The sequence below is a fragment of the Ooceraea biroi genome, chromosome 13, assembly GCF_003672135.1.
Source record: "Ooceraea biroi isolate clonal line C1 chromosome 13, Obir_v5.4, whole genome shotgun sequence".
Taxonomy (NCBI): Eukaryota; Metazoa; Arthropoda; class Insecta; order Hymenoptera; family Formicidae; genus Ooceraea; species Ooceraea biroi.
The window spans coordinates 588632-660720 of record NC_039518.1 but is presented as its reverse complement, the minus strand read 5'-3'; the positions used below and the strand labels follow the sequence as shown (position 1 = coordinate 660720).

Below are 72089 nucleotides of genomic sequence, written 5' to 3'. Positions count from 1 at the left end.
GCGCAGGGTGTCCTAATTATAATGACGTACTATTCTGGTGATGGATATAGACACGTTGCGGTGGCAGTCAGTGGCGTAGAAATAGCGTCTCTCAAAAAACGCGCGAGGGTTACACGTGTGCGCGTGCAAAGCGTTAATTCTCTCTCATTTATCTCGACCGCATTTTTCTGCAACAAAAATTGCTCGCGGGACCAATTAGTGGACTTTTTCATTATTAATTAAACGTGGTCGTGCGGTGATAGAATATCGATATTACGTTGCAATCTCTTTTTTTTATAATTATCAAGCAATTAGATCTTTTCTGGAAGTATTGGGTCATTAAGTATGAAACTTTACAAATGTAAAAGCGCCATCTTTAACATTTGTTACCTCACATTTGGCGCCAGACGTCAGTATCAGGTTAGGTTAGTGTGATAGATGTATGTTCGCTCTTCAAATGTCATATTTGTTTGTTCAAATATCTTCATTAGTTTTATTGGTGGATTCTTTTTTATAGAACTATGGAAAAGTCCAAAATTCGTGTGATTTATGAATATGAGTTCCGCCGTGGAACCACAGTGTCGGAGACAGCTCGTAATATCAACGCTGTATTTGGTGAAGGTTCAACTACTAAAGCAACGGTGGGCAATTGGTTCAAAAACTTCAGAGATGGAGATTTCAGCCTCGCTAATGAGCCACGTGGAAGACCAAAGACGAAGGTGGATAATGATCACTTGAGAGCCGTAGTAGAGTCCGATCCATCTCAAAGTACACGTGAATTGGCATCGAGATTCAATGTTTCCATACCCACCATATTGGTTCATTTAGCTGCAATTGGTAAGATAAAGAAGTTGGACAAATGGGTCCCGCACGAATCGACCGATGCGCAGCAGGCGCAACGTCTAGAGGCTTCCCTTTCTTTGCTTTCCCGTCACAAAAATGAATCTTTTTTTAATCGAATTGTCACCTGCGATGAAAAGTGGATACTCTACGACAATCGTAAACGCTCACATCAGTGGTTGAACGCTGATGAACCACCGAGACATCACGCGAAACCCAACATTACACAGAAGAAGCTTATGGTGACTGTTTGGTGGTTCAGGTCAGGTGTTATCTACTACAACTTTATGAAACCTGGTACGTCGATAACGGCTGAAGTATATTGCAAGCAACTGGACGAAATGATGCAACAACTTGCTATTAAACAACCGAAATTGGTCAATCGGTCAATGCCAATCCCGTTGCATGATAATGCTCGACCGCACACTGCACGACTGACCGTGGCAAAGCTACAGGAGTTGGAATTGGAAACTCTCCGTCATCCACCATATTCACCAGATCTATCACCTACCGACTATCACTTCTTCCGGAATTTGGACGACTTGTTGGTGGGAAAATTGTTCAATTCTCAACAGGCAGTCGAAACAGCCTTCCGCGACTTCATCGATTCCCGTACTCCTGGCTTCTATAGTAGAGGCATAGACCAACTACCACTAAAATGGCAGAAGTGTGTAGATAACATGGGCGCATACTTCGATTGAAAATAAATCATGTCCATATGCCAAAAAATGCAAAAGTTTATGTTCTATTTGTAAAGTTTCATACTTAATGACCCAATATGTTCGCTCTTCAAATGTCATATTTGTTTGTTCAAATATCTTCATTAGTTTTATTGGTGGATTCTTTTTTATAGAACTATGGAAAAGTCCAAAATTCGTGTGATTTATGAATATGAGTTCCGCCGTGGAACCACAGTGTCGGAGACAGCTCGTAATATCAACGCTGTATTTGGTGAAGGCTCAACTACTAAAGCAACGGTGGGCAATTGGTTCAAAAACTTCAGAGATGGAGATTTCAGCCTCGCTAATGAGCCACGTGGAAGACCAAAGACGAAGGTGGATAATGATCACTTGAGAGCCGTAGTAGAGTCCGATCCATCTCAAAGTACACGTGAATTGGCATCGATATTCAATGTTTCCATACCCACCATATTGGTTCATTTAGCTGCAATTGGTAAGATAAAGAAGTTGGACAAATGGGTCCCGCACGAATCGACCGATGCGCAGCAGGCGCAACGTCTAGAGGCTTCCCTTTCTTTGCTTTCCCGTCACAAAAATGAATCTTTTTTTAATCGAATTGTCACCTGCGATGAAAAGTGGATACTCTACGACAATCGTAAACGCTCACATCAGTGGTTGAACGCTGATGAACCACCGAGACATCACGCGAAACCCAACATTACACAGAAGAAGCTTATGGTGACTGTTTGGTGGTTCAGGTCAGGTATTATCTACTACAACTTTATGAAACCTGGTACGTCGATAACGGCTGAAGTATATTGCAAGCAACTGGACGAAATGATGCAACAACTTGCTATTAAACAACCGAAATTGGTCAATCGGTCAATGCCAATCCCGTTGCATGATAATGCTCGACCGCACACTGCACGACTGACCGTGGCAAAGCTACAGGAGTTGGAATTGGAAACTCTCCGTCATCCACCATATTCACCAGATCTATCACCTACCGACTATCACTTCTTCCGGAATTTGGACAACTTGTTGGTGGGAAAATTGTTCAATTCTCAACAGGCAGTCGAAACAGCCTTCCGCGACTTCATCGATTCCCGTACTCCTGGCTTCTATAGTAGAGGAATAGACCAACTACCACTAAAATGGCAGAAGTGTGTAGATAACATGGGCGCATTCTTCGATTAAAAATAAATCATGTCCATGTGCCAAAAAATGCAAAAGTTTATGTTCTATTTGCAAAGTTTCATACTTAATGACCCAATATTATAGACGTAACAAATAAAATGCGACACGTGTGGCGCGCGTCCTAATTGTTTGGTTCCGTATTTCGTGTCGCATTTTCGGTATGTTCCCTTGTAAATCGCATCGTGTTCCGCAATCGCTCGCATGCCACGACCCTTTTCAAAGGATATGTAACGGCTCTGTCGGCCCCGATCGTAGAGAGCAGCACGGGCGCGAATCGGCCTCGGAGAGAAATAGAGATAGATAGAGACGGCGAGGAAGATACAGAGATGGAGAGAGGCATTTTCTGTGCCTTTCCGAGACCTCCTAGGAAATTGACATTGCGCGAACGGCCGAGTACCCTAGAGTCCGCACTCTTCCTGCCTTATGATACCAGTAAAAATTTATACAAGCTCTCCGTTAACGGTCGAAGGGTCCTGTCATATCCCGGTGATGTCGTGGATCATCAAAGATCGGACGAAAATCCTGTGTACGAAGAGCAAGCTAACATTGTGTACTCGAATATTGCATGAAGCAACTTCCGCAGATTTTCACTTTGCATTTTTAACTCCGCTTGGCTGTAAAGATAAAAGTTGGTAAAGGGCGCAAAGTGCAAAGTGAAAAGTCGCGAAGACCTTTCGCGGCGCGACGCGCAAACTGACATTTCTGCTCGAAAGAAAATAGAAAACAGAAAAGTGGAAAATCAAGAGATACGAAAAGCGTGAAAACGGCGACAACAGGTAATCGAAACTGAAGTAAATAACTGAAATAAATTTCAAGGGATTCGAGATGGCACAGGGTCGCCGGAAATTTGAACATGGTTAGCCTCTTCGGTTAAACATTATGAATCTAATTCGATCACTCTGCCATGACAATCCCGTGATCGATCCGAGGTGTATCAATAATTTCCGCTTGTCTCTCCATTTGCGTGTCATCTGATCGCTGCAATCGATCTTGTGACGAACGAGCATGGTTCGCTCGGAGCTTTTACATTAATACGCTGTTGTTTTACACGATCGGACAGAAATGGAAGATTTCGGAATGGCGAGCGTACATTTCTATTGTGCGCAATCTCAAATATAGTCGCATACGCAAAACTTCTGTACTTTTGATATAAATTTGTGATTATCATCGAAAAAGTGTACTCTGCAATTTTGCTCGTAAAGATATTCTAGAAGATAGGTAGAAATACTTTCGCATAATTAACGTACAAAATGCACTATTGTTTATCAATTTTCAGGATTCACGTTTTAAGATTTTTATAATTTTATTTAATCGATTCGAGAGTTTATCGCGAGCGTTGAGAGAAACTGACGAATTTGCCATCTCGCAAATTTTAATTAATTTACGCACGAACGCAAGTTTTGACTCGCATAATTGGCTCTTTAGTGAGGACACGTAAACGCCCGAAATATACCACTCCGCTGCACATCTTCTATGCATTATTAATCAATGAGACAATACCGCCGACAGCTAGCACAGTGCTCTGCGCGTTAAATGAACAAAATAACGCGAGAACGTCAATCTCGGTTGACATTTCATTAAAACGTCGATCGTCGCGGACACGGCGAATCGAGCGCAAAATGCGGTATCACGTCGTTACGCGCGAAAGAACTTTCGTAAGTTATTTTAAGTGACGCCGATTCTGCGTGATTTTCATGAAAATCGTTTTTCGGGAGCGCGATATCATCGCGACGATCCTCGTCGAAATTTCGTGTCACGCGCGAGGACACAACAGGCTAGGAACGCGACGCGTACGCGCTGTTTTCGCGATTAAATCGCGACCTCGTTACGCGAGGCGGTTCGCATTTGCATATTCCGGAGGGTAGAGATATTCTTCATGGGTATCCTTACGTAATCCAAGGCTTCCGCGAATAAAGGCGAGCAGTCAGCGCCGATCAGCGGCCGTCTGCGCGTATCAATTATCGAGCATTAAGAAATGCGGAAGTGCATACGAAATCGGTGCCGATCAGCTTGCAGCTCGCATCTGCGCACCCTCAGAAAGGATTTCTGATAACAAGACGAAAAATATTCTTGACTAATTTAATCGTATTACAAGTATAAAAAATATGAAAATAAAACAATTTTTAATTTAAATCAGTAATTTCTATTCTTCTCTCTCGAATTAAATAAGATTGTCTTACTGTCTTGAGACAACAGTAACACGTACACATTTATGCTTATACAGGGTGTCCCGGGTTTTAACCGACAAACTGCGGGAGCATATTCTACTAGTGGAAATAAGAAAAAATTCTTATATCGAGTTTGCTTAGAAATGCTTTATTACAAAGTTATAAACCAATATTGAAAAGAAATATGAGATAAGTAACAACGGAACATAGTGTAGAATTTGCAAGGTCGAAGATGTTCACATGTATTCATGTTCACTATGTTGAAACGATTCAGTATGATTGTTACTTTCACAACAGTAGCTGTTAGATTTCAATCGTCGTGTCAACTAGCAATTACTATCAGAATGCCAAAAGTGTTTTCAAATGAGGAATACACTGATATTCATTTCGTGTACGGATTCTGTCACGGAAATGCACGAGCTGCCGTACGAGAGTATCAACGTAGATTTCCTAACAGGAGAGTACCAGATAGTTCTGTGTTTAGTAATACCCATTTGCAATTACGTAATTTGGGTTCATTTCGACCTATGAATGAATATGATGATGTTCGTTCAGCTCTAAGACACCGACGACGCTCGGAAAGAATCTTAAATCTTCGCCAAAACAGCTGGATACAGTTAGGCGGTTGTCCATCGCACTATGCTAGACAAGTTAGAAACTGGTTAGATGAACATTGTGCTCATAGGTGGATTGGTCGAGGAGGACCGGTTTTCTGGCCTCCAAGATCGCCCGATTTAACGCCTCTTGATTTTTATTTATGGGGAACTTTAAAAAATAAAGTTCACAGTACAGAAGTAATCTCGCTTGAAGATTTAAAGCAACGAATTACTAATTCAGTTACTGAGATGCAACAAAATTTTCAGGAATGTCGTACTGTAACAAATTCTGTACTACGTCGATGTCTAGCTTGTATCGATGTGCAAGGACAACATTTTGAAATGCGTCGCTAAATCATTGCGTACATAATTTTTATTTTTGTGAAAAAATCCGTTGTTACTTATCTCATATTTCTTTTCAATATTGGTTTATAACCTTGTAATAAAGCATTTCTAAGCAAACTCGATATAAGAATTTTTTCTTATTTCCACTAGTAGAATATGCTCCCGCAGTTTGTCGGTTAAAACCCGGGACACCCTGTATATTCTTGTATGTAGAATAATTTGATATTAGCGCCACTTTATAGTAGGCTTTGTTGATGTCGACGCATCATTTTCTCGCAGTCGCTCGTCGACTCGGCGCTCCTGCGTCCTTTATTCGGATAAAACGGCCAATATTTATGTGTTGCGATCGAAAATCGGGAAAGTGTTTCTGTTATTTACAATGAATAAGTGCAATACTCTACAAGAAATATTAAAAGATATGGAAATGTAAGTAAGTATATACAATATACTTACTTGAGAAATAAGATTCGAGATAAGACATTTCCATATCTTTTGCACTTATTCATTGCAAATAACAGAAACACTTTCCCGATTTTCGATTGCAACACATAAATATTGGCCGTTTTGTGCAGATTCTACAAATTCTCTTAGAAGAATAGAATAAGATGTCTTTTAGATCTCACAATATTCTGAAATCAAGAATATTTTGAACTTGCTAGAAATTTTTATCTAAACCCTTTTGAGAAAATTAATGAGATAGCACCAAGATTATTTGAATCTAGATTTTCGAATTTTCTATTCAAGATTAAAATATGTTTCTTTTCAATAATAAATATGATTGTCGCTATAGCGATGTTATTTTATGATAGATTAAAGAGTAATAGCATTAAGTCGAGAAATCTTTTCTGTGGGTGTAGCGAGAGGGTTGACAATCGTCGTGTACCAGTTATAAAAGACACTGGTCACGTAATCGCGTAAACTATGTCTAAACAAAACAGGAGGACAAAACAGTTTAATCAAACAAGCTTGGAGTTACGATCGATGCCAATGGTAAGTATGAAAATGGAAGGCCAAATGATAATCAATGATTACATCGCGATTAATCCGTGCACCCTCAGAAAGGATTTCTGATAACAAGACGAAAAATATTCTTCACTAATTTAATCGTATTACAAGTATAAAAAATATGAAAATAAAACAATTTTTAATTTAAATCAGTAATTTCTATTCTTCTCTCTCGAATTAAATAAGATTGTCTTACTGTCTCGAGACAAGAGTAACATATACAAATTTATGCTTATATATTCTTGTATGCAGAATACTTTGATATTAGCGCCACTTTATAGTAGGCTTTGTCGATGTCGACGCATCATTTTCTCGCAGTCGCTCGTCGACTCGGCGCTTCTGCGTCCTTTATTCGGATAAAACGGCCAATATTTATGTGTTGCGATCGAAAATCGGGAAAGTGTTTCTGTTATTTACAATGAATAAGTGCAATACTCTACAAGAAATATTAAAAGATATGGAAATGTAAGTATGTATATACAATATACTTACTTGAGAAATAAAATTCGAGATAAGACATTTCCATATCTTTTGCACTTATTCATTGCAAATAACAGACACACTTTCCCGATTTTCGATTGCAACCCATAAATATTGGCCGGTTTGTGCAGATTCTACAAATTCTCTTACAAGAATAGAATAAGATGTCTTTTAGATCTCACAATATTCTTAAATCACGAATATTTTGAACTTGCTAGAAATTTGTATCTAAATCCTTCTGAGAAAATTAACGAGATAGCACCAAGATTATTTGAATCTAGATTTTCGAATTTTCTATTTAAGATTAAAATATGCTTCTTTTCAATAATAAATATGATTGTCGCTATAGCGATCTTATTTTATGATAGATTAAAGAGTAATAGCATTAAGTCCAGAAATCTTTTCTGTGAGTGCGCGCGCCGGAAGTGCCGGCGTGCACATACAGACATCCGGGATGAACGGGGATGATCGCCGAAAGGTATTATCAAAATCGTAACAGCTGCTCGCGCGCTCGTATTGTTCCGATATATCCATTTTCACGATTCGAATCTCTTACGCGCGGATCTTTCATGCAATTTATGGGTGGCGCGATTCGCACAACGACTTACTGTTGCAATTGACGGCAGGATTCGAAAGGGTCCGGCTTAAAAAAGTGAAAAACTTGTTCTGCAAGGCGACCGGATGGCCCAATGCGGGGGAGACGTTCGTGTCATAGGGCCGTTTCCGTAATTGTGAAGTTAAAGCGACAGAGAAGATCCTTTTTCAATGTGCCTTTTTGTCTGAAGAAACGAACGCCACGACGCTTTTATCTTTTCACTGCTGTCTTTCATGTTTTTCGATTGAAGTAACGATGCACGGATAGGTGCTTGCAAAAGTTGATATTAAAGCTATTTATTTATTAATAACAATGACATGACGTATAATATTTTATTTCAATTTAATCAAAAAGTATTGGCCGTTGCTATCAATAATCTTTCGGGCAATAGCTTGATTCCGGCACGATAAAATGACTTATCTTTTGAGGCAATCCTATTTGTGATTCTTACGAACTTTTGCAAGCACCTAACGCAAAGGCTACCAGTTGGGCTCGATTCGGGCTGCAGTGCGTGCAGTAACGTGAACTTCTCTCTTGATTCATCAAGCCCCAGCCGATCCGAGAAATTTTGGAAGGGAGAGAGAAAAGCGTTTACGCACCGCGCGACGATTTAGCGTAATCGGTAGGATGAGAAATTATTATCCGCAGGCGAAGGGGCTTCTCACGCGCGACAGAGCTCAATGGGAACATCTTTTCCCCGTGCGGCTTAATCTCCCAAACTCATCGTTTATCATACGGCGGGAGTTACGTGGTGCTTGATATGCCGTGTGAAAATTCGTCGTTATCTGTACGCGTCTGTGGTAGGTTTTACAACGCCGTCGGAGAATTAATAGCACTCTTGCGCCTTAATGGACCCTTAAAACCAGCTCTCGGCGACTGGTCGGATCTCACTTCGCTCGTAATGCTCGCCTATATAATAAGGATCTCATTTCGGCTCATCGTGCTATCGCGGCGCAGGCTATCATATCGTTGACCAAAGCTACGTTTGAGTAATCCTCTTAAAGTGATCGCTCTCCCGTGGCAGCGAAAAGCTTTTCTTCTCCCTCTTCCCCTGATTCCGCGCCTGATCAATAACGACGTGCATCACTCCGCGCTTTACTTCCGTCAAACGTGATACCCTTCGCAGGAAGATGGATGCGTAGGTGAGAGGTGGGCCGGCAGCTCGATATTCGTAGACACTTCCGCACAAATCCGGTAAACAGAATTGCGTAACGCGTCTCGATTAAGTCCCTGCCGAGATTTTCCGATGTTTCTTCTTGTTTTCAAAGAGAATCGAATGCGCGTGAATGTTAACGTGTCTCTCCTAGTTGATATGCTAGGTTTTCATTGCATTTGAATTTTTATGAGATCACGCAGGTAATGTAAACTTTGAATGGAACAACAAACTAACGTAAAAGTATAATGCGAATCGTTAAAAATTTCCTTTTCATGCGAAGGCATGTACGCACACAAATAAATGATGAAGTTACAGTGACACGTACTAAACCGAATTCCATTCGTTTTTATTCAATTTGTCCGTGAACGAATAATATTTCGCAAAGAGAGCAACGGAAATTATGGATGAGACTCCGCAAAGGGCTTCTTCATATGAAACGCGGACGTTTTGGCGCCGTTCGCAAAAAACGAACGATCGATCGTTCGGTAGGTTCGAGATATACTTCGAATTATAAAGCTTAAGGGATCTCTCCGGTTTCATTATCGCCGGCGCACTTTAATCTTCGTTTAACTCGTCTCCTCTGCCTTTTTCCGGAATCAACGACCGACAGAGCGTCACAGTTAAACTTGGATTAAGATTAATTGACATTTGCGCAAATCTATCCAGAAACAGAAAAGGGATCCGAATTGGTTAATCGCGGCTGAATTGAACTCGATGCTGCAGGCGCGCAAAATACATCTAATTATCGCGTTTCCATTCTCACGAGTAAGTACATCCAGATCACACGAATATCTATTAGGAGTGTGATTTAGTTTTGAGGGTTTTGCAACAGATGGCTGTAGTGCCAGTTTGTTCCAATAGCTGTTTCCGATAACTATTGTTTCTTACAGTGTTGACATTATCCATGACATTTAGTAGCATCATAGCAACAGATGCAATAACAGTCGTGTTTATATCATCGTAAAAATGCAACTTCCGAAAGCTCTTTAGCATTTTCGACATGCGTTGCTTTTGTTTTTTAATCAAAAGAAAACTGCGGCTGAGGGTTATAGAATTCTTGTGGAAACTTATGGTGATTCTGCCCCATCAATTAAGACGTGTGAATACTGGTTTGGACGCTTTAAAAGTGGTGATACTGATGTGAAGGACAAAGAACGCTCGGGACAACCAAGAAAGCTTGAAAATGCAGATTTGCAAGCATTATTGGACGACAATCCAACACGATCCACTTCAGAACTTGCCAGAGCATTAAATGTTGATCGTACAACAGTTACGAAACATTTACATGAAGTGGGAAAAATTCAGAAAGAAGGGAAATGGGTTCGACATCAATTATCGGAAAGTGCCATTTGAACATTTGCATTTCGTTGATCGCCAGGAAAAAAAAGAAGAGTCTTGTCTCGGATTGTTACTGGGGATGAAAAGTGGATTTATTTTGATAATCCGAAATGCAGAAAATCATGAGTGGATCCAGGCGAATCATCAACATCCACTCCGAGACGCAATATTCACGGTTCAAAAGTAATGCTCTGTATTTGGTGGGATAGTGTACTATGAGCTGTTAAATCCGCATGAGACTATCACGGCTGATCGTTATCGACACCAATTGTACAAGTTGAAGCAAGCATTGGACCAAAAACGACCACCAATTGCGAGTAAACGACGGAAAGTGATTCTTCTTCGTGACAACGCTCGACCTCACGTTGCGTTGTCAGTGAAACAAACACTATTAGAGCTTGAATGGGAAGTCTTACCGCACCCCGCGTATTCTCCATGCGATTATTATTTGTTCCGGTGGATGCAACACGCTTTAGAGGATACACACTGTCATAATTTCGAAGAAGTGCGAAAATTCGTCGACGAATGGATCAACTGAAAAGAAGAGTGATTTTATCGTGGTGGAATCCATCTCTTGCCAGAAAGATGGGAAAAAGTTATAGAAACCGAAGGAAAATATTTTGATTAAGGTATTCATTCATTATCATATTTAAATACATGCGTTTTTGAGCAAAAAAAACCCTCAAAACTAAATCACACCCCTAATAGTTTTGAGGGTTTTGCAACAGATGGCTGTAGTGTCAGTTTGTTCCAATAGCTGTTTCCGATAACTGTTCTTTCTTACAGTGTTGACATTATCCATGACATTCAGTAGCATTATAGCAACAGATGCAATAACAGTTGTGTTTATATCATCGTAAAAATGCAACTTCCGAAAGAGCATTTTTGACATGCGTTGCTTTTGTTTTTTAATCAAAAGAAAACTGCGACTGACGGTTATAGAATTCTTGTGGAAACTTATGGTGACGTAGAATCACCATCAATTAAGACGTGTGAATACTGGTTTAGACGCTTTAAAAGTGGTGACACTGATGTGAAGGACAAAGAACGCTCGGGACAACCAAGAAAGCTTGAAAATGCAGATTTGCAAGCATTATTGGACGAAAATCCAACACGATCCACTTCAGAACTTGCCAGAGCATTAAATGTTGATCGTACAACAGTTACGAAACATTTACATGAAATGGGAAAAATTCAGAAAGAAGGGAAATGGGTTCGACATCAATTATCGGAAAGTGCCATTTGAACATTTGCATTTCGTTGATCGCCAGGAAAAAAAAGAAGAGTCTTGTCTCGGATTGTTACTGGGGATGAAAAGTGGATTTATTTTGATAATCCGAAATGCAGAAAATCATGAGTGGATCCAGGCGAATCATCAACATCCACTCCGAGACGCAATATTCACGGTTCAAAAGTAATGCTCTGTATTTGGTGGGATAGTGTACTATGAGCTGTTAAATCCGCACGAGACTGTCACGGCTGATCGTTATCGACACCAATTGTACAAGTTGAAGCACGCATTGGACCAAAAACGACCACCAATTGCGAGTAAACGACGGAAAGTGATTCTTCTTCGTGACAACGCTCGACCTGACGTTGCGTTGTCAGTGAAACAAACACTATTAGAGCTTGAATGGCAAGTCTTACCGCGCCCCGCGTATTCTCCATGCGATCATTATTTGTTCCGGTGGATGCAACACGCTTTAGAGGATACACACTGTCATAATTTCGAAGAAGTGCGAAAATTCGTCGACGAATGGATCAACTGAAAAGAAGAGTGATTTTATCGTGGTGGAATCCATCTCTTGCCAGAAAGATGGGAAAAAGTTATAGAAACCGAAGGAAAATATTTTGATTAAGGTATTCATTCATTATCATATTTAAATACATGCGTTTTTGAGCAAAAAAAACCCTCAAAACTAAATCACACCCCTAATAGTTTTGAGGGTTTTGCAACAGATGGCTGTAGTGTCAGTTTGTTCCAATAGCTGTTTCCGATAACTGTTCTTTCTTACAGTGTTGACATTATCCATGACATTCAGTAGCATTATAGCAACAGATGCAATAACAGTTGTGTTTATATCATCGTAAAAATGCAACTTCCGAAAGAGCATTTTTGACATGCGTTGCTTTTGTTTTTTAATCAAAAGAAAACTGCGACTGACGGTTATAGAATTCTTGTGGAAACTTATGGTGACGTAGAATCACCATCAATTAAGACGTGTGAATACTGGTTTAGACGCTTTAAAAGTGGTGACACTGATGTGAAGGACAAAGAACGCTCGGGACAACCAAGAAAGCTTGAAAATGCAGAGTTGCAAGCATTATTGGACGAAAATCCAACACGATCCACTTCAGAACTTGCCAGAGCATTAAATGTTGATCGTACAACAGTTACGAAACATTTACATGAAATGGGAAAAATTCAGAAAGAAGGGAAATGGGTTCGACATGAATTATCGGAAAGTGCCATTTGAACATTTGCATTTCGTTGATCGCCAGGCAAAAAAAGAAGAGTCCTTTGTCTCGCATTGTTACTGGGGATGAAAAGTGGATCTATTTTGATAATCCGAAATGCAGAAAATCATGGGTGGATCCAGGCGAATCATCAACATCCACTCCGAGACGCAATATTCACGGTTCAAAAGTAATGCTCTGTATTTGGTGGGATAGTGTACTATGAGCTGTTAAATCCGCATGAGACTGTCACGGCTGATCGTTATCGACACCAATTGTACAAGTTGAAGCACGCATTGGACCAAAAACGACCACCAATTGCGAGTAAACGACGGAAAGTGATTCTTCTTCGTGACAATGCTCGACCTCACATTGCGTTGTCAGTGAAACAAACACTATTAGAGCTTGAATGGCAAGTCTTACCGCGCCCCGCGTATTCTCCATGCGATCATTATTTGTTCCGGTCGATGCAACACGCTTTAGAGGATACACACTGTCATAATTTCGAAGAAGTGCGAAAATTCGTCGACGAATGGATCAACTGAAAAGAAGAGTGATTTTATCGTGGTGGAATCCATCTCTTGCCAGAAAGATGGGAAAAAGTTATAGAAACCGAAGGAAAATATTTTGATTAAGGTATTCATTCATTATCATATTTAAATACATGCGTTTTTGAGCAAAAAAAACCCTCAAAACTAAATCACACCCTTAATAAAAGAAACATTCGAATCTTTAGGCGTCTCTTAAATATCTCTGTACGTTTCTTGAGACCCTCGAGTAAGTCGCAAGCAGAGATCGCTGTCGCGCGTCTGTAGCATCGAGAATCAATCAACTGAAATTAATCGGATCGTCCAGGACCGTCGAGGACCCTTTGACCATCGGGAAAGACCATTGCGAGCGGTTTCTCTCTCTCTCGCTTCGCGTCGCGAGGGAGTCCCGAAGGGCCAGACTCGAGACTGCACTCAATATCCGGAGACGTTTGAAGGACCGCTCGAAGCAGAGAGAAAGAGAGAGATAGAGAGAAAGAGAGAGAGAGACCTCAGGCCGGCAAGCGGTCAACGCGAACTCGCGTATTCGCGTTTCTCTCGAGAGTCTCGTTCGTTACTCGTCGAAATGACGACGAATCGGCGTCGCGCGAACCGGCGCAAGGACGATCCAACGTCCAAGGCGATTGTCCGTTCGTCGTCCACTGTAGAATCGGCTGGCTCATTCCCGTTCCAGACTTCGGGGTGCCGAGCAAACCGCGAAGGGGGCGGAGGGCGGCGGTCAACATCTCGCGGGATCGAGGGCGATCGCGTGCGTGCCGGATCCTCGGGACTAGGACGACTAGGACTTGGCCTTGTCGCTCTGTGCCTTGTCGAAGCCGTCGATCAGCGTCTCGATGATGAACTTGATCGTCAGCTTGTAGATGGTCTCCACGTTTTCCGAGTACCGGTCCTCCAGCGTGCGTTCCACCGCGTCCAGGAATGGCTTCTCGATTTTCTGAAAACAAATTGTTCGATCAATACGTGTGCTCGCTTGGCGTTGACGCGTTTGAAAGAAATGAACGTGCGGTCGATGGTTCGATCAATAAGCAATCGCTATTCTTAGGGGAAATGTTTAATATTATTATACTTGTATAATAAGTTAAATGAAAATTGCTCCGGGCTTTCCTCCGCTGGTTGTTGCAATTTATGTTGAGTGCCGATGGAGTTGAATCAGCGGAATTGTTAGGAAGGATAATCTCGCTCTATAGAGTAAAATATTTAAACCCCGAGCTGCATTTCCACCGGCATGACCGTCGACAATGCGCTGCCCGGCGATCGAATCGGCGATTGTGTCGCGATCGTCGAGTTCATGGCGCACAATGGACCTCGCAGGATTGTCCAACGGGAATTATCAATCCCACGCGCTGACCAAGTTGGCAGGGTACGCGAGAGCATGGCGAACCGGATTTGATTTCGCGTCAAGGGATCGGAACAGACATTTCGCGCCGAGAATAAACGCGACACCCTTGTGTGACGTGATCCTACAGCCCTTTGCGCTCCGTGGATAGCTCGATCATATCTTTACCTAAACGATAAAAAAATTTGGAACGACCTAAAAGAAGAAAATAGAATAGATTGGCTACGTTCGTGAGAGTATCAAGTAACAAACTCGAGTTATACGCGATCGAGGATTAAATTCGCGGAATATGCTTCTCGCGTGAAATATATTCGAGCCATTATCACGATTAACAATTTAATAACCGACTCGTCCCGTTCGATCGATATATAACCGCGCAACACATCACGCTCTCCTCATTAAATACCGCATATTTCTGTTTTGATAGAATATGCGGAGAATATTTGCATTTCCACTTTCAACCGCGTTTAAGCACATTAAGCACGTTCTTATACACATGCCTTTTTCGTATAATTCTCTAAATCTTATTTTAGCTTTTGTTCTTCTTTTTTTCAACAAAAAATAGAACCACGGAAAAAGATCTCTGACATACAACTTTCTTTTCACGTGCAGAAAGAAAGTTACCTCGCGATCGTCGAGAGAGTAACAAAAGTCTGCATTCACATACATGTGGGTCCGGAAACCGTTTTACTTCTGCATGCCTGCTACTAGAATATTTTTTTCACTATTCTTTCCTTTTGACATGTGCCGCATGAATCATAGTTTCCATTTCGTCTTTTTACCCCTTTCAACGATATTTATCGAACCGAGCCGGAACACATTAGTGAGCTTTTCTAAATTTAAAATGCGGTTCTGTATTTTCTCTATTTCTCGAATTGTTGCATGTTAGTTATTTGTAATTAATGCTTTGTAATGTAGAAAATCCATCTATCAGAAAATCTGAAATTATTTGTTACACAAGCTAATATAATGATACACTAGGAAAACTCGTTTAATGAATAAACCTCGTATAAACGTATTTCGTATCGAATATCAAGTCAATTGAGAAAATTGAATGTTCAGTATAACGAGCTACTAACGGTTTCGACGTTTACGATTATCAACGCAATTGCATTCGCGCTTGGAAAATTTGCTCTTGCGCATCAATACGTAATGCGTTAGTAAATGCTGAATTCGATACCTGTTTGGATACTTGAGCAATTGAACAAACACAGTTTTATTTCAAGTTATCAATACCTGACGTCATACCTCCCGCGCATGTAAACTCCCCCCTATCCCGTGCCCTGTTCAAATCCCGTATATTTTTTAATCCGCATAGAGTATCTCTATTCGAGCAGAATTTATCCTCGCTTCAATCATGACAGAAGTACCTTCGCGTCGCATGTTGTTTAATTTTCTATTATTTGCTTCGTGTTCCGATTTATATTCGCGTTATGGCCATCCCGGTTGCCAGAAGCGTTATTGTATCGATTTTCGTGTTCTGCATTCAAAGTATTTTCGACTAACATGCGGTCGCAAATAAAGTTATGAAATATTTACAAGTCCTATGAGCCGGTCTCTCCTTCTCGCAGACGTTCTACAGTTCGGCTGAATCAAATTGGAGACAAGATATGTATTATTCCCAGTTTGCGTCCTGCGTCCTGCAATAGTACTCACATATTTCATAAAGATACTTTTCACGAGGTGACTTTTGTATCCCGCGCGTCTCCTGACATTTTTGTATATAGATCGACTTACATTTTAAATCCCGCCGCGGAATTTCACTTTGATTGTCATGCAATTTTGATATTACTCGATATTTCATTTTAGTATCATATCTGTAGATCGTTGAATGTAAGCGCAGTAAATTCTTCTTAAAGAAAAAAAGGAGAAAAACTTTTCTCGTTAGCACGATCGTGTGCGAGGTCTGAACGTAGCAGACAAATAGCGGAACCACCAGCTGTGCAACGGATTACGAAAGGCCATGAAAGAACAAAATACTGACGTATTATAGCGATGTCTCGAGGAAGTAAAGACTCAACATTTGTTATTCAATTTGCCTCCTCGCAAATTTTTCCTGCTTTGTTGAGAGACCAATATAAATTTCGGGAAAATATGCGTGCAATAAAGCCTTGAATGCACCCACAGAAAAGATTTCTGGATTTAATGCTATTACTCTTTAATCTATCATAAAATAAGATCGCTATAGCGACAATCATATTTATTATTGAAAAGAAGTATATTTTAATCTTGAATAGAAAATTTGAAAATCTAGATTCAAATAATCTTGGTGCTATCTCATTCATTTTCTCAGAGGGATTTAGATAAAAATTTCTAGCAAGTTCAAAATATTCTTGATTTAAGAATATTGTGAGATCTAAAAGACATCTTATTCTATTCTTGTAAGAGGATTTGTAGAATCTGCACAAAACGGCCAATATTTATGTGTTGCAATCGAAAATCGGGAGTGTTTCTGTTATTTACAATGAATAAGTGGAAATGTCTTATCTCGAATCTTATTTCTCAAGTAAGTATATTGTATATACTTACTTACATTTCCATATCTTTTAATATTTCTTGTAGAGTATTGCACTTATTCATTGTAAATAACAGAAACACTTTCCCGATTTTCGATCGCAACACATAAATATTGGCCGTTTTATCCGAATAAAGGACGCAGGAGCGCCGAGTCGACGAGCGACCGTGAGAAAATGATGCGTCGACATCGACAAAGCCTACTATAAAGTAGCGCTAATATCAAATTATTCCACATACAAGAATATATAAGCATAAATGTGTACATGTTACTCTTGTCTCAAGACAGTAAGACAATCTTATTTAATTCGAGAGAGAAGAATCGAAATTACTGATTTAAATTAAAAATTGTTTTATTTTCATATTTTTTATACTTGTAATACGATTAAATTAGTGAAGAATATTTTTCGTCTTGTTATCAGAAATCCTTTCTGAGGGTGCACGGATTAATCGCGATGTAATCATTGATTATCACTTGGCCTTCCATTTTCATACTTACCATTGGCATCGATCATAACTCCAAGCTTGTTTGATTAAACTGTTTTGTCCTCCTGTTTTGTTTAGACATAGTTTACGCGATTACGTGACCAGTGTCTTTTATAACTGGTACACGACGATTGTCAACCCTCTCGCTACACCCACAGAAAAGATTTCTCGACTTAATGCTATTACTCTTTAATCTATCATAAAATAAGATCGCTATAGCGACAATCATATTTATTATTGAAAAGAAGCACATTTTAATCTTGAATAGAAAATTCGAAAATCTAGATTCAAATAATCTTGGTGCTATCTCATTCATTTTCTCAGAAGGATTTAGATACAAATTTCTAGCAAGTTCAAAATATTCTTGATTTAAGAATATTGTGAGATCTAAAAGACATCTTATTCTATTCTTCTAAGAGAATTTGTAGAATCTGCACAAAACGGCCAATATTTATGTGTTGCAATCGAAAATCGGGAAAGTGTTTCTGTTATTTACAATGAATAAGTGCAATACTCTACAAGAAATATTAAAAGATATGGAAATGTAAGTAAGTATATACAATATACTTACTTGAGAAATAAGATTCGAGATAAGACATTTCCATATCTTTTGCACTTATTCATTGTAAATAACAGAAACACTCCCGATTTTCGATTGCAACCCATAAATATTGGCCGTTTTGTGCAGATTTTACAAATTCTCTTACAAGAATACTTACTTACATTTCCATATCTTTTAATATTTCTTGTAGAATATTGCACTTATTCATTGTAAATAACAGAAACACTTTCCCGATTTTCGATCGCAATACATAAATATTGGCCGTTTTATCCGAATAAAGGACGCAGGAGCGCCGAGTCGACGAGCGACCGTGAGAAAATGATGCGTCGACATCGACAAAGCCTACTATAAAGTGGCGCTAATATCAAATTATTCTACATACAAGAATATATAAGCATAAATTTGTATATGTTACTCTTGTCTCGAGACAGTAAGACAATCTTATTTAATTCGAGAGAGAAGAATAGAAATTACTGATTTAAATAAATAATTGTTTTATTTTCATATTTTTTATACTTGTAATACGATTAAATTAGTGAAGAATATTTTTCGTCTTGTTATCAGAAATCCTTTCTGAGGGTGCACGGATTAATCGCGATGTAATCATTGATTATCACTTGGCCTTCCATTTCCATACTTACCATTGGCATCGATCATAACTCCAAGCTTGTTTGATTAAACTGTTTTGTCCTCCTGTTTTGTTTAGACATAGTTTACGCGATTACGTGACCAGTGTCTTTTATAACTGGTACACGACGATTGTCAACCCTCTCGCTACACCCACAGAAATGATTTCTCGACTTAATGCTATTACTCTTTAATCTATCATAAAATAAGATCGCTATAGCGACAATCATATTTATTATTGAAAAGAAGCATATTTTAATCTTGAATAGAAAATTCGAAAATCTAGATTCAAATAATCTTGGTGCTATCTCATTAATTTTCTCAGAAGGATTTAGATACAAATTTGTAGCAAGTTCAAAATATTCGTGATTTAAGAATATTGTGAGATCTAAAAGACATCTTATTCTATTCTTGTAAGAGAATTTGTAGAATCTGCACAAACCGGCCAATATTTATGGGTTGCAATCGAAAATCGGGAAAGTGTGTCTGTTATTTGCAATGAATAAGTGCAAAAGATATGGAAATGTCTTATCTCGAATTTTATTTCTCAAGTAAGTATATTGTATATACTTACTTACATTTCCATATCTTTTAATATTTCTTGTAGAGTATTGCACTTATTCATTGTAAATAACAGAAACACTTTCCCGATTTTCGATCGCAATACATAAATATTGGCCGTTTTATCCGAATAAAGGACGCAGGAGCGCCGAGTCGACGAGCGACCGTGAGAAAATGATGCGTCGACATCGACAAAGCCTACTATAAAGTGGCGCTAATATCAAATTATTCTACATACAAGAATATATAAGCATAAATGTGTATATATTGCTCTTGCCTCAAGACAGTAAGACAATCTTATTTAATTCGAGAGAGAAGAATAGAAATTACTGATTTAAATTAAAAATTGTTTTATTTTCATATTTTTTATACTTGTAATACGATTAAATTAGTGAAGAATATTTTTCGTCTTGTTATCAGAAATCCTTTCTGAGGCTGTGGGAAAGATGAAGCGAACGATAAAATCGCAGTCATCAATTATTCGTTGTTACGGCAACATAAAATTACTCTTTTTTAATGTAATGATTGTTCTGTGTAAGAAAACACATGTATGTGATATAACAAATAACGTCACGCGATTAATTAAATACGAGTCGCTGCACGAAGAGATTAGGCAGTCATGTACACACAACGGACATGAAAGTTTGTCGAGCGTACTTTAACCGTACATATCCCTTATTTTTAGGACAGGTCCTGACACAGTCCTAACACAGTTGGCTCCCGAAAGTTTTCACTTTGCTCTCTTTGATTTACATGTCGCGGGAGATAAGCGCGGCACAAAGGGAAAATGCTCGCCAGGAGGAACGAAACGTGTCTCTGGCGGACGAGAAATTTCCTCGCATTTTCCCGGTATTGTAAGGTAAACTACCGATGTTCTGACGGCTCTGAGGCATTTTAAATCAACTTTCTTTAGGAAAATATACTTCTTTAGTAATGGTGTGAATATTTCATAAAAGCGCGGAAAGCTTTTAATTTTCTCGGAGGAAAGGTAGCGATTATCTACGCTGAATAATTCTTTTGAGTTATTGAGAAATTGAGTTCAGTAATATTAATAAAGACATAAAATTATTTTAAAGATCATTATATTAATAGCTTCAAACAAGCGTAATTTTTTGTCACGATTCAATATCTTTTCGCTTGATCATTAAAATTTACGATATATCTTTACGTATTTAACCATCGTCGTACATGAAGGCAAAACATTTGCGCCATAACAATTACACTTTCCCAGTTCACCGAGTTTACACTTCTATCTTGGCGTATCGGGGAAACTTTAGTCTGGCGGGGTGATCTTGCGATTGGATACGTCGCCCTATTTTCTCCCCTAGTCGCTATACTTGTTCTCTCCCTAAGTTAATGGTCGGTAAGTGGGACATGTTCATGGTGTGTGTGCATTATGTCACATGTCGCGCATGAATATTGTAAAATGCACGAGGGCGGTCTCCCTGCGAGAAAACTCACCCAAAAGTATTGACGATTGAAGCCGGGGATTTTTGTGTGGGAGGCTCCGACGTTGTGGAGATACGTCAGGAACGCGTCCATATCGTCCAGACTCTTGATCCCTTCGTCGAGGGTGGTCATGACCGTTTTCGCGTGCTCGGCCAGCTCCATACTCGACGACTGCTGCTCCTTCGTCTTCATTTCCCGGAATTTCGTGAACATGTTTAATAACTCGGCGTTCTCCTCAAATAATCTGGAAGCACACGACAAATATATAATGCACAGCAGAAGGAGTCGCGAAACGCGCTTAATCATGCATATGTCGTCGATTCTACCAACAAAGTTGAAACGATTGCGATCAACTGCGTACTATTTTGCAAAGCAGATCTCTTGAATGATTTTTCGCTCAAAAGTATTGGGTCATTAAGTATGAAACTTTACAAATAGAACATAAACTTTTGCATTTTTTGGCACATGGACATGATTTATTTTCATTCGAAGTATGCGCCCATGTTATCTACACGCTTCTGCCATTTTAGTGGTAGTTGGTCTATGCCTCTACTATAGAAGCCAGGAGTACGGGAATCGAGGAAGTCGCGGAAGGCTGTTTCGACTGCCTGTTGAGAATTGAAGAATTTTCCCACCAACAAATTGTCCAAATTCCGGAAGAAGTGATAGTCGGTAGGTGATAGATCTGGTGAATATGGTGGGTGACGGAGAGTTTCCAATTCCAACTCCCGTAGCTTTGCCACGGTCAGTCGTGCAGTGTGCGGTCGAGCATTATCATGCAACAGGATTGGCATTGACCGATTGACCAATTTCGGTTGTTTAATAGCAAGTTGTTGCATCATTTCGTCCAGTTGCTTGCAATATACTTCAGCCGTTATCGATGTACCAGGTTTCATAAAGTTGTAGTAGATAACACCTGACCTGGACCACCAAACAGTCACCATAAGCTTCTTCTGTGTAATGTTGGGTTTCGCGTGATGTCTCGGTGGTTCATCAGCGTTCAACTACTGATGTGAGCGTTTACGATTGTCGTAGAGTATCCACTTTTCATCGCAGGTGACAATTCGATTAAAAAAAGATTCATTTTTGTGACGGGAAAGCAAAGAAAGGGAAGCCTCTAGACGTTGCGCCTGCTGCGCATCGGTCGATTCGTGCGGGACCCATTTGTCCAACTTCTTTATCTTACCAATTGCAGCTAAATGAACTAATATGGTGGGTATGGAAACATTGAATATCGATGCCAATTCACGTGTACTTTGAGATGGATCGGACTCTACTACGGCTCTCAAGTGATCATTATCCACCTTCGTCTTTGGTCTTCCACGTGGCTCATTAGCGAGGCTGAAATCTCCATCTCTGAAGTTTTTGAACCAATTGCCCACCGTTGCTTTAGTAGTTGAGCCTTCACCAAATACAGCGTTGATATTACGAGCTGTCTCCGACCCTGTGGTTCCACGGCGGAACTCATATTCATAAATCACACGAATTTTGGACTTTTCCATAGTTCTATAAAAAAGAATCGACCAATAAAACTAATGAAGATATTTGAACAAACAAATATGACATTTGAAGAGCGAACATATTGGGTCATTAAGTATGAAACTTTACAAATAGAACATAAACTTTTGCATTTTTTGGCACATGGACATGATTTATTTTCAATCGAAGTATGCGCCCATGTTATCTACACACTTCTGCCATTTTAGTGGTAGTTGGTCTATTCCTCTACTATAGAAGCCAGGAGTACGGGAATCGATGAAGTCGCGGAAGGCTGTTTCGACTGCCTGTTGAGAATTGAAGAATTTTCCCACCAACAAGTCGTCCAAATTCCGGAAGAAGTGATAGTCGGTAGGTGATAGATCTGGTGAATATGGTGGATGACGGAGAGTTTCCAATTCTAACTCCCGTAGCTTTGCCACGGTCAGTCGTGCAGTGTGCGGTCGAGCATTATCATGCAACGGGATTGGCATTGACCGATTGACCAATTTCGGTTGTTTAATAGCAAGTTGTTGCATCATTTCGTCCAGTTGCTTGCAATATACTTCAGCCGTTATCGATGTACCAGGTTTCATAAAGTTGTAGTAGATAACACCTGACCTGGACCACCAAACAGTCACCATAAGCTTCTTCTGTGTAATGTTGGGTTTCGCGTGATGTCTCGGTGGTTCATCAGCGTTCAACCACTGATGTGAGCGTTTACGATTGTCGTAGAGTATCCACTTTTCATCGCAGGTGACAATTCGATTAAAAAAAGATTCATTTTTGTGACGGGAAAGCAAAGAAAGGGAAGCCTCTAGACGTTGCGCCTGCTGCGCATCGGTCGATTCGTGCGGGACCCATTTGTCCAACTTCTTTATCTTACCAATTGCAGCTAAATGAACCAATATGGTGGGTATGGAAACATTGAATATCGATGCCAATTCACGTGTACTTTGAGATGGATCGGACTCTACTACGGCTCTCAAGTGATCATTATCCACCTTCGTCTTTGGTCTTCCACGTGGCTCATTAGCGAGGCTGAAATCTCCATCTCTGAAGTTTTTGAACCAATTGCCCACCGTTGCTTTAGTAGTTGAACCTTCACCAAATACAGCGTTGATATTACGAGCTGTCTCCGACCCTGTGGTTCCACGGCGGAACTCATATTCTTAAATCACACGAATTTTGCACTTTTCCATAGTTCTATAAAAAAGAATCCACCAATAAAACTAATGAAGATATTTGAACAAACAAATATGACATTTGAAGAGCGAACATACATCTATCACACTAACCTAACCTGATACTGACGTCTGGCGCCAAATTTGAGGTAACAAATGTTAAAGATGGCGCTTTTACATTTGTAAAGTTTCATACTTAATGACCCAATAGAAGGAGACCCTCGATAAGCGTCGATCCCAATCTGTCTTGCGGCAGGCCATAAAACTCCAAACTTAATTCTCCGAAGGTTCGAAATAGATTTTCCCGCCCCCGATATTCTCCCAAACGCATTTGGCCGGTCCCGCGGCATTCAACCCCCGTATAAAAATTCATCCCCCAATTCCCTCAAAACGCTCGGTATTCCGCGAGGCTTCACGATACCGCTTATTTTTCGTCGACGGTTGGATGAACGATCGTACGGGGATGAAATCGGGTGACGTCCCTCGAATCTTAAGCTTCGCATCCAACGTCAGCATATCTGGTGATATACGTGGCAAGAAATCACTAACAATAAGAAAAGACGTGCAGTCTGTTCCGGTCTTAAAACCATCCATTTGATCCCGAGACGTTTATTTCCTTTTCTTTCACCATGAAGTAAGATATCTGCGCGTGATTCATGGAGATCAAAATTTCATAATTGATTTGAGTTAGCGTTAGAAAGAGAGCCAGAGAGAGAGAGAGAGAGACGGTGAAAGAGACAGATTGATCAAAGTGTGGCGGTATTTGCCAGAATACATCGAAGTATTAAGTTACCGTATAAGCGCATGTAGGTCACCGCAATTTACGGGGAAACTTCATTGCAACGTTTGCAATTCCCACCCCCTCCCTCCCCCCGGCTGTGTATGTACGCATCTCCCTTGACTCCACGCGAAAATTTGACGACGAGAGTGCAAAATTGTTCTACGTTCGAGTTTTGCCGGCATTTTTCCCGGGCAACGCGACAAAAATGTTTTCGTTCTGCGGATGGCAGCTTGCCCTCGGCCATTCATGAAACGTCTCTGTGCAACGAGGCATTCCAGTCTCGCTCTCTCGTCCGTTTCAGAGAAAATGCGCGTGCTGCGGGAGGTACTGTAAACTGTATTATTCCATCGTCGGTGCCGCCGACGGTCAATAATTGCGCACCGCAATCCGAGGCGCGTGAAACGTGCCGCGTTCTTGCTTTTCCGATTCAATGGATGGGATATAGCGTGTGGATGTCCCTGGTTTTGATCTTTTATTCCGCGTGCGGGATATAATTACGTTGTCCGCATCGTGATATCTGCTGACGTTGTTCCCGCGCATCGCGCATCGAGGGGTTCAATAAACAATAGGTAAAACGTATAATATCCAAATGTATGTACTCCACAGCTCGGGCGGAAAGATAAAGGGCCCCGGGTCCCTTGCAAACTCCGCCGCGAGTGGCTGCGAAAGAATGCAAAATTAATTGGCGCGTTCCGGAAGTTTTATGTTGCCCTCGACAACTTGGGGGAGAAGAACATTGAGTCGGAAGGGAGACTGCGTTGATGCTCAAGTCGGTACCGCATGATCCCGACTAGAAATGTTGTCAGGTTTACCTAATATGTTACGAGGACCTGACGTGGTTGGCGTAAGGTAATCCTGTGTTGCGGATTAGCGGTCTTTTCGAAATGACCGGCCGCAGCGGTACTGCGCGACCGTCGGCGGAGTAATACAAGAGCGAGCGGAGAGCGGTGGTGGCGCGGCAGTCTTCTTCTTACCTCGCAATCTGCGATTTCTGCGTAGCAAATCGCTTGCGAAAAGCTTTGTGTGGTTCTTTGTGAGACAAGGCGAGTTCGAGTGGACGACCAACGAGAGACGGGTTCACCTGAAACGCCCAGCGGTGACGAAAGAGAGATAAGGGCTTCTGCCACTGAGCGGACACTCGAATAACCTAGACAGCCTTCGGGTGTGTAAGTCTTCGACGACTTTACTATAGTTCACGGCCTTCGGGTGAGAGAGTCGTTACGTCTCTGTATCTAGCCTGATTTATCTCGGGTGTTGTAGTCCTTACCGACTATTTTAACCTCACTATTTTAGGTGAAAGAATCAAAGCCGACTCGTTACTAACAGAGGTTGCCTTCGGGTGACAGAGTTCTTGTGGACTCTTGCAGCTTCATCCATTACATGTACGTGTGCTCTCCGGAGCAGCTCACTCGCTGATTTCTTAGTCAGCCGCTTTACGGTGCCTCTAATAACTGAGGTGGTAACGTTCTTCGAGCGTTCTCTTAACCACTTCTTTCAGGAATTATCCCAACAGTTTCTTTACAGGCGTTGAACGAACAAGATCTTCGAAGAGCGACCTCCCTCAGCGTCATTCAAGGGGCCGGAGCACGAAAATCTCGCCCGTACACGACACATCACATGATATTTGTCAAGCCTGCTGCCTCGATTAATTTACTACGGAATTACTTGTTTCTTTTCTTAATTTTAGTAAAGTGTGCAATCAAATCAACTAGCCAATTTTCTTCACGCCTACCTTCGACTATCCGGATTGTGTCAACATCCTGAATGAGGTATACCTAAGAATATCCTCATCAGGTTCAAATATGTATGACCTTTTTAGGGTTAAAATAATAAGGAACATATTAGGACCTTCTTACGTTATGCCTGATATTTCAAAGTATAAATTTTGTTGAGGACATTATTAGTACCTACTAAAGATCTTATTCCTTCATCCTGATATTTTTTAAAATTTAGAGATAAAGGTTTCCCACATCTGGTCCTACATCGGACCATACGTAGTTTATCATGTTATAATGTACGTTATATACTTAATGTAGAAAGAATAGTAATTTCTACTTAATTTGCGAGTATTAATTATTTTTATATCATATACGTTTCAATGTACTCGATTATGGAACAATAAGAGACGAAAATCAACACAAGTGTGTGTTTCCCGCCTCTGATTCACCAAGCGACCGATAGATGGCCAGGTCAGGCGTGACGTTCTCGCAAGAAACATTTGGTTAGCACCTTACAAATAACCATCTGGAAAATCGATCCGGTACTCTAATCTTCTCTTCTTTTGGACTCTTACTTAGAACATATACTAGTAGTATATGTTCTAAGGACTCTTACACTCACCGAAAATATCAAGTTTTAGTAATCCTTTAGACGACTTAGTGCTGTCTGGGTAGTAAGGATTTAATAATTCAACCCGATATAAACCTGATGAGGATATCCAGATAAGGACCTAACTATTGTGCTGCGTTACATGACTGATCAGGTCCTGATGAATTTACCTTATCAGGACCTGATAATAAAATAAGGTCAACCTGATCAGGACCACTGGATAAATTTCTAGTCGGGGTACCGCGTCGCGGATTATCTCCCTCGCGCCTGTACGCGCGCATTTCTCTTTCCGCGCGCGTAAATCACTTTTCCTACGGGGAAGCGACATTCCGCGCGGTACCCGCCGTGATTCCCGTGTCGTGCGAACTCGTTACCGCTACCGCGCGAGCCTTATTTTATTCCGGAGAGATAAACATCCCGCGCGAACGAGAGCAGGGCGGAAAACTGGGTTCGCAATTTCGGCGGCATCGCAAAATTTAAGCATGCACGAAATACGTCCCCGGGGACATCGTTCACGAGCGTACAGATAAATAATGCATTTTTCCTCAGCACGTCGAGGGCAGATTTATGTGAAGAACGTCATCCTAGCGAGATCTACCTTTTCATCCGCGTGCATTATTAATTCGGACCTTAAATACGCGTCCCAGCCTCGCGCGATGATTTTCCCGATTAATTCGGCATTTACGTTGAAATATTGGGTCGTCCGGAAAGTTCGTGCCGATTTTTAATAGATGGCGTTGGAACATGTCTGAATATATCAATGTTATTGAAAACATACGATTTATATACATATGCTTAAAGGTGACATTTCAATGCATCTTTAGGAAAAAAGTTGTTTCAGATAAATTGATTCGTGTCAATTTTGTACTCTTTTGAAGATGGAAGAAAACAAAGAACATTTTAGACACTTGATGCTTTTCTATTACCGGAAAGGCAAAAATGCCTCACAAGCAACAAATTCGATATGTTCTGTTTACGGAGAAGGCGCTTTAGCTGAAAGAACCGTACGTAAGTGGTTCGCTAAGTTTAGAGCTGGCGATTTTAACCTTAAAGACCAAGACGCTCGGGCAGACCCTCTACTACTGATGATGACCAAATCGAGACACTGATCGAGAATAACCCGCGCTACACGACACGTGAATTAGCAGAGATACTGAAAATATCGAAAACCACTGTCCAGGATCATGTAGTGAAGCTTGGTTACGTAAGTCGCTATGATGTATGGGTTCCGCATAATTTGGCCGAAAAAAATTTAATGGATCGCATTTTCATCTGCGACTCGCTGTACAAGCGCAACGAAAACGTACCATTTTTGAAGCAATTAGTGACGGGTGACGAAAAATGGATCATTTACAACAATGTAGAACGAAAAAGATCCTGGGGTAAGCGAAATGAACCAGCATTAACCACTCCGAAAGCCGACCTTCATCCAAAAAAAGTCATGCTCTGTGTCTGGTGGGATTGGAAAGGAATCCTATATTATGAGCTCCTACCACACAACCAAACGATAAATGCAGATAAGTACTGCTCGCAACTGGACGAATTAAAGACAGCGATTCAGGAAAAACGTCCAGAATTAGCTGATAGGAAGGGCGTCGTGTTCCATCAGGACAATGCCAGACCTCATGTTTCTTTGACTACCCGACAAAAATTGTTGGAGTTTGGCTGGGATGTGCTACCTCACCCACCGTATTCACCAGACATTGCACCTTCAGACTTTCACTTATTTAGGTCTTTGCAAAATTCTCTTAGCGGCAGGAACTTCAACTCTTTGATCGACATAAAAAACCACCTTGAGGAGTTTTTCGCCGAGAAACCTAAGAAGTTCTGGGAGAATGGAATCTTCCAGTTGCGTGAAAGATGGACAAAGGTTGTGAAACAAAACGGTGCATACATAAGTCAATAAATATTTATCGACATAAAAAAATGTTACCTTTGAATTTTCCTTCAAAATCGGCACGAACTTTCCGGACGACCCAATACTTAATAGATAGAGGTTTCCGCGAGAAGTGAATATTCTTACTCGAGCAACGCTGACATTTTGCCAACATTTTACCCCTCAATGATCTGTGTTTTAAATATTTTCATTTGCGCTGCAAGGAGAACGCATTTATTATTAAAACACCCATCACTATTCTTTAATGGCCGTAGCTACTGCTGCGGTATTTACATTTGTCTGCCAACATTTCGAGTCCTCTAGAATATTTATTACCCTGGAATGAATAATTCTGCTTGTCGTAAATTGTTGAAAATTTCGGTTGAAAATCGGCCGAATTTCATGTGAAAAAGGGGTATTGAATTGTATCGACAAAATGACATATGCCGTGCAGCAATTATATAACGACAGTTGAATCATCGTATCGTAATGTAGGCGTTATCACATTTCGTTATCATTGTCGCTGCTTTGCGTATACTACACGTCACGTAAATCTCTGTGTCTGAACGCGAGTTACGATTAAATATGGAAATGCCAAAGGGTCTCATATGGCTAATGTTTTATCACGCTGCCATTTTCCGACGTGTGTACGTACAAAGACCGCTCTGTTGGTCCATCGAGCAACCCAGTAAATCCCGTGAGTTCGACTCTTCCATTCTCCGCGAAATATTATTTCTGCGCAATTCAAATGTTTCTAAAGACAGCACGCAAAGGAAGCAAACATGCGCGGACGTCGTCGTCGTCTGCGTCTTTGGGGTTGCAATTGCTGCAAATTACGATACCGTGAAGCTTCGATGAGCTCGCTGCTCGTGCTTTTAAAAACACGCGATTTCCGAGCGAAGACAGAGCGGACGGCAGAGCGCGTCGAATTGATTCGTCAAATTTGCATAAATGTTATCGGAGATGCAAATGGCGGTTCAAAGTGGCGAAGAAAGCTCAAATAGGTGCGCGCGCGTCGTGTAGAAATATGCATAGAAACCACACGTTCGTAATGCTACAAAATATTTTTCAACGTGCTTGACAACAGAATAAACGCGACGGCGGTATCCGCTCGGTAAGTTCAGCGAGTTCTTATCGCCCGGGAACGGATTGAAAAGTTTCGTATCGGAAATCCATATCCCTGCCGTGGAAAGTGCTTAAACCGACTAAACAACGATACTCCCGATTCGGCGCGCGCGTGGCATCAGTTCTCCCAGGATGCTGCGTCCCCATAATCCAATAAAATACTACCTTAAGGGTTGGCGCAGAGACAAGTAATTACGAACGTCGAATATCGGTGTACACGCCTCATCGCGTTCATTCTGGTTTCTCTGATTACGTGGATGCGTCAGAATGCCTCATGCATCCCTTTCTCTTTCTGTTTTAAATGCGACACGATAAATTAACGAAGCTTTACACTCCAGCAGGGAGGCAGATCGTAAAGGAGCGAGATGAGATAGGAAGTCCCTCAGTCATTTCAGCCGGCCGATTACGAATCTGATGTCGAATGCAGTAAAATTACTTCGACTCGCGTGAGAATCCTCCTGAAGCGCGAGCGGAGCGCGTGCGCGTCCGTAACCGGATATTAACGCGTTCGAGTGGCGCGCGATGATATTAATGCCTCGTATTTCCATTAAGGTAAATTTGTTCCCGCGGCGAGATCCAGTCCGCGATCGACTACGCTTGTACAACCGTTTTCTAATTACGCCGAGGGAAGTCGGTAGGCTTCCAAGATCGTTACGATGAGTAATAGGCGTCGCGAGCGGGTGAATACTTCGAGAAAAAGCGCGGAATATAGACAACAGAGAGCTCGTCCTTATAATTATGAATATCGGCGATATTAATGTGCATCATTTGCAACTATCGCTGATCTCGCTGCGATTATCGCAGTCTCGCATATCGTCATTATGCGTGAAATTGCGTTGCGCGCAAATACGCGCGGTTGTTTCACATATTGGACGTGATGTATCAATAACAGTATCGAGTAGAAAATACCGCACGAATAATTACTATCTCGGCTCCAATTATGCCGAATTATGTTGTTAATAAATAAATATTTGTCATTGTCATTACGGTACCGCGTGTGAAAGAATATGTATTTTTAATCAAACCACAGCACAGTGGGCTAGAATCGAAAAAAGCTGGCCAAAAGTCGAATTTTTTCAACTCTTGCAAATCTGTGCATTTCGACCTTTCTTGATTCATGGATATCAGTATTTTCAAAAATGTGAATGGAGTTTCGTAGGAAAAATTTCCTTCCCATTAATCAACAATTAATAGGAGGCAACGCGTTAATGTTCCGAAAAACGAATTATGAATGAGTATAGGCTATAGCTTACATTCTTGTATGCGGATGCAAGTAATTTTGCTTTTTACTCTATAAATAGAATTGAAACTCTTTTCCCAAACAGTTATAACCATTAAAATTGTTTGTTCATCAATTTGTGTTAATCTAAGTTTTTGGTTTCTTAAAATATAAGAAAGAAGTAAAGTTCAATATCATTTTTTTTAAATAGCTGTAAAAGGCTGTTTGGGATTCTTGTTTTATCATCTTGTGTAGGATTCAAACTAAGTATTTCCGTTTGAATTGTGCACACCAACGCACACCTTTGCGTTATATAGAGGATGTTTCATTTTAATTTTCATATCGTAATAACTCGAAAATTTGGCGTTTTGGTAAAAAATGTTTGAAATGAAAATTGTAGGTTTTTAAGTGAAGCATTACATAGCAATACCAGTATGACCTTGATAGTGTTGTCAAGATCATGTACAGATCACCGTGAAATTTTTAAATGCCGCGAAACGTACGACGCGGCGCGGTAGCGACTGTAACTTTCAAGCTTCATAACTTCGAAGTATTTAACGGATAAATACTTTGTTATAGTGTTCTGAAAAGCTCTTGAGGTAAGCTACAAAAATATCTAATGAAAACTGGAGGTTCCCATTTAAAAAATTCAAGGTGACCTTTGCGTGACCTTGGCAACGCTATTCAAGGTCATACTAGTATTATCTAATACCTGATTTAAAACCCTATAACTGTTATTTGAAACATTTTTTTCTAAAATGTCATGTTTTCGAGTTATTACTTTTGGCCAGCTTTTTTCGAGTTTAGCCCCACTGTGCACAGTGTGCATAAAGTCGCAGATACGTTTAAACTATTATACATTATAGAAAATCCACAGCGATATTCAAATATCCGATGTACGGTGTCGAGCGGATAATTAACGGTTTTTATCATTTCTGCTGCGCGGTTTTAATTATTGTGTCTTTAACCTCGTGGAGGGGGAATGCATTCACGCGAATATTATACAACTGTCTGACGTATTAACAATAATAATATAATAATAGCTGGCTGAAGCATTCCATAAATGTGCGACAGATAAATCTTATTATTTCTGTTGTCAATAAGTAAGCGCGTCACATTTCTGATTCCGGGCGAATCGCGCTGATGGACTCGTGATGCACGGCTTATAAAATATTCCGTTGCCTCCAATCATTAGCGCGTATATTATATTCTCGGTGCGATGCTTGTCTTACGACACGCCATGAAAACTAAAAGTACAAAACGCGCGGTAATTGCTCGAATATTGATGCAGCGCGAAAGGGATTTACTTTTTCATGCAGCCTCATCAAAGCCTTCGACGAACAAATTGAAGCACACGTTTCAATAGCCTCTTCCAAAAGCCTCTTTTATCTTGTTTTGTACGCTTGTGTTTTTTTTTATTTGTTGCACGCACAACGCATATATTACACGTAGCGCATGCTGGAAAGCAATATCTTTCGCTTTTAGCTACAACAAAATTGTCCTATAGAAGTACCACAAAAATAGTCCCACAAAAATTTATAGCTGCATACTATTTCTGCATGCTTTTCATGTAACATTTAACGCGGTTCTTGCGCGCGACATGATTATTCGCTGGGATTTACTAGAGAGGAAAAATTATGTAATGCAGATTTGAACGGTTGAAAGGTAGCGCTTCGTAACGTGAATTTGATTTAAGACGTGATCTACACGAAGAAATCGTTCTGCCCACCAGCAATTTCACTCATCGCGACGCTATTAATATGCGCGACCTGCCACTTGGCCAGCTTGCCAGCTCGGCGGATATGATCCATTCTCTTTAAGAGCGGTGTTCCAGTTTCTCTGACGACCACCCCAAAAGAATCGGTGAAACGTGCCCAACCTTCTTTTTTCCCCTGAAGGACTCCTCACTGGTTGATCGCAACTGCGAAACGAAACCGATTCGTATATTCACGTGGGCATGCATAATTCAAGTTCCAGCACTTGTGTATTAATATATTTACCAGCTCCTAATAATATTCTGATTGTGACGTCGTGAATCAGGTCAAGAGACGCGGTTTGTCAAAGGCAAAGATTCCGCCTTTGCTTAACCGGAAGAATTTTTGAGATTACATGGCAAATCGTGCATTTTTAACGTTGACACCCTTTACCTTGCTAAACTTGTTAGACGAATATTACTAAAACGAGAGAGAAAACTTGCTCTTCCTCATCGCATCAGAAAACGGATTAAATTGAAAAGGAATTAGATGGTTTAAATTTATTTCATAATATATCCAAAAGATGAAGATCTTTCTTGAGCTGCAGTAGAACTGTCTAAGGACTGATTTCACTTTAAGTCTTACAACAACATCATCAATAATGTCAGGCACTTGGGGATATGTAATGTCAGCCTATTTGCCGAATTGTCAAAGAGTAGCCGCCGAAATGCGGAAAGTCGATACGAAGAATTATGTCACGTGTGTCTCCAAAGCACACGTTCTTTAAATTAGCTCGCATTATGCATTCGAGGCAACCCTTAACTTGTGGCGTGATGATCACGGCCCGCATATAAATATTTAAGAGCGGTCTCTGCCCGCGCATTGTATTATTATCTTGTTGCGTGACACTTAACTACCGCAAGCAACCACACTTCTCCGCGATATGATTCTTTATGCACGTTATGTACGCTAAAGCGTGCACGCTAAAATGCGGTTTTTACTCGGGGAATCTGTTTATTTTTACACGAGGATTAAACTTACTCTCTGCGTTCGGACACGTTTTGCACGTGCAGCTGCTTTATTAATAATTTTACATGGCTAAATAGTATTTTCATGGAATGCTATACGTTAATTATTTCTCCTTATTTTCCATGACGCGATATTTTTTCCTCGATCGCTCATTATTAATTTACAGTCTACAGCATGTGAAAGGTGCAACACTGTTATTTCACACAGCTACGGAACGGGGAAAATAACATGTTTTTTCAAGAAAAAAAATGTTGATTCGTAACTTCGCTTTTCCACGTTGATAAACTACGTAATAATTTGCTCAGGCACGCTGATCAAATAAGGTTTACGAACACGCTTTGCGAACATCTGCTCCCCTCTCGCGTGTACTATTTTTAAAGCAGTTATAATTAGCGTGCAGTTAAAAAAACACCGAGTTTCACCTCCTTTCTGCAGAAATCGCGAAATGTTTCCCCGAGCTTTGCTGGTAGACGTAAGACGTGAATCTCGCAGGAGATGCTGTTAGCATGAGAATTATATTTATAATCCCTTGGTTTATCTGGGATTATGCGATGCTCGGCTTCCTCCCTTGAAAAGTCGCAAACGCGCGTGATCCTGATGAAAACATTCTTCCACACACACACACATACACACTCATATGCTTCCAGAGCACACACACTAAGCCGCTACTAAATTATTCTCGTAGTCATAAAGATATTTTATTACAAAGCTGCGTATTGTTCAGTGGATTTCGACATATCCCGTGTTACGTTTGTCACAATCGTAAATATCGGGTACGAATCAATCATTTCTGATGTTACTTCGATTTTCCAACGCAAGGGCTCTGTTTGCGATCATTATCCAGGTTTTCCTTAGTATCCCGCTCCATTTACTCGCTCGAATCAACTTGATCCATCTAATATCGAGGAAGGAAAAGCGCCTCATTGCTTGATCAACATCCCGTAACGATCATACTTAAGGATCTAGCGTACCTTCAATCCGATCGTCATTTGTCAGACACGTATTTACTTAAACTTGTTGAATTTGTTACATTGCTCGCTACGTTTCGAGCAATATCTCCCAGATTCACGATAGGCAAAAAGTTTTTCTCTTACCTAAAAAAGAGTAAGCAGTCTTTCTATGCACGCGAAATGTTCTCGATATATTTATGATAAACTAAATACCCTCGAAAGCGGAGAGTATAATAATTATCACTCGAGAAAGTATAATAATGGTAAATCTACCGATTAGCGAACCCACCTCCTATCACCTTGTCCTTGACATATATTATAGAGGTCACCCTCCTGAGTGACCTTCAAAAGGTTTTAGCCGTCGGTCGTTGTTTACTAAAAAGTTATTAACAAAAGAAGTTTAATGATTTTGCACGAATTTTCAGCCGTCCACAACAAGCAAAAGGTTATATTTTCCGAAACTGAAGCCCCGGACACATACGCTCGGTTTCAGCCCGCTTCGCGGGAGGGCGGGGGGCAGGGGCTTCGCCCCCCGCCCCCCGCCAAAACCAGTGTAACAAATTTTACCGTATAGATTTTGATCACCTGGTACACGGCACGAATTCCAGCGGGGGGGGGGGGCGAAGCCCCTGCCCCCCGCCCTCCCGCGAAGCGGGCTGAAAACGAGCTGTCCGAGGCTCCAGTTTCGGAAAATATAACCTAACCAGGTTAGGTTAGTTTAGGTTAGGTTAAAGCAGAGAATACTTTGTATTTAACTGTTTATGCTTTTGGTTAAAGTGAAGAATACTTTGTACTTATATTAAAAGAAACTATTCTATATATTAACGATTCGCTGCTTTAAATGACTTTCCTTCCTTCGTTCATGTACATATTCGTCTTTTATATCTTTCAATATTCAAAATAACTACTATATTTGCAAAATTTCTTTTGTCAATAACTTATTCATAAACAACGATCGACGACTAAAACCTAGTGCGGGTTATTCGGGAAGGTGACCTTTGTAATATATGTCAATATTATGTTCTTGGTTCGCGTAGACAGCTGAAAATTCGTGCAAAATCATTAAACTTCTTTTGTTAATAACTTTTTAGTAAACAACGACCGACGGTTAAAACTTGCACAATGTTACTCAGGAGGGTGACCTCTATAATATATGTCAAGGACAAGGTGATAGGAGGTGGGTTCGCTAATCGGTAAATTTACCATAATAATTATCGCTCGACAACGCAGCTTCGCACGCGAAGGAGTGTGCCTCGCTCGTTGCTTCCACATCAATAAAATATGTATTCGCAAATGAGAACTGTTATGGACCACCTGGCGTTATTTGCACAGAAACTTTATTTGCACAGGCGGTTAGACGCCACTCTATTCAAGCATTTTATTCAGCTCGGCAAACGATGGTTACGCGCGGAACGAGTGAGATATGGCGACGGCCGAATGAATGGATTTCATCATATAAATTTGCAGCACTTACCAAAAAAAACAAAAAGAAAGGAAAAATGCTATCAGAAAAAATGCGATCGACGCGTCGATATATCGCGCGCTTGTGTCGTTTATTGATTTCCGAGGCTGCCGTTGGACCAAAGGCCTCTGCTCCGGTTCCGCGCGCGCTCTCTCTCCCTCGCGCTCCCACCCTCTTCCGTGGCTGTTGAGGATGTCGTGTATAGCTAGACCGAGCTTAATTAAGTTACCTTAAAGCGGGATGCCCGACGGGAATCGATGAGCGCGCACATATGTACGCACGTACACGCATAAATGTGTACGGGGGAGATGAGCGCGGTACACGCGCTCGGCGCCGAGAAAAAGTAATTTGTAGCCGTTCCAACGTCCGACGGAAATTAACACGGCGTTAGTGATATTATGCAGTCTTGAGCCCCGAGGTCCCTTGTTCCTAGCTCCCGCGGACAAAGGACTGACTACGCAAATACGATTTATATATCCAGAAGAGAATTAATCCGGCCGAATGACCCGCGGAAAATGTCGGTATGTGTTTTCTTGTTCTCTTTTTTCTCTCTCTCTTTTAACTTTAATGTGCATCACATGTTTACACGGTGCAAGTTTTTTTATCCTGGCTTTTTCTTGCTTGCCAGCAACGAGTTCAAAGTAGTTGCTGGAATACGGAAGCCGTCGTTCTATTTTCCGTCGTACACACGACTCTCGGTCCGCGTTATTTGCATCTTGGATGCAAATTACCCATGAGGCACGCACACATAGACAGACGCGCGCGCAACGCGCGAACGCGAGCGAGGAATGCGCATAGCAGCGTAGCGGATCCGCCAATATTGGGAGAATAGAACGGAATTCCCGGATTAATCTTATCCAGAGAGTAATCACTGTCGCATCCCGACCCGGTGTTCAATCCATCCGAGAAATCATTCAAGGTACAAAGATTATTCGTACTGCGCGTACAATGCGCCAATGAGTTATGGAGAACACGGTAGCATCATGTCGGTTACATCGCGGCCTCGAGCAACACGCACGACTCGATAGAGTCAGAAATTACACCCTCGTACACATGGCGGACATTAAATTGTCACGAGTATGAAATTATTTATCGCGGTCGGGCGTGTCAATAGCGCAACGCGATATCCGGCACGATTACTGCTGCTTGCTGGCTGCAGCGATACGTTCGATCGGAGCATTAAACGCGGAATATGTCCTTGTACACTGATTATGTAAAGGCGAGCAGATTCCGACGCGAATTAAATTTGCATTACACTGGAATTAAAAGCTTTAAACCGCAGCTCCTGAAAGAACCACCCCACGGCTGGGCGAAACTTTAATCGGTTAGAATTCAAATCGCACTCTCGTGGCGTGGATTTAACTCGAGATTATTTACTCGATATCATTTGTCCCCGAGATGAAATTAATTTCGAGTCGGACATTTCGGAAAGGAAACTTCGTGGCATGTATACAGGGTGTTTCCTCTAACTGTAGCACTTAGAATATCTCTGCTTCCTTTGATGATATGAAAAAAGTCAAAGGACGAAAATTGTTCGATTCAAAGAGACTAGTACTCTGGCAAGAAAATTATTTTTTTTAATGTGACCTTTCACAAGATATCAAGGTCATGAACATTTTTTTAAATGAGATGGGCGAAATGATGTAGCTTGTAAAAAAACAAATTCAACCATACAGAATATGTTGACCTTCAAATGACTTTGAACCACAAAAATCACGTTTAGGAAAAGAAACTCTATTTATTGTACGTATAACTACAAAGATATACCTTGTATGTATAATTGTATGTATAACTACAAAGATATACCAAAGATATACCGGAATATCGCGATAACCTTAATTTTTTAGGTGTCCCCAAAGAAAAAAATCAAGAGGCGTAAGATCTGGTGATCGAGCCGGCCAAGAAATTCTTCCACCACGTCCAATCCAGCGATCAGGAAATGATTCGTTGAGTATGTTCCGTGCAAATGAAGTTTATCGCGATATTCCGACAACACCTGAAGATATGCGAGAAAGAATTCAGCGTGCGTGCACCGCAGTTACTCCGGAATCTCTCAAAAACGTAAAACAATCGTTTATTCATCGAATTCGAAAGTGTATGGAAGTAAACGGTGATCATTTCGAACATCTGTAAAAAGGTATATCTTTGTAGTTATACAATTGAGTTTCTTTTCCTAAACGTGATTTTTGTGGTTCAAAGTCATTTGAAGGTCAACATATTCTGTATGGTTGAATTTGTTTTTTTACAAGCTACATCATTCCGTTAAGGAAAATATACCATCTCATTTAAAAAAATGTTCATGACCTTGATATCTTGTGAAAGGTCACATTAAAAAAAATAATTTTCTTGCCAGAGTACTAGTCTCTTTGAATCGAACAATTTTCGTCCTTTGACTTTTTTCATATCATCAAAGGAAGCAGAGATATTCTAAATGCTACAGTTAGAGGAAACACCCTGTATATGTACATATACGCCTCGTCTGATATTCTTTATATCTTGAAATCATTTTTCCACCGCGCGCGATTCTCCTCGAACGAATCGAAGGATTCGAGTTACGCCTAGCTCCATATTTTTCCGAAGGAAGGAAGGCCATTTTCGCGTTGAACCATTTCGATGTAACCGTTGGCTAACTCGGCTTTGCGTTCGTGCTTCACTTATATTGTGAAAACGCCAATATCAGGAAATGTATCGCTCGCTGACCAGAGTCGGCAGAAATGGCAGAAAGCGCTTGCTTTTAGAACAGCGCTTCTATGAGAACGCGAGCAGTCGGCTAATTAGTGCGCGTGTATTTCTTAAATGCACAACGCTGTTAAACTTTTTGACATTTCTGCGAAATTAATTTGTTTAAATTTAATTTTCAAGCTGGCTTCTCGGTGATATACAAAACTGCAAACTGTTGTTGAAATTGTCGACCTGTCAGAATTCTACAGAACTGCAACGTTATTCCGAGTTGTGCTAAAGAACGAGGCTTGATTAATACTCATTCGTTTTCCGATTTGATTAGACCGATATAAAGTAATTACTCTCGCGGATTTCCGTTAGCAGAGGTGGCTTTACTTATTTTTATCAATTGACTTTACTGGATCCGCACTGGTCCGAAGACACGAAACGTATATTGAATAATTGAATCATTCACGGAATGATCATATATATACAATTTCCAAGAATTCAATGTTATTCCAGTTCTCTTTTATCAGCAGATATAAAAGGAAGAGAGAGAAATATATATATACGTGAATAACGGTAAAAATGAATAAAGTTTATAATAATTCAGCAGAGAAAGATTCGTTATAAATGCATTTAAATTATTAAATCTTCAACATATAATTAAATAATATAAAAATATCTCTTCACGTATATGTACTTCAATTATCGCGACTATCACAGATAAGAGGAAAGCAAAAGAACTAAGCAAATTCGTGGATACATTTGCATTCAGCATTCTACATTAAAAGGACACTTAAAAAGTTCATAATTAAATTTAAAAGAGCTGCAAAAGGAAGAAAAGCGTAATTTACAGCGTAATTACACGGACTGGATTATAGGACGAGAATTGCGATAGAGTTTTCATTAAAAAAAATCGTCCGAAGTGAAGGGCAAGGGAAACAAACAATTCAGGGAATATTACATTTGTCGATGGTCCGATTAAATCGCGGCGCGCAGCTGAAAGGGGGATTAATCCAAATGTTCGAGCGTAAAGACTTTTCTCGAACGAGAAACCGTTTGTTTTTCTTCCTCGTAAAAAGAAACCACTGTCATCGTTTTCACGTTAAAATATCGTATCTACGCGCGTTTTCCTCTCTCGCGTGCTCACTGAGCTCGAATATCGCAAATCGTGATATTTGCTCACAAGCAAAATAGTGCGGAGAGCAGAGGAACCGACTGCGGAGTATACAGGGGGTACATGTTATCATACTTGTACATACATACAGCTCATTATCGTAAACAGATACTTGCACAGCCATAAAAATAGTTTCAAGCGTTCATTTCGTCCGACGATATTTTTCTCGCGTCCTCTATTACATGAAGGCATAATTATTTTATTGCAAGCGGAATGTGCAATGGTAATAAACAAAAGCAGATAGTAATGCCAGTTTCACAAACGACGCGGTACAGAGGATTGTCGGACGTGGGCGGGAATTTCCCGAGCTAATTCTTGAGATGAATTTCATAGCGACTCTCTCTCTCTCTGTGATTCGCCGCTACCCCTTGTATACTATGTATCAGAATTATGTGGATACTCAAGGGTGCGCCAATACCGGGAAAATCCCTTGTTTTCCGAAGGATACTGGAAATATCGAGACAGAGAAAGGCAGAATGAAGAACGTGTCCTATCAGCCGATAAACAAGTAAGCAATCAGAATTGTTTATCTGTTATTTATCCGAAACACGAGTCTCATACAATAATCTTAAGCTCCTCGAATCATTTCGCCCTGCATTTAGCTTCAAGAAGTCATTGAATTTCCACTTTGGTCGAAAAAAACCGTTTTGTCAGGAATTAATCATGAAAGTCGTCGTGGAATTAATAGCGATGGCAGGAATGAATATTTGTCTAAATGATGAATGCGCGAGACGAGATTTTACGATTCTCATTTAGCTTAGTCGTCATTAAACAGCGCCGTTAATCTCGACATCCCCAATTCGAGGGGCGCTAACGCTCGTCTGTTGCGCTTTAAAATGTGCCTGATATATCGCATCCCCCAGGATTATAAACGTTTCCTTTGACTCTCGCATCAAACACTAATAAAACACGTGACATATAGAACTCGATGTTCACACGTAGCCACGGTTAATGTTTAAAAATATGCACGTGAAGCCACGTTTAATAACTCGCTACGGCGGCGTGGTGTATACTTATACAATATCGCAGTTAATATTTAAAGGATTTTTCGCTGGGGCGCTCTTTGCAACTAATTTACAGGAAATGGGAAATTTCCCGTCGCGCGATAAAGCGCTACGTTGCGCATATCCGCCCGTTTATGAGGAATAAATACGACCCAACGCGCGTGTATACACACCCGCATGCACGCGTGCATACAGTGAAACTGCCGCGGCGTTGCTAAATATTTAATAAAGTTTCATTCTAGCGTTTACCCGCGTTTATGCTCTCTTTATGTCGAACTCGCGATTAGCGAAAACTCGGTTTCGGGAAACGGAACCACTGCCGCACAGTGGGCCAGCGAGCCAGTAAACCTGGCCAAAATATAATAAATGAAAATTCACACAGGGTGTTCAAACGTACCTATTATATTATTGGGTTGGCCAAAAAGTAATTGCGTTTTTTTCCAATAGATGGACATACATGTCTTGAAATATAACTAACTTCATTCTAAACCGCAAATTCATTATGTAGGTTAACAACTCACAGTTCAAGCTTGTTTTAGAAAAAGAAAGTACACGATTTCGTTAACAATTGTTTGTTTGCCGTCGATTTCAAAATGGAAAATCAAAAAGAACATTTTCCTCATATTTTGTTTTATTACTTCCGAAAAGGGAAAAACGCTGTGCAAGCTCATAAAAAGTTATGTTATGTATATGGCGAAGATGCTTTAAAACTGCGGCAGTGTCAAAATTGGTTTACTAAATTTCGATCTGGAGATCTTAATGTGAAAGATGCACCACGCTCAGGAAGGCCAATCGAAATTGATAATGACAAAACAAAGGCACTGATCGATTCCAATCGGCGTTTAACGACACGAGAGATTGCTGAGAATCTTAACATATCGAAATCGAGTGTTGAAAACCATTTAAAACGACTTGGATACTTTAGTAAGCTCGATATTTGGGTAGCACATGAGCTCAAAGAAATTCATCTCACTGAGCGTATTGACATCTGCGATTCTCTTTTGAAACGTGAGGAAAATGATCGATTTTTGAAACGTATGATAACAGGCGACGAAAAATCGATCGTCTACAACAACGTCAAACGAAAAAGATCGTGATGAACCTGCTGAAAGCACTTGAAAAGCAGATATTCACCAAAGAAAGATTATGCTGTCAGTCTGGTGGGACTTTAAAGGTATTGTGTATTTTGAGCTGCTTGCAAGGAATCAAACCATTAATTCAGACGTATACTGTCGTCAACTGGATAAATTAAATGATGCCATCAAACAGAAACGTCGAGAATTGGTGAATCGCAAAGGTGTTGTGTTTCACCATGATAACGCTAGACCACGTACAAGTTTGGTCACTCGTGAAAAATTGGTGCAGCTTGGATGGGACGTGTTACCACATCCACCATATTCGCCAGACCTGGCACCATCAGATTACCATTCGTTTCGTTCTTTGCAAAACGCCTTGAATGGTAAAACCTTTACTGCTGATGAGGATATGAAATCGTTCTTGGAATTGTTTTTTGCTGAAAAAGATAAGAACTTTTTTGAGCGCGGAATCATGAAGTCGCCTGAAAAATGGCAAAAGATAAACAAAATGGACAATATATTGTTTAATAAAGTTTTTGTTTCCCATGAAAAATTTGCCTTTTATTTATATAAAAAAAACGCAATTACTTTTTGGCCAACCCAATAGTATAATATCTAGTTCAATGTATTCTGGCAAAATGTTTCTTCTATGTTGTTGTTTCTTTATTCTACAATACCTTGAACACGGGTGATATAAAATATCCCAATTGTTTTCTCTCCACGCGACGCGTTTATATAGGAGTATTTATTGCGTAAAATACTTATATAAAAGAATACACCGTTAGAACATCATTTATAATAATACTTTAGCTATTTATAAAAGTTATTGATGAAAAAGAAAAGCATAATTTCTTTCCATCATAAGGGCTGTTTACCGGCAGACGCACTTTGCATTCCCTCTCTTCGCACATTCTTCGATCTATCAAAAAAACCCCACGCGATCCCAGCGAGTTTCTTTATTCATTCTATAGCTTAAGAACTTCTTTTTCATTTTCGGTAAAAATAATGTGCCAATATCTACCATTATGTTTGAAAAATCGTAAAAAAGAGGGCATTTTAATGCAGAAATTCTCAGTCTCTTAGAAAAAAACAATGCATTTTCTAACGATTGTTGTGATCACGAAAATGATGATGATGATATGGAATAATAAATTTTTCTTGAATAAAAACAAAAAAGAATATTTCTCTATAATACGAACACCCTGCGTGAATTTTCGTTTTTCATATTTTTGGCCAGGTTTACTGGTTCGCTGGCCCACTGTGCGCCGGTAAAATCCGACGTGAGTCGGATCCGAGTTTTCTCGACGGATTCGGGACAAGTTAGATTGCTCAATAGATGCGGATCGCTTTGAAACACTTCGGCCGAGAGGAATTAATCAGGCGCCGAGAACTTTGATTACTCCGATCATGCGAAAACTGATATCGATGTTAATCGCTTACCGAAAATACTTTGCATTTCCCGGATATTGTCAAGTGCACACACACACACACACATATGTATAGTCTTAATCCGTTTTCACATCACGGTTAAATACGAAATTAGAATATAGTGTGCCAACAATTCACCGCAGATGGTGATGCATCGCGGACACGAGCGCGAATTTCTTCATCACTGCGTTCATTCTGAAATTCATTATTGCAATTACGAGACTCGGATGGAACGACGTAATAGCGCGATCACACGTTGGCAAACACGTTTACCTTTATCCGATAAATCGTTCGCGACAAGGATTTATTCTGATCGCGGATTGTCGGCCAATTAAATCGGTTCGACCAATCGACCAGCCCGTTTTCTGTGCCAATTTTGATTTTAAGCAGATTAAAGCCGAGTTCTCCGATTGAATCCGTCGTCCAAAAGTCGTTCATTTTTGTCGCTCGCCAGACCACCCCCGGTTTTTCCGCTATTAATTGACACTACCCTAGATTATAGCACTTCGTGTCAGGTACATCCGCCCTCGTGCTCTCGTTGTATCATGATTTTCCAGCGCTGGTCTGCCAACAAAAGTTCACGGGGGCGACAATATCGACACGCTGCAAGTAGACGTGCACGCGCGCGCGAATGTGTCGATTTAATAAAACGAATCTGATGAGTGCGCGAGAACTCGGGCAACTCTGACTCACAAGTTACAACAACAATTATCGTCAGAACTTGGACTAACATCTCGGGTACTTTGCGTCCACTTTAGTCGCGACAGCGACAACTTTTTCAATAATTCTTTGTGTATCTTGAAACTTTGCAGTCAATAGTCGTAGTTTTTTTACTTTCTTTTTATCGAGGTCGAGGTTTTCAGACGCACGCTTAAAAACGAGAACGACCCATCGTTCGCGATGAATGATAAATCGCTAAAGATCAAAGTGCATATATCAAGGTATTGGGTCGTCCGGAAAGTTCGTGCCGATTTTGAAGGAAAATTCAAAGGCAACATTTTTTTATGTCGATAAATATTTATCGACTTATGTATGCACCGTTTTGTTTCACAACCTTTATCCATCTTTCACGCAACTGGAAGATTCCATCATTCTCCCAGAACTTCTTAGGTTTCTCGGCGAAAAACTCCTCAAGGTGGTTTTTTATGTCGATCAAAGAGTTGAAGTTCTTGCCGCTAAGAGAATTTTGCAAAGACCTAAATAAGTGAAAGTCTGAAGGTGCAATGTCTGGTGAATACGGTGGGTGAGGTAGCACATCCCAGCCAAACTCCAACAATTTTTGTCGGGTAGTCAAAGAAACATGAGGTCTGGCATTGTCCTGATGGAACACGACGCCCTTCCTATCAGCTAATTCTGGACGTTTTTCCTGAATCGCTGTCTTTAATTCGTCCAGTTGCGAGCAGTACTTATCTGCATTTATCGTTTGGTTTGTGGTAGGAGCTCATAATATAGGATTCCTTTCCAACCCTACCAGACACAGAGCATGACTTTTTTTGGATGAAGGTCGGCTTTCGGAGTGGTTAATGCTGGTTCATTTCGCTTACCCCAGGATCTTTTTCGTTCTACATTGTTGTAAATGATCCATTTTTCGTCACCCGTCACTAATTGCTTCAAAAATGGTACGTTTTCGTTGCGCTTGTACAGCGAGTCGCAGATGGAAATGCGATCCATTACATTTTTTTCGGCCAAATTATGCGGAACCCATACATCATAGCGACTTACGTAACCAAGCTTCACTACATGATCGTGGACAGTGGTTTTCGATATTTTCAGTATCTCTGCTAATTCACGTGTCGTGTAGCGCGGGTTATTCTCGATCAGTGTCTCGATTTGGTCATCATCAGTAGTAGAGGGTCTGCCCGAGCGTCTTGGTCTTTAAGGTTAAAATCACCAGCTCTAAACTTAGCGAACCACTCACGTACGGTTCTTTCAGCTAAAGCGCCTTCTCCGTAAACAGAACATATCGAATTTGTTGCTTGTGAGGCATTTTTGCCCTTCCGGTAATAGAAAAGCATCAAGTGTCTAAAATGTTCTTTGTTTTCTTCCATCTTCAAAAGAGTACAAAACTGACACGAATCAATTTATCTGAAACAACTTTTTTCCTAAAGATGCGTTGAAATGTCACCTTTAAGCATATGTATATAAATCGTATGTTTTCAATAACATTGATATATTCAGACATGTTCCAACGCCATCTATTAAAAATCGGCACGAACTTTCCGGACGACCCAATATATGCGACAGTTTCGATTCTCCTCATGGTAGCTAAATTATTCAAAATTATTCAATTATTTCATTACTCCAATCAGTGCTCACGGTCTCTAAAGTTACAGTCCATCGTGTACAGTCCTCTAGAGTGCCGTGTCTTCGGCTGGCGTGTGAAACAGAAAGAGGGAAAAAGTCGCGATGAGGTCAGGTGTCAGTTGGTCTGACAAAAAGGGAAAAAGGATGACACGGTACGATAGAGGCGAACAGGCTTACGCTGACCGATTGTCCGACTTAATCGCCGTCAATCCAATAACGTGGATGGGAACAGGCGCGATAGTCACCGACGACGTGGACCTCTGATTTGAAGAACTTTAATCCCGGACGAGGGTCCACGCGCAGCATCATCCTCAAGCGAGACGTAATCTCGTTTACGGCGTATTACGATTGGATCGATGTCCGATTGTGCCTGTTGGAGGTGAAACGGCCAGCCGCTTCCAGCTGGCTGGCCGTGTGCCTTCAATTAAAAGGCCGAGAGACCCTCCGGGATCTCTCGATTATAGTTCGGAGTTTATCGGGTACTCGTGGAATCCTACCCGTCGACGCTGTTGCATGCGGTATCGGTGCATTGTCACGACAGGGACGACGATTGTAACTTTGCCTAAGTCGAATGTCTTCTGCTGATTTTGCTAATCCCATTCCAGAGTTTCTCAAGTTGCCAAGTGTTCTTGAAGCACGTGTAACGTAACATCAGTATAGTATTTGAACGGAAATTACAATTCCTGAAACTAGAAACGTTAGAGTAAAGAATAGAATAAAAATAATATTAAAGTTCTAAAGAATCAAAAGGCAAAAGTGCGGAAACTATGTTTAATTACGTATTGTCCAAGATATTTAATATAGAGCGTACATTTTCATGGAATATTAAATTTTCCCAGGTCTCTTTCAGCTCGCACGTTCTCGATTATTACTAAACGATTATTACTAAAGGATTTAAAAATGCCGATGGAGTGGGCCGGAATGTCAGAAAGGGATTCCAAAAATTCCGCTCGGTCCAGAGGAATGTCAGCCCGATTTAATCGAACATCGTCGTTCGATACGGAGCCACGAGAGTCGTACGGCCGGAAACATTAAAAAACGTTTATCGGAAGCTCGCGATGATACAACCGTCGATTTCCGTTCCCGGTTAGAAATCGGTGAACGGTGAACGAGCTCTCGGTTGTCACGGCAGAAATCCTTCGATTAAAAGCTGGCTAAATGGCGGTAGGGGTAAATTGTAAGATTTACGAGGAATTATCACACGTCTGCACGTGATCGTGTGCTTTTCGCGGTGGTAGAACACCACATTCCAGCAGTAGCTCAGCTGACCTCCACGTCAGCTCGACGACCCTCCGACCTGACGTTGCTCTGCCAGAACGCCTGAAATTGGCGGACATGAGTGTCCGTTTCCCCCACGTGCTCAACGAACTAATTATGTTGACGAACTCTTGTGGTCTCGAAATCGAGCGTTCCTCGGAGAAGACGTCGACGATGCGATCTCCCACAGAGCAGCACGGGAACGTGGAGCGCATTAGTGCAGCAATCTGACTACGTTCCGGATCATTTGCGAAGTCATCCAAGTCGCGTGGTTCGCGTCACATCACGAAAACCGAATTCGTTCTTTTGTTTGCCATGGGGCAAATTAGGGGTAACGGGGCGAGACATTTTCCTCCGTGAGATATATATACAGGGTGTTTCCTCTAACTGTAGCACTTAGAATATCTCTGCTTCCTTTGATGATATGAAAAAAGTCAAAGGACGAAAATTGTTCGATTCAAAGAGACTAGTACTCTGGCAAGAAAATTATTTTTTTTAATGTGACCTTTCACAAGATATCAAGGTCATGAACATTTTTTTAAATGAGATGGGCGAAATGATGTAGCTTGTAAAAAAACAAATTCAACCATACAGAATATGTTGACCTTCAAATGACTTTGAACCACAAAAATCACGTTTAGGAAAAGAAACTCTATTGTATGTATAATTACAAAGATATACCTTTTTACAGATGTTCGAAATGATCACCGTTTACTTCCATACACTTTCGAATTCGATGAATAACCGATTGTTTTACGTTTTTAAGAGATTCCGGAGTAACTGCGGTGCACGCACGCTGAATTCTTTCTCGCATATCTTCAGGTGTTGTCGGAATATCGCGATAAACTTCATTTGCACGGAACATACTCAACGAATCATTTCCTGATCGCTGGATTGGACGTGGTGGAAGAATTTCTTGGCCGGCTCGATCACCAGATCTTACGCCTCTTGATTTTTTTCTTTGGGGACACCTAAAAAATTAAGGTTATCGCGATATTCCGGTATATCTTTGGTATATCTTTGTAGTTATACATACAATTATACATACAAGGTATATCTTTGTAGTTATACGTACAATAAATAGAGTTTCTTTTCCTAAACGTGATTTTTGTGGTTCAAAGTCATTTGAAGGTCAACATATTCTGTATGGTTGAATTTGTTTTTTTACAAGCTACATCATTTCGCCCATCTCATTAAAAAAAATGTTCATGACCTTGATATCTTGTGAAAGGTCACATTAAAAAAAATAATTTTCTTGCCAGAGTACTAGTCTCTTTGAATCGAACAATTTTCGTCCTTTGACTTTTTTCATATCATCAAAGGAAGCAGAGATATTCTAAGTGCTACAGTTAGAGGAAACACCCTGTATATGACGTACCTGTCTCTTTCCTCCGTAATGGAGGAAGGGTACGTCGATGTTTCGTTCGTCGTATTTGATTCTCAGCTTCAAAGGCATGATAAATTTTAATTCTATATTCTTAGCTTCAAAGATATAATAAATCAATTAACAAACGTGAGGTCGTGTCCATGCTGTACGCGTCTTCTTCTTTTCTTTATGATATAGTAAACGTAAAGATGATGAGCGTTTTAAGATTCATCCTTCTCCACGTTGTTGCGAATGCGCCTCGGCTTTCCTGCACCTGTCGTTGGCCAAGCGGAAAGCGGGACACAAAACTCCCACGTGTTTAAGGGTTAAATGACCTCGATCATGGTGCTTCCAATAGACCCGGTGCTTCCACGTTCCTACCTGCGCGTCACATAGGCTCACGGGCTTTGTGCGATCAAAATACGGTTTCCAGAAGGAGGATTATCCCTCAGTTCGTTGCACGAGCGATGACACCGGCGACGCCCGGTTTACGATCACCGATAGGCGTTTCTCTGTGCAAAGGAACGCCGGTGAAAACGGGCGTGAAGGCGGCATCGAGTAAGGATCGACGTCGAGTAGTAACCGTCCACCCTCTCAGGGTTGCGTCTGACGTTGATGACGGCCTTGAAGAGCCTAAACGCTCAGCTAATCACGTAATGGCGCGTGACGCGGACGAAACGCGCCGTGTCCCGACTCTGGAAAGCGTACTGAACGAGGGGTAGGAAGGGGCGAACTGTCGTTCACTCGCAGGCGGAATTCGACGGCAAGAAACCCCCTCGATACTTATAATAGCACCCCCGGGGGGAGAAATTGATTCCCTACGCGTGAGTCGTTCGAGTAGCAAAAGCGCAAGAATGTGTTCCTCCCCGCACTACCACCTCGTAATGGAGACATCGCTTATTGTCACGCCGGAATTCCAGACCTAGTGGTTCCTACGGCGTTTACGATGCCCTTCGTACAAATTTCGGGGTTGCACTATTCCCGGAATCTGTACAGAAGTCACCCGGAAATTTCGAGGAGCAACCTCTTACGGTAATATACTTACGCGGGTGATTACGAGATTGCAAGTCGGAAAGATGTGCTGCACATCTCATGTTTATTTGCTTGTTTGCTATCTAATGTTACATATTAATAAACGAACAAAATATGAAGTCTAGACAACTGAAAATGAAATGAAGCAAACGGAAAAATATATAATTTTCCAATCTTTGTGGCGGGAAAATCAATAAAAACTTTTCATATAACTCGGCGGAGATCGTCATCATTTTGAAATTGGCCAATAACGTTTCAGAATAGCACGAATAATGAAAGTTTGATATGTATGTTATTTGAGCGAATAATCGAACAATCGATTATTCGCATTATGTAACCCACTTTGTTATTGGCTGACCAAAATTTACTTCATCTGGAAACGATTAATATATGCAATATGTTTCTGCGGGGTTATTTGGTAACCATGCATGTAACGATGCCCAAAACTTGCGTTTCTTGTTTGCGGGCTTGGTCGGCTGATGAATAATCGCTGTACATGCTAACAGCAAACGCGCGCAATTCCGGGTTAAAGCAAGTAAATAAGTGTACCTGTGCTGCAAAAGCACGAGATAATTATTTTCACTGTAAATGAACGTGCTTTTCAGAGCTCCGACGTCTTTTAGCGTTTACATATAATATAATTCACCGTTAATCTCTCGACGTGGATTAAGGAAATAACATCAATCGATATTGTGTACATTGTTACGTTCTATCTGCGGGATCTCCGCGGAACATCAATCAACCAGCTGAGTGCCAGCTCATTTAGTTTCAATGATATTGTGGTATCATTTATCAGCATAGTTATCTTAATTGTCTGAAAGGATTGATAGAGCGAGAAATCCTCGATGTACAACCACTATCCTTATCGCGTTTCACACTTATCGTGGCAAGTTTTATAGCTGTACTAACGACCAACACGCCGTATGATCGATAATGCGTGCGAGACACAGGTGAAAAGTATAAAAATAATTTTCATAATAATAAACCCCATACGGCGCCTTGGCGTCTCGGCTCCTTGGCGCTAAGAAACCGCTCACGATCCCGATAATAAAGTCCAACCGATCGCGTTTAATTGGATCCTCGCGCGACGCGATGATCCAACGCGGTTGGAGAACCTCGGAAGACCAAAATACCGAACGAGCGCAGGGCAGGGAAATTTCGAAATGTTCCCTCGCGGAATTAATGTTACGAGCGGAAATTATTAGGGGTGTGATTTAGTTTTGAGGGTTTTGTTTGCTCAAAAACGCACGTATTTAAATATGATAATGAATGAATACCTTAATCAAAATATTTTCCTTTGTTTTCTATAACTTTTTCCCATCTTTCTGGCAAGAGATGGATTCCACGACAATAAAATGACTCTTCTTTTGAGTTGATCCATTCGTCGACGAATTTTCGCACTTCTTCGAAATTATCAAAGTGTGTATCCTCTAAAGCGTGTTGCATCGACCGGAACAAATAATAATCGCATGGAGCAATGTCCGGAGAATACGCGGGGTGCGGTAAGACTTCCCATTCAAGCTCTAATAGTGTTTGTTTCACTGACAACGCAACGTCAGGTCGAGCGTTGTCACGAAGAAGAATCACCTTCCGTCGTTTACTCGCAATTGGTGGTCGTTTTTGGCCCAATGCTTGCTTCAACTTGTACAAATGGTGTCGATAACGATCAGCCGTGACAGTCTCGTGCGGATTTAACAGCTCATAGTACACTATCCCACCAAATACAGAGCATTACTTTTGAACCGTGAATATTGCGTCTCGGAGTGGATGTTGATGGTTCGCCTGGACCTACCCATGATTTTCTGCGTTTCGGATTATCAAAATAGATCCACTTTTCATCCCCAGTAACAATCCGAGACAAAAGACTTCTTTTTTTGCCTGACGATCAACGAAATGCAAATGTTCAAATGGCACTTTCCGATAATTCATGTCGAACCCATTTCCCTTCTTTCTGAATTTTTCCCATTTCATGTAAATGTTTCGTAACTGTTGTACGATCAACATTTAATGCTCTGGCAAGTTCTGAAGTGGATTCTGTTGGATTTTCGTCCAATAATGCTTGCAAATCTGCATTTTCAAGCTTTCTTGGTTGTCCCGAGCGTTCTTTGTCCTTCACATCAGTATCACCACTTTTAAAGCGTCTAAACCAGTATTCACACGTCTTAATTGATGGTGATTCTGCGTCACCATAAGTTTCCACAAGAATTCTATAACCGTCAGCCGCAGTTTTCTTTTGATTAAAAAGCAAAAGCAACGCATGTCGAAAATGCTCTTTCGGAAGTTGCATTTTTACGATGATATAAACACGACTGTTATTGCATTTATTGCTATAATGCTACTAAATGTCATGGATAATGTCAACACAGTAAGAAAGAACAGTTATCGGAAACAGCTATTGGACCAAACTGACACTACAGCCATCTGTTGCAAAACCCTCAAAACTATTAGGGGTGTGATTCAGTTTTGAGGGTTTTTTTGCTCAAAAACGCATGTATTTAAATATGATAATGAATGAATACCTTAATCAAAATATTTTCCTTCGTTTTCTATAACTTTTTCCCATCTCTCTGGCAAGAGATGACGATAAAATGACTCTTCTTTTCAGTTGATCCATTCGTCGACGAATTTTCGCACTTCTTCCAAATTATCAAAGTGTGTATCCTCTAAAGCGTGTTGCATCGACCGGAACAAATAATAATCGCATGGAGCAATGTCCCGGGAAGACTTGCCATTCAAGCTCTAATAGTGTTTGTTTCACTGATAACGCAACGTGAGGTCGAGCGTTGTCACGAAGAAGAATCACCTTCCGTCGTTTACTCGCAATTGGTGGTCGTTTTTGGCCCAATGCTTGCTTCAACTTGTACAATTGGTGTCGATAACGATCAGCCGTGACAGTCTCGTGCGGATTTAATAGCTCATAGTACACTATCCCAACAAATCCAGAGCATTACTTTTGAACCGTGAATATTGCGTCTCGGAGTGGATGTTGATGGTTCGCCTGGATCCACTCATGATTTTCTGCGTTTCGGATTATCAAAATAGATCCACTTTTCATCCCCAGTAACAATCCGAGACACAAGACTCTTCTTTTTTTGCCTGGCGATCAACGGAATGCAAATGTTCAACCGGTTCGCAATGGCACTTTGCGATAATTGATGTCGAACCCATTTCCCTTCTTTCTGAGTTTTTCCCATTTCATGCAAATGTTTCGTAACTGTTGTACGATCAACATTTAATGCTCTGGCAAGTTCTGAAGTGGATCGTGTTGGATTGTCGTCCAATAATGCTTGCAAATCTGCATTTTCAAGCTTTCTTGGTTGTCCCGAGCGTTCTTTGTCCTTCACATCAGTATCACCACTTTTAAAGCGTCTAAACCAGTATTCACACGTCTTAATTGATGGTGATTCTGCGTCACCATAAGTTTCCACAAGAATTCTATAACCGTCAGCCGCAGTTTTCTTTTGATTAAAAAACAAAAGCAACGCATGTCGAAAATGCTCTTTCGGAAGTTGCATTTTTACGATGATATAAACACGACTGTCATTGCATCTATTGCTATAATGCTACTAAATGTCATGGATAATGTCAACACTGTAAGAAAAAACAGTTATCGGAAACAGCTATTGGAACAAACTGACACTACAACCATCTGTTGCAAAACCCTCAAAACTATTAGGGGTGTGATTTAGTTTTGAGGGTTTTTTTGCTCAAAAACGCATGTATTTAAATATGATAATGAATGAATACCTTAATCAAGATATTTTCCTTCGTTTTCTATAACTTTTTCCCATCTTTCTGGCAAGAGATGGATTCCACCACGATAAAATGACTCTTCTTTTCAGTTGATCCATTCGTCGACGAATTTTCGCACTTCTTCGAAATTATGACAGTGTGTATCCTCTAAAGCGTGTTGCATCGACCGGAACAAATAATAATCGCATGGAGCAATGTCCGGAGAATACGCGGGGTACGGTAAGACTTGCCATTCGAGCTCTAATAGTGTTTGTTTCACTGACAACGCAACGTCAGGTCGAGCGTTGTCACGAAGAAGAATCACCTTCCGTCGTTTACTCGCAATTGGTGGTCGTTTTTGGTCCAATGCTTGCTTCAACTTGTACAATTGGTGTCGATAACGATCAGCCGTGACAGTCTCGTGCGGATTTAACAGCTCATAGTACACTATCCCACCAAATACAGAGCATTACTTTTGAACCGTGAATATTGCGTCTCGGAGTGGATGTTGATGGTTCGCCTGGATCCACCCATGATTTTCTGCGTTTCAGATTATCAAAATAGATCCACTTTTCATCCCCAGTAACAATCCGAGACAAAAGACTCTTCTTTTTTTGCCTGGCGATCAACGGAATGCAAATGTTCAACCGGTTCGCAATGGCACTTTGCGATAATTGATGTCGAACCCATTTCCCTTCTTTCTGAATTTTTCCCATTTTATGCAAATGTTTCGTAACTGTTGTACGATCAACATTTAATGCTCTGGCAAGTTCTGAAGTGGATCGTGTTGGATTGTCGTCCAATAATGCTTGCAAATCTGCATTTTCAAGCTTTCTTGGTTGTCCTGAGCGTTCTTTGTCCTTCACATCAGTATCACGACTTTTAAAGCGTCTAAACCAGTATTCACACGTCTTAATTGATGGGGCAGAATCACCATAAGTTTCCACTTGCTATAATGCTACTAAATGTCATGGATAATGTCAAGACTGTAAGAAAGAACAGTTATCGGAAACAGCTATTGGAACAAACTGACACGACAGCCATCTGTTGCAAAACCCTCAAAACTAAATCACACTCCTAATACATCGGCTTTAGAATCGGTATATCACGCTTTCGTTATCGCACGGTAAGGCGCGAGGATCGTTGACCGGCGTGCCGTTTGCACGGGGAATTTCTCCACGACGAGCTATTCCGGCGAATCGTTGCGAGGGTCCGGAACGTTAACAATGGCTGCTTACCTTATGAACATGTATATGCCCGTGGGCTCCAGCGCCCTGGAGACCGCTTTCCAGCTGGCGATAACCGTAAATTTCTGCCTGGCCGTGAGCGGAAGCCGCGGATCTGTTGCGGCCGGCGGCGGCGGCGGCGACGAGCGATCGTTCCCCGCTTGGTTGCGTGATTTTGCGGTGGCCAGTTTGCTCAGTTCGCAACCCATATTGCGGCGATGAGTCCCGGGGGGTCCCGGCGAGACTCCCTTGCGTCGTGGACGGCACCGACCCACGAGAACGGGCGGTTTCGATCACCACCTCGCGAGTCCCCGAGCGCCGAGGGTCGCGCGGTTGCACTTCGCGCTCGATTCCGGTGTCACTTCCGCTTTCTGCCACCCTCGTCGGGATTCACGGCGCATCGGCGGGAACAAGAGATTGCACTGCACTACGAGAACGACGTGTATGTATGTGTATGAGTGTGTGTATATATATACATATATTATATATATAGTATATATATTTGTATGTATATGTATCGCCACGGAGATTGTCGCTGAAGTCGACGCAACTTTGCTCGAGCTATGGTCCTCCCAGCGTCGACGCGGATCGAACGCGGAAAGGACGCTCCGATTTAATCGATTCGCTATCCTTTGGCTTCTCAGCCTTCTCGAGTTCTTCAGCAGATTGCTGCTCGCTTCTATGTACTCCTGAACACAATACACGTGGTCGGAACTCGAGGAATCTGATCTCTGTCCACGTTTAGAGCTTATGCTTACCTCTATCGAACTATCGATCGTTACGACGCGATCGCTGAGAGGCCGTCCAGGTCGATCCGACCAGGGGGTGGATCCATGTATCTCTGCGACGCGATCTCGATCTCCTCGCGGAAGCAGCACGTGCGCTCCGGGGTGAGTCCCGGCCACTTCGAAGTCGGTCAACCGTGAACGATCGTCGGCGAGCGAAGACGAGCAAAGCACAAACCACCCCCGTAGCGCGGCGTTCCCTCCCCGTTTCCCCGCCGCGGATCCTACTCTACGCGGTCGGCGTATTCCTGACACGCGCGTTCACGCACACGCGCGCACTTATCCTCTCTCATAATTAAGCGCGGCGGTACCATGATGCACACTTAATCCGCTCTCCCGCCGCCCTTCTTCATCCCCCGGGTCGAGCTGTTCTTCCTCCTGGATCGCGATTATCCCTCGCTTAAGCCTCGCGTAACCTCGCGCTTTCTCTTCGCGCGAACTTCTTCCCCGCGAGTTCATCCATCTAGCTTCGCCTCTCTCACCTCCCCATTCCACCCTCCGACGTTAATCTCACCTCCGAACTTTGAGATAGAGAGAAAGGAACCACACTCCCGCAGCTTTTTCCCCCTTCGAGATCTGCGCTTCACCGTTTCCGCTCCTGGATCCCTCCCACCATCGATTTCCACCGTCTTTATCACTGACGCTCCATATATCGATTCATGCTTCTCTCATTTTCTCCGAGAATACCTGTAATTGCTCTCCTCCGGCAATTTCATCCAATTTTCTTCATCCGTGTCTCTTCTTCCCCTCTCTTCTGCACGTTCTGTCTCTAACATACAGGCTACCCTCGTTCTCTCGCTGCACCAGCAGTACCCATCTGTCTCCCACCGTTGAATTTCCCTCGCTTTTTGCCGCGTATTTATCAGGCTTCCCTCTCACATTTCATTCACTCGTATTGTGCTCCTCAGTCGAGAGACTTCTCCCTTTCCTCTATTTCAACCCGTTCTTCTTTTAACTTGGATATATTTGTTAAAAGAACGTATTGTATCCCTTCATTGTTTCACGACGACGGGTCCGTGTCTTCTTCTTCTTCTTCTTCTTCTTCTCCTCGGAGGAGGATTGATCTGCTCCTCGGCAATTTCGTCACGCTGGCGTATCGGGTTTTAGTTTGCGTTTCGCGAAAGTCCACTCCATTGGCAAGTATGCGAACAGTTACGATTTCTCAGGCATCCTCGGGCTGCTCTATCGCCGGCATGTTAACTGGAAGCGCATGGTCGATGTGATGGTATCTTTCATATTTACCGAGCGGAAGGGAACGATCGATCTCATTTGCGGCGAGCACAGGACGCGACAGCGAGTGACAGAGATCGAGAGGAGCACGAAGACGTGCAGAGTAGATCGACCGCTCGATGTACAAAGCGGAAAATGAAACTCTCAAACCGTCGAATGAACGCGTTAAGTACAGGATAATGTTCTCCCGGGCGGAATCGAGAAGCGCGGGAAACCTATTTGCATTTCGGATCCTTGAGAATTCACGCATCGATGATGCATCGATGTCGTCGAAGCTGAGATATTCGGTCACAGAAATATATTTTACTAAACAATAGCAATATTTTCGCGATGATAAATTTATCGAGGATGAAAGGAGAAAAACGGAAGGAGAGAGAGAGACAGAGCTGATCAGCAAGCAGCTGACAAATCTTACAATTCCGTTCGCGGGAATTTATAAATTTAATAAACCCGGGCGACGTCGGCGTTATTGTGAATTCACGTCAAGTAACAGCAAAGTAATGTCACATTCGTGATCCCCATTTCCCTAAATTCCATTTGTGAAGTAACCGTTCCATTCTCCTCCAATCGTGCTTCCCTCGACACGGTGAGTTTTCTCGTCGCTCTCTTATTATCCGATACGTCGATTCCTCGTGAAGATTCCAAAGTTCCATTACACTGATCCGACAACGAAGCATCACGCTTCAATTAGCGTAATGACGGTATCGGAACGATACGAAGATATGGAGGAGAAATCTCAACCGACAAATCTCTCCCAGATAGAGAGACGCAATGCGGAGGAAACACAAGAATCGAGAGCGGCGAGGCGGAATTCCGGCGACATTGATGGAGGAGTTTCGAGGATTTTTCGAGGGTGGGAGGGAAGGATTCTGGCAAACTCATCTGCGTCATTACTCCGCGTCCGATGTCGGATTTTCGGGAAGCGCGCGCGAGACTAGATGACGACGTGGATGTTGCGAGGCACGAGTGACGATAAGTAGATGAAAGCGTTATAAGGCAGCCGGGCGTAACGGGGGTAAAGGCGAAAGGACACCCTCCCCGGAGTCCCATCGGGGCTGTATACCGCTAACTTTACGTTCGAGTTGTCCGTCTCCTCTCAGGAAACGCCGGACGTATCTCGACGTCGATAAGCATCGCGCCGGCAAAGTTGTGCGGAAATAGCGTAAGAAGCGCATGGGGTGCACATAACGGGTAGATAACTTATACGGCTTTCCAAGCGCCCGATGGACAGAAAAACCCGTTCGGGCGTCTCGTTTGAGGCGGAAGTTCATCCAGCAGGAGCGAGGCGCCGCATCAGCGGCGTCGGACCTTAATACTCGACCTTTCCTACCGTATGTCATCTAAAAAATGTAGATATCTACTTTGGTATCTCCTCACTTGATGCTTGATCTATTGGGTTGGCCAAAAAGTAATTGCGTTTTTTTTAATATAAATAAAAGGCGAATTTTTCATGGGAAACAAAAACTTTGTTAAACAATATATTGTCCATTTTGTTTGATTATCTTTTGCCATTTTTCAGGCGACTTCATGATTCCGCGCTCAAAAAAGTTCTTATCTTTTTCAGCAAAAAACAATTCCAAGAACGATTTGATATCCTCATCAGCAGTCAAGGTTTTACCATTCAAGGCGTTTTGCAAAGAACGAAACAAATGGTAATCTGATGGTGCCAGGTCTGGCGAATATGGTGGATGTGGTAACACATCCCATCCAAGCTGCAACAATTTTTCACGAGTGACCAAACTTGTACGTGGTCTAGCGTTATCATGGTGAAACACAGCACCTTTGCGATTCACCAATTCTCGACGTTTCTGTTTGATGGCATCGTTTAATTTATCCAGTTGACGACAGTATACGTCTGAATTAATGGTTTGATTCCTTGCAAGCAGCTCAAAATACGCAATACCTTTAAAGTCCCACCAGACTGACAGCATAATCTTTCTTTGGTGAATATCTGCTTTTCAAGTGCTTTCAGCAGGTTCATCACGATCTTTTTCGTTTGACGTTGTTGTAGACGATCCATTTTTCGTCGCCTGTTATCATACGTTTCAAAAATCGATCATTTTCCTCAGGTTTCAAAAGAAAATCGCAGATGTCAATACGCTCAGTGAGATAAATTTCTTTGAGCTCATGTGGTACCCAAATATCGAGCTTACTAATGTATCCAAGTCGTTTTAAATGGTTTTCAACACTCGATTTCGATATGTTAAGATTCTCAGCAATCTCTCGTGTCGTTAAACGCCGATTGGAATCGATCAGTGCCTTTATTTTGCCATCATCAATTTCGATTGGCCTTCCTGAGCGTGGTGCATCTTTCACATTAAAATCTCGAGATCGAAATTTAGTAAACCAATTTTGACACTGCCGCAGTTTTAAAGCATCTTCGCCATATATTGGGTTGGCCAAAAAGTAATTGCGTTTTTTTTTAATATAAATAAAAGGCGAATTTTTCATGGGAAACAAAAACTTTATTAAACAATATATTGTCCATTTTGTTTGATTATCTTTTGCCATTTTTCAGGCGACTTCATGATTCCGCGCTCAAAACAGTTCTTATCTTTTTCAGCAAAAAACAATTCCAAGAACGATTTGATATCCTCATCAGCAGTCAAGGTTTTACCATTCAAGGCGTTTTGCAAAGAACCAAACGAATGGTAATCTGATGGTGCCAGGTCTGGCGAATATGGTGGATGTGGTAACACGTCCCATCCAAGCTGCAACAATTTTTCCCGAGTGACCAAACTTGTACGTGGTCTAGCGTTATCATGGTGAAACACAGCACCTTTGCGATTCACCAATTCTCGACGTTTCTGTTTGATGGCATCGTTTAATTTATCCAGTTGACGACAGTATACGTCTGAATTAATGGTTTGATTCCTTGCAAGCAGCTCAAAATACGCAATACCTTTAAAGTCCCACCAGACTGACAGCATAATCTTTCTTTGGTGAATATCTGCTTTTCAAGTGCTTTCAGCAGGTTCATCACGATCTTTTTCGTTTGACGTTGTTGTAGACGATCGATTTTTCGTCGCCTGTTATCATACGTTTCAAAAATCGATCATTTTCCTCAGGTTTCAAAAGAGAATCGCAGAGGTCAATACGCTCAGTGAGATGAATTTCTTTGAGCTCATGTTGTACCGAAATATCGAGCTTACTAATGTATCCAAGTCGTTTTAAATGGTTTTCAACACTCGATTTCGATATGTTAAGATTCTCAGCAATCTCTCGTGTCGTTAAACGCCGATTGGAATCGATCAGTGCCTTTATTTTGCCATCATCAATTTCGATTGGCCTTCCTGAGCGTGGTGCATCTTTCACATTAAAATCTCGAGATCGAAATTTAGTAAATCAATTTTGACACTGCCGCAGTTTTAAAGCATCTTCGCCATATATTGGGTTGGCCAAAAAGTAATTGCGTTTTTTTTAATATAAATAAAAGGCGAATTTTTCATGGGAAACAAAAACTTTATTAAACAATATATTGTCCATTTTGTTTGATTATCTTTTGCCATTTTTCAGGCGACTTCATGATTCCGCGCTCAAAAAAGTTCTTATCTTTTTCAGCAAAAAACAATTCCAAGAACGATTTGATATCCTCATCAGCAGTCAAGGTTTTACCATTCAAGGCGTTTTGCAAAGAACGAAACAAATGGTAATCTGATGGTGCCAGGTCTGGCGAATATGGTGGATGTGGTAACACATCCCATCCAAGCTGCAACAATTTTTCACGAGTGACCAAACTTGTACGTGGTCTAGCGTTATCATGGTGAAACACAGCACCTTTGCGATTCACCAATTCTCGACGTTTCTGTTTGATGGCATCGTTTAATTTATCCAGTTGACGACAGTATACGTCTGAATTAATGGTTTGATTCCTTGCAAGCAGCTCAAAATACGCAATACCTTTAAAGTCCCACCAGACTGACAGCATAATCTTTCTTTGGTGAATATCTGCTTTTCAAGTGCTTTCAGCAGGTTCATCACGATCTTTTTCGTTTGACGTTGTTGTAGACGATCGATTTTTCGTCGCCTGTTATCATACGTTTCAAAAATCGATCATTTTCCTCAGGTTTCAAAAGAGAATCGCAGATGTCAATACGCTCAGTGAGATGAATTTCTTTGAGCTCATGTGGTACCCAAATATCGAGCTTACTAATGTATCCAAGTCGTTTTAAATGGTTTTCAACACTCGATTTCGATATGTTAAGATTCTCAGCAATCTCTCGTGTCGTTAAACGCCGATTGGAATCGATCAGTGCCTTTATTTTGCCATCATCAATTTCGATTGGCCTTCCTGAGCGTGGTGCATCTTTCAAATTAAAATCTCCAGATCGAAATTTAGTAAACCAATTTTGACACTGCCGCAGTTTAAAGCATCTTCGCCATATACATGACATAACTTTTGATGAGCTTGCACAGCGTTTTTCCCTTTTCGGAAGTAATAAAACAAAATATGAGGAAAATGTTCTTTTTGATTTTCCATTTTGAAATCGACGGCAAACAAACAATTGTTAACGAAATCGTGTACTTTCTTTTTGTAAAACAAGCTTGAACTGTGAGTTGTTAACCTACATAATGAATTTGCGGTTTAGAATGAAGGTAGTTACATTTCAAGACATGTATGTCCATCTATTGGAAAAAAACGCAATTACTTTTTGGCCAACCCAATATAATATACTACATATGTATCGCATTTCACGAAACGTGTTTTGGTAATTTACAAAAATACTCCCTGAAACTGGTCACCGACGTATATTTTACCGTCCGAGATGTGCGCAGTCTTCTACGTTGCAGTATCTTTCACGAACTAACGTTAAATTTGACCCAATTTTGATAATCCAAGTTACCGCGGAATATCACGGCTGAAGAAGTTTAATGTGAAGACCAACGTTCCAAACACGCGATGGAAACACGGATGATTACGTTCGTTATGATGTTCATGATTGACTTTTAAGAGATCCTTGAAGAAGTCTATAATTTCTAATTGTTCATACAATCAAAACAGTTTTTGGTGCTTTGGAACGAACAATAGAGTGCGATGACGTGATCGACGTGTCTGCACGTTACGTACGGACTGGAATCGATGCATCATTGAGCGAGTGAGCTCGATTTGACCCTCGGGGGACAAATCGAACCGTTGCAAATCCGAAATTGACCCAATCACGCGTGCCAATGTTTCGTTAGTGTGCTCCGCAAGGTACCCTCGTTGGTTTGCGCGTATTTTGTGGAGAAATTCGAAGGTCCCTGAGTGCTTTATGAATTTATACCGTTTACCTATCTGGAATTGTCTGTGGCCGGCGGTGTTTAGAATCAAGCGAAAGTTTGATTAAATGCTCGATTTAAGAACTGTGCGTGATTTTGAAGCGACATTGCTTTGAACTTAATAAATATTCAGCGTTCCCAGATTGCTAATCTTTTTTTAATCTATAGATTCTTCGACCAATATAGAGAATCGATTTTTCCTTATTACTTGCTGACCGCAATCTTCTTCTTTCTTCGAAACTCTTTAATATTTAACTTAAAATGCCGTTCTAATTAGTGCAAGAATTAAAGTTCCGTTAAAAGAAAAATTTGAAAGATTAAATAAAGAGCAAGTTTTCTTTTCACATCTGCGTAAACATAGTTTTATATAAACGATGTAAATTATTTACATAAAACTTCTTAATTGTTTGTATGCAAATTAATTGAAGAAAGAAAGAAGAATATTACACTCTCGTTATCTTCCCACGTCGCATATGTGTGTGACAATACAAGAATTCCACACCCGTCAATTTATGTAATTTACACAAACTCAACCACTCCCCTTTCACATGATCGCTATCAAATTAACACAGTTCCCCATTAAATTACTCTCAATACTTCAGGGTAAAAAAGGATCGCAAATTAGTAGCGGCAATTTCGCGAATGATGCACCATATAATCAACATGTTTATCAACGAGAAATAACAGTCGATATCTCGCAACGCATATACAATACAATTACAATACATATATCCGAATCGAGAGGAGAACAAGCACATATAGCTGCTACCGGAAGATAAACAGCTTACTGGATATGCTTGCTACGAATTCCCGTCACGCGTCTGTCGACGAGGACGCGCGCGTCCCGGCGCACGTTGTCGCGATATATCACTCAACTCGCGTCTCTATCAATTTCCGTCACCGGGACCAAGTTACCTATACGCGACATTCGAACCCGTTCCGACCCATCCTGGAGCACCGGCGAATAGATCGTGCGGCGATTCGCCGGAAAGGAAGCGGGTCGAGAGGGTCGCCCTCCCAAAAGTTCGCCGGAACTCCGCGAACTCGCGGAGACCTCGGTGAAATCAGCAAGGGCGAGCATCGAGCGGCGAGATCGAGCGGTCATCCGCGTCACTTCCGGTGCTTCACTCGCGACCTTCTCGTCCCGCGATCGATCCGCGAGATTCTTACTCGTGGTCTCCTCTTTTCTTTTTTTCGCGGTCACTCGAGCCTCGCAGCGAGCCTCGTCGCTCCCGCTCGCTCGCCGTCCTAAGGACGTCGCGTGTCCTCGATCGCCGTCTTCGATCGGTCGCTTCCTCGACTCGTCGTCGTCGTCGTCGTTCCTCGACGAAGGCGCGTGCCGCCGCGCGGACGTGCGTTTCACTGCCCGCGTCCTCACCGTCGTCGCCGTCGTCGTCGGGGAAGCGCGACGCGAAGCGCAACGCCGACGCGCGCTTTTCTATCTTTAGAACGGTTCCCGGGGGTTGTCCCCAGTCGGATACTTGACGCGGTGCTTCGGCGTCGACCCTGTTGCCTAGAGCCCAGGCGAGCCGAGACTGAGGCGTCCATAACAAGCGCTCCTGAGGATGTCGCGCAAGCGCCCTCGCTCACGCGTCCCTCGTGCTCTCCTCTTCCGGCTGTCCCTTTCCTCTCTCCTCCGTGATGTGCTCACCACCGCTCTCGTCTCCACGCGAGCAATTAATCGGCCACTTTCCATTTTTCCGTTCGCGATGCCTCGATCATTCACTCCGCCGCCGAGAGGAGACTCCTTCTCCTTCAACCCCCGCGGAGGTGGCGGATGACCCCTCTGGGCTCCGGAGTTAATGGATTACTCGGGACAATTAGGGGATCACGTTTCCTCGAATGCCTATTTCGCTCGATATGTCAGCATCTCTGATGCCTCGAGAGTGTAACTGGTAGAAAATTTTGATCGTTGATAGTACATTGCGTCTTCTTCACCAGTGATCTAGTGAACGTAAGATCGTCCGATCGATTCGAAGCGACGTGATCCTCGAGAACCCTCAATGGAGGCTCAATCAAGCTAGAAGGTACCAAGGGACACGTGGGTCTTCAACGCGCAACTTTAAAATATGGATATATATTTCCGCGCGGAATTATCCCGCGGGGATCTCTGACGGTCGGTGGCTCAAGTTTTATTAGTTTGCGCATTGAGTCGCCCCTGCGGCGCTGCGCAACAGAAATTGCGACCGGCCATCTGTGGCACTCAATTTAAACTCGAGACCTTATCTCGCTGAATCACGGCGGAATAAGCGCGGAAAACGTTCTCGCGCCTCGTCTGCACCTCATCCAGCCTCGCCCCTCCGGTTTCCCGCGGAAGCGCAAATTACGAGAATTTCAATCGCCGCTGAAAAATGTGTAACGTATGAATACAGGCGAAGTATTACTACTAGGGGTGTGATTTAGTTTTGAGGGTTTTGTTTGCTCAAAAACGCACGTATTTAAATATGATAATGAATGAATACCTTAATCAAAATATTTTCCTTCGTTTTCTATAACTTTTTCCCATCTCTCTGGCAAGAGATGACGATAAAATGACTCTTCTTTTCAGTTGATCAATTCGTCGACGAATTTTCGCACTTCTTCCAAATTATCAAAGTGTGTATCCTCTAAAGCGTGTTGCATCGACCGGAACAAATAATAATCGCATGGAGAATACGCGGGGCGCGGTAAGACTTGCCATTCGAGCTCTAATAGTGTTTGTTTCACTGACAACGCAACGTCAGGTCGAGCGTTGTCACGAAGAAGAATCACTTTCCGTCGTTTACTCGCAATTGGTGGTCGTTTTTGGTCCAATGCTTGCTTCAACTTGTACAATTGGTGTCGATAACGATCAGCCGTGACAGTCTCGTGCGGATTTAACAGCTCATAGTACACTATCCCACCAAATACAGAGCATTACTTTTGAACCGTGAATATTGCGTCTCGGAGTGGATGTTGATGGTTCGCCTGGATCCACCCATGATTTTCTGCGTTTCGGATTATCAAAATAGATCCACTTTTCATCCCCAGTAACAATCCGAGACAAAAGACTCTTCTTTTTTTGCCTGGCGATCAACGAAACGCAAATGTTCAAATGGCACTTTCCGATAATTGATGTCGAACCCATTTCCCTTCTTTCTGAATTTTTCCCATTTCATGCTAATGTTTCGTAACTGTTGTACGATCAACATTTAATGCTCTGGCAAGTTCTGAAGTGGATTCTGTTGGATTTTCGTCCAATAATGCTTGCAAATCTGCATTTTCAAGCTTTCTTGGTTGTCCCGAGCGTTCTTTGTCCTTCACATCAGTATCACCACTTTTAAAGCGCCTAAACCAGTATTCACACGTCTTAATTGATGGTGATTCTGCGTCACCATAAGTTTCCACAAGAATTCCATAACCGTCAGCCGCAGTTTTCTTTTGATTAAAAAACAAAATCAACGCATGTCGAAAATGCTAAAGAGCTTTCGGAAGTTGCATTTTTACGATGATTTAAACACGACTGTTATGGCATCTATTGCTATAATGCTACTAAATGTCATGGATAATGTCAACACTGTAAGAAAGAACAGTTATCGGAAACAGCTATTGGAACAAACTGACACTACAGCCATCTGTTGCAAAACCCTCAAAACTATTAGGGGTGTGATTTAGTTTTGAGGGTTTTTTTACCTCAAAAACTCATGTATTTAAATATGATAATGAATGAATACCTTAATCAAAATATTTTCCTTCGTTTTCTATAACTTTTTCCCATCTCTCTGGCAAGAGATAGATTCCACCACGATAAAATGACTCTTCTTTTCAGTTGATCCATTCGTCGGCGAATTTTCGCACTTCTTCGAAAGTATGACAGTGTGTATCCTCTAAAGCGTGTTGCATCCACCGGAACAAATAATAATCGCATGGAGCAATGTCCGGAGAATACGCGGGGTGCGGTAAGACTTCCCATTCAAGCTCTAATAGTGTTTGTTTCACTGACAACGCAACGTCAGGTCGAGCGTTGTCACGAAGAAGAATCACTTTCCGTCGTTTACTCGCAATTGGTGGTCGTTTTTGGTCCAATGCTTGCTTCAACTTGTACAATTGGTGTCGATAACGATCAGCCGTGACAGTCTCGTGCGGATTTAACAGCTCATAGTACACTATCCCACCAAATACAGAGCATTACTTTTGAACCGTGAATATTGCGTCTCGGAGTGGATGTTAATGGTTCGCCTGGATCCACCCATCATTTTCTGCGTTTCGGATTATCAAAATAGATCCACTTTTCATCCCCAGTAACAATCCGAGACAAAAGACTCTTCTTTCTTTGCCTGGCGATCAACGAAATGGAAATGTTCAAATGGCACTTTCCGATAATTGATGTCGAACCCATTTCCCTTCTTTCTGAATTTTTCCCATTTCATGCTAATGTTTCGTAACTGTTGTACGATCAACATTTAATGCTCTGGCAAGTTCTGAAGTGGATCGTGTTGGATTGTCGTCCAATAATGCTTGCAAATCTGCATTTTCAAGCTTTCTTGGTTGTCCCGAGCGTTCTTTGTCCTTCACATCAGTATCACCACTTTTAAAGCGTCTAAACCAGTATTCACACGTCTTAATTGATGGTGATTCTGCGTCACCATAAGTTTCCACAAGAATTCTATAACCGTCAGCCGCAGTTTTCTTTTGATTAAAAAACAAAAGCAACGCATGTCGAAAATGCTAAAGAGCTTTCGGAAGTTGCATTTTTACGATGATATAAACACGACTGTTATTGCATCTATTGCTATAATGCTACTAAATGTCATGGATAATGTCAACACTGTAAGAAAGAACAGTTATCGGAAACAGCTATTGGAACAAACTGACACTACAACCATCTGTTGCAAAACCCTCAAAACTATTAGGGGTGTGATTCAGTTTTGAGGGTTTTTTTGCTCAAAAACGCATGTATTTAAATATGATAATGAATGAATACCTTAATCAAAATATTTTCCTTCGTTTTCTATAACTTTTTCCCATCTCTCTGGCAAGAGATGACGATAAAATGACTCTTCTTTTCAGTTGATCCATTCGTCGACGAATTTTCGCACTTCTTCCAAATTATCAAAGTGTGTATCCTCTAAAGCGTGTTGCATCTACCGGAACAAATAATAATCGCATGGAGCAATGTCCCGGGAAGACTTGCCATTCGAGCTCTAATAGTGTTTGTTTCACTGACAACGCAACGTCAGGTCGAGCGTTGTCACGAAGAAGAATCACTTTCCGTCGTTTACTCGCAATTGGTGGTCGTTTTTGGTCCAATGCTTGCTTCAACTTGTACAATTGGTGTCGATAACGATCAGCCGTGACAGTCTCATGCGGATTTAACAGCTCATAGTACACTATCCCACCAAATACAGAGCATTACTTTTGAACCGTGAATATTGCGTCTCGGAGTGGATGTTGATGGTTCGCCTGGATCCACTCATGATTTTCTGCGTTTCGGATTATCAAAATAGATCCACTTTTCATCCCCAGTAACAATCCGAGACAAAAGACTCTTCTTTTTTTGCCTGGCGATCAACGGAATGCAAATGTTCAACCGGTTCGCAATGGCACTTTGCGATAATTGATGTCGAACCCATTTCCCTTCTTTCTGAATTTTTGCCATTTCATGTAAATGTTTCGTAACTGTTGTACGATCAACATTTAATGCTCTGGCAAGTTCTGAGGTGGATCGTGTTGGATTGTCGTCCAATAATGCTTGCAAATCTGCATTTTCAAGCTTTCTTGGTTGTCCCGAGCGTTCTTTGTCCTTCACATCAGTATCACGACTTTTAAAGCGTCTAAACCAGTATTCACACGTCTTAATTGATGGGGCAGAATCACCATAAGTTTCCACAAGAATTCTATAACCGTCAGCCGCAGTTTTCTTTTGATTAAAAAACAAAAGCAACGCATGTCGAAAATGCTAAAGAGCTTTCGGAAGGTGCATTTTTACGATGATATAAACACGACTGTTATTGCAATTATTGCTATAATGCTACTAAATGTCATGGATAATGTCAACACTGTAAGAAAGAACAGTTATCGGAAACCGCTATTGGAACAAACTGACACTACAGCCATCTGTTGCAAAACCCTCAAAACTAAATCACACTCCTAATATTGTACAATATAAACCGCGAAATATTATATTATACAATACTTCGCGAGAGGGACGTTCTTCATGATTCTCCAAACGAACATGAATATATATTTCATGACTATCACAGAAATATAAAGTTGAGTGCGCGTTATGTCGATCGTGACGCGCACAGTGCACAGAGCGTGCTGAGAATTAGTCCTTTTTCAGCGGCGACCACGGGCGGCGGACGTCACTCGTGAGTTCGAGCGTGCATAAATACATCGGCCGCTTTTAAGCACCTCTCTCGGCACTCGGTTTAACAATTTTATTGCCCCTGGTTCTCTCCTAGTTCCGGGCTACTGATCTACTGTCCGACACTCGTATTTCCACGAAATCCCATAAGTTTTGGCTCGGGGATCGCTACCTGCTTCCCTCTCTTCACTCTATATTTCTCTTCTCCCTCTGACGTATCTGCGATATTTATCCGTTTCCGTATACACGCTAATATCGATCAGTTCGCGCGGAGGTGCTCCATCGTGTGCACGCACACACGCTCACGATGAATTGCTACGGACGTGCCACGGCAAAAGAGCCGTTCGCCAGAGCAGGGTGCATTAATGTAACCGTTACGTTTTGATCCCGACTTCGTACCGGGATTATCCGCACTTCGCGAACATACTTTCCATATGACGTGCGACTGTCATGGAAGTTACCATGAGTTTCTAACAGCCTCGCCGCAATCGCGCATTCCCAGGATCAACATGTGCAGCCGGTTTACGCCGGAGCAATTTCCGCGGCGACATTGTCAACACAACTTTGCAACTGACAATTTTATCCCGAGCAGCTGTAACCGAAAATCGAGGCGCATTAATCACGTTCTTGCATTTTAATAAATTTTAATTAATGTTGATACTGTTTAATTGACATTCGAGATCATAAGATCGAATGTCGAAAAATTTGAAACATTTAATTGAAAATTGAAACATTTTTAATTATGGAGGATATAAGGAATAATGTGATTCACTCATCTAGAAAGCATCCCAATGGTTTCTGAAATATATTTGTAGTATTTAATGTTGTTTGGTTTAAAAAGTGTTGTCGAAAATATATTAGGTGTGGAAAGGAAGTTTTACTTTAATATTAATTCATCCTTCTCTTGCTTTTCGCGTCCATCATCTACTTTTGTGATCTGTCATTTGAGTTTTTAATATTTTCACACGCGGGTTAAAATCCAGTAAAATTTCCCTGATACCAGGACTACACTTTTCCACGTGTATCCACAATATTGAAAATTAAAGTTACCGAAATTAAATATCGGGATTGTTTTTGCAGTTGACAGATTGTTTTAGAATATTACTTCGATATATTAAAATATCAATAGATTTCATATTAATTATTGTAGTCATACCGGTTTTAATATTTACAATTAAACTTGGAACTTTTCTGTAATTATTATCTTAATTAAAGAGGTAGTAATTATGTGATTGTAGTAGATAAGATCATTAAATTAATTGAGCTGAGGGGGGAATATATATTTTTTTATATATCATTTAAGTTAGACATTATTATTTTTATTCTTCTGTCTTTATATTAGTTTCTCAATAAATAATAAACTCGTTCGAAATATGCTGCAATTTATTTGTCATCCAGATTGTCAGATCCAATATTGCGCGATTCCGCCGTTGATTTGGACGTGCTCTGCTTGTTGATAAAAAGCGCATTCTGAAGAAAGATGAATGTTTTATCATTTAATAAATCATACTCTGGAAGTACTTGCTTTGGGTTGGCCAAAAAGTAATTGCGTTTTTTTCCAATAGATGGACATACATGTCTTGAAATGTAACCAACTTCATTCTAAACCGCAAATTCATTATGTAGGTTAACAACTCACAGTTCAAGCTTGTTTTACAAAAAGAAAGTACACGATTTCGTTAACAATTGTTTGTTTGCCGTCGATTTCAAAATGGAAAATCAAAAAGAACATTTTCCTCATGTTTTGTTTTATTACTTCCGAAAAGGGAAAAACACTGCGCAAGCTCATAGAAAGTTACGTGATGTATATGGCGAAGATGCTTTAAAACTGCGGCAGTGTCAAAATTGGTTTACTAAATTTCGATCTGGAGATTTTAATGTGAAAGATGCACCACGCTCAGGAAGGCCAATCGAAATTGATGATGGCAAAATAAAGGCACTGATCGATTCCAATCGGCGTTTAACGACACGAGAGATTGCTGAGAATCTTAACATATCGAAATCGAGTGTTGAAAACCATTTAAAACGACTTGGATACATTAGTAAGCTCGATATTTGGGTAGCACATGAGCTCAAAGAAATTCATCTCACTGAGCGTAGTAACATCTGCGATTCTCTTTTGAAACGTGAGGAAAATGATCGATTTTTTAAACGTATGATAACAGGCGACGAAAAATGGATCGTCTACAACAACGTCAAACGAAAAAGATGGTGGAGCAAGCGTGATGAACCTGCTGAAAGCACTTGAAAAGCAGATATTCACCAAAGAAAGATTATGCTGTCAGTCTGGTGGGACTTTAAAGGTATTGTGTATTTTGAGCTGCTTGCAAGGAATCAAACCATTAATTCAGACGTATACTGTCGTCAACTGGATAAATTAAACGATGCCATCAAACAGAAACGTCGAGAATTGGTGAATCGCAAAGGTGTTGTGTTTCACCATGATAACGCTAGACCACGTACAAGTTTGGTCACTCGTGAAAAATTGTTGCAGCTTGGATGGGACGTGTTACCACATCCACCATATTCGCCAGACCTGGCACCATCAGATTACCATTCGTTTCGTTCTTTGCAAAACGCCTTGAATGGTAAAACCTTTACTGCTGATGAGGATATCAAATCGTTCTTGGAATTGTTTTTTGCTGAAAAAGATAAGAACTTTTTTGAGCGCGGAATCATGAAGTTGCCTGCAAAATGGCAAAAGATAATCAAACAAAATGGACAATATATTGTTTAATAAAGTTTTTGTTTCCCATGAAAAATTCGCCTTTTATTTATATTAAAAAAAACGCAATTACTTTTTGGCCAACCCAATACATGGCGAAGATGCTTTAAAACTGCGGCAGTGTCAAAATTGGTTTATTAAATTTCGATCTGCAGATTTTAATGTGAAAGATGCACCACGCTCAGGAAGGCCAATCGAAATTGATGATGGTAAAATAAAGGCACTGATCGATTCCAATCAGCGTTTAACGACACGAGAGATTGCTGAGAATCTTAACATATCGAAATCGAGTGTTGAAAACCATTTAAAACGACTTGGATACATTAGTAAGCTCGATATTTGGGTACCACATGTGCTCAAAGAAATTCATCTCACTGAGCGTATTGACATCTGCAATTCTCTTTTGAAACGTGAGGAAAATGATCCATTTTTGAAACGTATGATAACAGGCGACGAAAAATGGATGGTCTACAACAACGTCAAACGAAAAAGATCGTGGAGCAAGCGTGATGAACCTGCTGAAAGCACTTGAAAAGCAGATATTCACCAAAGAAAGATTATGCTGTCAGTCTGGTGGGACTTTAAAGGTATTGTGTATTTTGAGCTGCTTGCAAGGAATCAAACCATTAATTCAGACGTATACTGTCGTCAATTGGATAAATTAAACGATGCCATCAAACAGAAACGTCGAGAATTGGTGAATCGCAAAGGTGTTGTGTTTCACCATGATAACGCTAGACCACGTACAAGTTTGGTCACTCGTGAAAAATTGTTGCAGCTTGGATGGGACGTGTTACCACATCCACCATATTCGCCAGACCTGGCACCATCAGATTACCATTCGTTTCGTTCTTTGCAAAACGCCTTGAATGGTAAAACCTTTACTGCTGATGAGGATATCAAATCGTTCTTGGAATTGTTTTTTGCTGAAAAAGATAAGAACTTTTTTGAGCGCGGAATCATGAAGTTGCCTGCAAAATGGCAAAAGATAATCAAACAAAATGGACAATATATTGTTTAATAAAGTTTTTGTTTCCCATGAAAAATTCGCCTTTTATTTATATTAAAAAAAACGCAATTACTTTTTGGCCAACCCAATACATGGCGAAGATGCTTTAAACTGCGGCAGTGTCAAAATTGGTTTATTAAATTTCGATCTGCAGATTTTAATGTGAAAGATGCACCACGCTCAGGAAGGCCAATCGAAATTGATGATGGTAAAATAAAGGCACTGATCGATTCCAATCAACGTTTAACGACACGAGAGATTGCTGAGAATCTTAACATATCGAAATCGAGTGTTGAAAACATTTAAAACGACTTGGATACATTAGTAAGCTCGATATTTGGGTACCACATGTGCTCAAAGAAATTCATCTCACTGAGCGTATTGACATCTGCAATTCTCTTTTGAAACGTGAGGAAAATGATCCATTTTTGAAACGTATGATAACAG

At 41.3% G+C, this 72089-nt stretch overlaps 1 protein-coding gene and 1 long non-coding RNA gene across 2 annotated transcripts; one reads left to right on the top strand and one right to left on the bottom strand.

Moving 5' to 3' along the window:
- Positions 1-13483: 13483 nt before the first annotated feature.
- LOC105280611 (neuroglobin) lies at positions 13484-63153 on the bottom strand. The gene is made up of 4 exons (XM_011341266.3): positions 62754-63153; positions 54322-56294; positions 20932-21163; positions 13484-14318 (listed from the first exon to the last, which is right to left on the bottom strand). The coding sequence occupies exons 2-4, from the start codon at positions 54516-54518 to the stop codon at positions 14163-14165; spliced, it is 585 nt and encodes a 194-aa protein (XP_011339568.1). The 5' UTR covers positions 54519-56294; positions 62754-63153; the 3' UTR covers positions 13484-14162.
- On the top strand, positions 23770-26068 carry LOC113563221. Its single transcript, XR_003407364.1, has 2 exons — positions 23770-25526; positions 25654-26068. It is a non-coding gene; the product is annotated as an uncharacterized LOC113563221 (long non-coding RNA).
- Positions 63154-72089: the final 8936 nt, after the last annotated feature.

Bases quoted from the DNA above. Each gene is read 5' to 3' on its own strand.
- LOC105280611 (XM_011341266.3), bottom strand. From the start codon at position 54,518: ATGGGTTGCGAACTGAGCAAACTGGCCACCGCAAAATCACGCAACCAA. The intron at 21,164-54,321 runs GTAAGCAGCCAT...GTGTGCTTCCAG, and splicing joins GGCATATACATGTTCATAAG to ATTATTTGAGGAGAACGCCG. The intron at 14,319-20,931 runs GTGAGTTTTCTC...ATTTGTTTTCAG, and splicing joins TCAATCGTCAATACTTTTGG to AAAATCGAGAAGCCATTCCT.